The 57825-nt window shown below is 42.6% G+C and overlaps 1 protein-coding gene across 1 annotated transcript; it reads left to right on the top strand.

Moving 5' to 3' along the window:
- The first annotated feature begins 631 nt into the window (after positions 1-631).
- Positions 632-57536, top strand: SLC27A2 (solute carrier family 27 member 2). Its single transcript, XM_045823164.1, has 10 exons — positions 632-1328; positions 14534-14743; positions 19977-20135; positions 22307-22431; positions 33817-34011; positions 49537-49627; positions 50206-50404; positions 51812-51909; positions 56090-56220; positions 57076-57536. Exons 1-10 carry the CDS (start codon positions 851-853, stop codon positions 57250-57252), a joined length of 1863 nt encoding a protein of 620 aa, XP_045679120.1. The 5' UTR covers positions 632-850; the 3' UTR covers positions 57253-57536.
- The last annotated feature ends 289 nt before the right edge of the window (positions 57537-57825 follow it).

A 57825-nucleotide genomic window follows, 5' to 3' on the forward strand; every position in this document is an offset into this window, starting at 1 on the left:
GTGGCACTACCTCCCCGCAATCCGGGCTGGCTGGATGGGAGGGGCCAGCTGGGACGAGAGCTCCCACTGCTGAACCAGCTGCGGGCGCTGGGCGTGCGGGAGGTGACAATCTCTGGAGCCCGCGTCCTACCCTGAAATCCTGGCCTCAGGAGGCCGTCTGGCAACTGGGCAGAGCTGGGCTGCGGGGAGTAGCAAATCTGAGAAGCGGAGAGACCGGACTGAAAGCCCCCGGGGCCAGGAAGCAGAAATGGGATTCTGATTTCTCCATGCACCTCCTACTCGCTAATAAATAACGGGACTGGCTCGCATTTATTAGGCACTTCGATGTTAATAACAATAAGTCATCCATAAGGCACTCAATTAATTGTAGCAATAAATAATAGCCCTACACACGCCTGCATTATCTCCTCCAATCTTCTGAACATCTGCTGAGTGTGTCTTATCACCACCATTTTTATAAGGAAACTGCAGCTCCGAGGTGTAAAGTGCTTCGGTCACAACGCAGGAGTCCACACTCGACCACAGACGTCCAGACTCGGGTGGAGCTGTGTCCGCCGAGGGACTGCCGCAGGGGCGGGCCGTGAGCACAGGTGTCTGCACCCCCACGAAGGGGCGGGGTCAGCGGGCAGGTGACGCCGAAGCCTCAGGCAGCCCACAGGTCACTCTACTGCCGCCACTCCACTCGGCCGACAGTCCGCTAAGGCAGTCCAGGCACTCCGCCGTCGCCCCAGCCTAGCTGCGTGCCCCAGCGCAGCCAGCCCGCCGTCCACCAGGAGCACCCCCAGCCGCCGCGCTGCACGCCCGGAGTGCGCCCTCCGCCCTCGCGGGGACAGAGGGCCCGGTCACCGTCATGCTGCCCGCTATCTACACGGTCTTGGCAGGGCTGCTGCTCCTGCCGCTGGTGGTGAATTTCTGCTGTCCCTACTTCTTACAGGACACGGGCTTCTTCCTGCAATTGGCTGGTTTGGCCCGGCGGGTGCGCGGATACGGGCAGCGGCGGCCAGTGCACACCATCCTGCAACATTTCCTGGATAAAGTGCGCCAGACCCCGCACAAGCCTTTCCTAATCTTTGGCGATGAGACACTCACCTACGCGCAGGTGGACCGACGCAGCAACCAAGTGGCACGGGCGCTGCGCGACCACCTCGGCCTGCGCCAAGGAGATTGCGTAGCGATTTTCATGGGCAATGAGCCGGCTTATGTGTGGCTGTGGCTGGGGCTGCTGAAGCTTGGCTGTGCCATGGCGTGCCTCAACTACAACATCCGCACGAAGTCCCTGTTGCACTGCTTTCAGTGCTCCGGAGCGAAGGTGCTACTGGCCTCGCAAGGTGAGCCCGGGAACCGCTCGGCCCTAACGTTGGGCTCCTCGGAGGGGGGAGTTCAAATTGAATCTGGAGGTGTAGAGGGAGAGGTTGACAACCCTTCCTCGAAATGCTAATTAATCTTTTAGAACTGCCCATTGTGGAAGCTGACTGGCCCAGACACTGTTAAGCACTACACATACTGTGTGGCTTTTAATCCTCGCAATAGGCAGCATTTACTGTCAGACTTTATAGATGAGACACCACTGAGGCCAGAGAAGTGAAGCCTTATACCTACCCCAGGTCATGGAGCTGGGCAGAGGGGAGGTAACCAGGGCGGTCCGCCGCGAGGGTCCGAGTCCAAGCTCCTAAGCAAGACTAACGACATCTGCGATCAAATGCAGAGGGTCTTGACTGGGAACGGCCAGTGGCTTCAAAAAATAATAATAATCCCGCCTCTGCTGCGTGATTGGCTGTGTAATCATTGGCTATGTAATCATGGGTTCCCTCTCTGACCCTTGCTTAGTTTCCCCCTGTGTAACAAGGTGGTCTTCAAGGTTAAGATTTTAGTCCCCAGTGAGAAGACTTTAGGAATCTGCTGCATTGCCTTGCGGTCCCCTTTTGCATCTATAGCGATAGTGATCTTCGGTTCCGTTGTTAACCTCCTGTTATATTTTAACAAGACCTGGAATGGTGACTTCATGCTACCATGGTGACTGTGCCAAGAAACCAAGATCCTGTTAACCACCAGGCTGCTTGCTGGTTTTCCCTTCCTAGAACACTTGTCTCTGTGCTTGAATAAGGACCCGCAGTTGCTTCCACTCCATTAGTAAGAGGAGGCTAGCCAGGTGGGGGCTGAAAGACACAGAGGAATAGGGAGCCAGGTAGCCTCACCTTTTTGGAATGCTTTTCTGTACAAAGCCCTGTGCTGGGTACCTTTGTTACCCTGAGAGATAATATATCATCACCCTCTGGTATGGAGTCCAGGAAACTGAGGCTTAACATTTGAATCTAGGTCTGTCCAACTTTGAAGCCCATGACATTCCCTGCATCATGCACCCTCTTCTATGCAGCTGTAAAAGCATCCATCTGCTCTCCCCTTTCATTGCATAGCTGAGGAAACTGAGACAAGCTAAGCAGTTTGTGTAGTGTCACAGAAAGATGTCTATTCACTTGTGAGGAACCAGGACGCTTACACATCTGTTTCGTGTGGCATAAAAGAAACAATCCAAAAAGTGAAGGTTTTATATAAAAGTTTAAAACAGAGGTCAGTTTAAAAAGCAAACAAGTTATTTGAAGGGCATGGTCCTTTCAAGAAAACTCCCAGCAGTTTCTAGTTGCTTGGGAAATGAGACAACTTCACTAACCAGAAGAGGCTCTTAAATCTATTACTTTACCATTTGATTCAGAGAGAAATTGTTAGCACAGGGACCTTGGTACCACTTCAGGAGGGATTGAAATACTATTAAACTGCACAGCACAGTTAGACATCGGGTGATAACAGGAATGTTTTATGAGAAATGTACTGTAAGGCAATTTGTCATTGTGCAAATATCACAGAGTGCACTTACACAAACCTAGGTGGTGTAGCCTACTATACACCTAGGCTCTGTGGTATACCACCACTGTATATGTGGTTCATCACCCACCAGATCATCATTATGCAGCACATGACCATGTCCCTGGCCCCAAGAGGAAGGTCAAGGCCTGGGAGTTCTGTTGACGAAGCTTCGGTTTAAATGACTATAACAGAGTTTGGTTCTGAATTTCGGGTCAGGAATACAACTAGATATCTCCTTCTCCACCCAGGCAACAGCCCTCTGCCATTGAGCATTATGTCTAGGTCATTCACTGTATAAAGAAAATAGAATACAATGCCGACATTTAAATCAAATTTGAACTAGGCTTTCCGGTAGACCCATGGTAGTTTCTAGCAGCAAACTGACCTTCGAAAGAGGCCACAAATTTGTAAAACATTCAGTTTTTCCAAATCACTGAGAGAGACCATTGCATACAGTGTAGAATTACACTCTGACCTGAAACAATGACAAATTGCCATCTGAAACAGTTCCTGCAAAGGAGATAACACAGAGTCCGAAGTTGCATGCCAAGCAAATGTACCCATATGTAAATGTGTTGAATAAACTAATTCTTAGAATTCTTTGAAGTTGGAAGGAATTTTACAGATATTCTAATCCTATAATCCTCCAACTTCAATGAGTGTGTTGTCAGTAAAAAACTTTAGAAAGTGCCCAGGCTGGTGTGGCTCAGTTGGTTGGAGTGTGTCCCGTAGACTGAAAGGTGGCAGGTTTGATTCCTGGCCCGGACACTTACCAAGGTTGTGGGTTACAAGAAGACAACCAGCCTATGTGTGTGTCTTTCTCTCTCTCTCCTCCTCTCCCTCTCCCTTCCCCTCTCTCTAAAAGCAGTGAAAAATGTCCTCAGGTGAGGGTTTTAAAAAAACTTTAGAAAGGAAGGGTTTTTTAAACTTAATCTTTATTGTATTGTTTCCATTACCATTTAGTCCCCTTATACCTCCTCCTCCCCCAACAATCACCACACTGTTGTCCATGCCCATGAGTACTCTTTCCTTTTTACTCAACCCCTCCATCCCCTGACTTCCCCCATCCCACTGTAGGTAACATGCTCTCCATCCATGAGTCTGTCTTTGTTTTGTTTTGTTATATGAGTGAAATCTATGATCTTTGTCTTTCTCTGACTGGCTTATTTCACTTACCATAATATTCTCCAGGTCCATCCATGTTGTTGGAAAGGGTAAAATTTTCTTCTTTTTTACAGCTGAGCAGTATTCCATTGTGTCAGTGCACCACAGCATTTTCATCCGCTCATCTACTGATGGGCACCTGGGCTGCTTCCAAATCTGGGCGATTGTAAATAACGCTGCAATGAACATAGGGGTGCATATATTCTTTCGAATTAATGTTTCAGGTTTCCTCAGATATATTCCCAGAAGTGGGATCACTTCTGGGTCAAAAGGCAGATCCATATTTAATTTTTTGAGGTGCCTCCATACTGCTTTCCACAGTGGCTGTGCCAATCTGCGTTCCACCAACAGTGCAAAAGCATTCCTCTTTCCCCACATCCTCACCAGCACTTGCTGTTTGTTGATTTATTGATGATAGCCATTTGGACAGGTGTGAGATGGTATCTCATTATGGTTTTAATTTGCATATCTCTGATTAGTGATGTTGAGCATGTTTTCATATGTCTATTGGCTATCTGTATGTCCTCTTTGGAAAAGTGTCTATTCAGGTCCTTTGCCCATTTTTTAATTGGGTCATTTGTTTGTTTGTTTGTTTGTTTGTTTTGGTGTTGTTTTGTAAGTACTTTATACATTTTGAATATTAACCCTTATCAGATGTATCGGCAAATATGCTCTCCCATTCTGTGGGTTGTCATTTTATTTTGCTGATGATTTCTAAGAAGGAAATTTTAATGAGCATAAGAATCACATGGAAAGCTTATTTGGAAAAACTGATTTCTGAACCTCATCTCCCAAAATACACTGAGCAGTGGGATTGTGGTGGGCTCCAAGAATGTGTATCGTATACCGAGTCCCACCCCATCCCCAGCTGATTTGGAAGCAGATGGTCTGAGGACTAGACTTGGAGAAATGTTCGGTCTAATTTCCACTTGTTTCACACTGAACAAAGTCCCAGCGGGGTGATCACACTTGCCTGGGGCCACATGGCTAATGAGCAACCGAGACCTGGGGACAGATCTCTGTCTTCTGACTGGCTTATTTCTCTGTCTTCCAGGCAGAGAATTTTTCTCTGTCTTCCAGGGCACATTTTATTCTACTACACATTCTGAACATATGTGGTACATAAAGGTGAGGAGTTTTAGAATGGTTGGAGTGGTGACAATTCAGTAGGGCTTGATTCTGCACTTCAAATTCCAGCCTCAGAGCTTGGGAGTGAGCTAGTGAAAAGCTCTCGAGTCCCAACTGTGTCAAATTCTGGAGTGTATGTAAAGGGACCAGCACCGGGGCATTTATCATAAGGATTAAGCCAGTTGTCATAAATGTGTGAGACTCCGTAAAGATCAACAGGACTCAACCATATCAGGAATTTCAGTACTCAATTATTTCTTCAGAATTCATTACACTTATCAAAAGTCAAAGATTCACAAACACTTCCCCAGATCAAAGAGTTGCTTCCATCTCCCAGAGAATGTGGTCCTCTTTCCATGGCACGGTGTGGTGTGAATATTCACATGTAAAAACCACCTTCACTTGTTTGAATTGGTATTTGTTTTGTTGATAGAAACCAACTTGTTGGCCTGGCAGATTTTTAAGCACCTGCCTAAACACAGACTGTGAGGAAGGCAGGAAACAATAATTCATCACGTACAACACAGGATATTTTGTGAAAACATTCAAAAGAGCCCCCAAAACAGTAAATTTGTTTTGTTTACTTTTAGGCTAGCCTTAAGATTTTCACTAAACTAGCTCTTTTCCTAGAAGAATAGCCCAGGACTCCTTCAGTTTACTAGCAAGGGCTACACTGTTTGACTCCACATAGCCATGCAAGGCTCCCACAGGGTAGCTACTGCTCTTGTACGAGGCTTTAGTAGTAGTTAAAGATGCTTTCTATTGCAAGCCTGAGGTCCAGGGAAGTTATATAATGTTCCAGATTACGTTTGACCTGGTTTTGCAAGGTTGTGGAAAACAAAACTGGACCTTCCTTTCAGCAACATGATAAAGGAAAATGCTTCCATTTTTTTTAAAGGTATTGCATGCATCATTGTACGTTCTAAAACAAGAGAACTTTGTTGTAAAACTAGTGTTAGGACCAAGGAGAAGTCTCTTCATACAAACTTTTGAAGTTAGATTGAGAAAAACAGATGGTACAATAATTTCAAATCAAGAAACATTTAAAGAGTCCTCACAAGGCACAAGCTAGTTGCCAGGGTGGGATGGGAAGTTAAGAGAATGAATTCGTTCAAGGGTCTTACCATCCAGCAAAAGACCTAAGCCACATAACCACACACATATGATTCTGACATCCAGGAGAATGTGATAGGGATGTTGTAAGAGCTACAAAGTGCTCTGCACAGGGCAGGGGACGGGCAGGGAGAAGAGGGTGAGGGCTTCTTGGGGGCCTTGACAACTAAGCTGGGCAAGTGCAGTTGGGGAGAGGGCACTTCAGGCAAGAGGGCCCAGAGGCAGTTTTCATCAGGTAAGTAACACAGTGAGATGCTTCATTAAAGAGTTTTCCTATGTAAGACAATAGCAGGCTGGACTTAAATAACAGTAATTTCTTAAAGCTGTTTACTGAAGAGACTCCACTGTTGAGAAGATAGGGACTTGGAGAATCCAAGGAATGGCCAACAGCAGTGGCCTTACATCCATGGAAGGAGATAATTTTCCAGCACTAACGTTAATCAAGGATTGGAGCATAGGTATAATCTTATCTCCATTCCTCAGATCTCTCTGGGTTGCCCAAGCAGTAACTTAGATGAGTTGCTTCAATGCCCTTTGGTTGTCTCAGGGCTTAGAATTCTCTCATATAGCTTTGAATAGTGCCCTATTGATATGTGGCACATAATAGTCACTCAGTAAATGTTGCATTAATGAGTTGTGCTGTTCTGGTTGGATGTAACAGCCTCTCTTCTCTGAAGCATTGGGCCATAAAAAATGATGTAAAAAAAATCAGATGTATCCTGATTTCAGAAAATCCATTTAGACCCAATCTTCCCCAGGCCCAAACTCATCTTATCCAAGTCTTGATTATCTCTGGCAGTGGGAGAGAGGTTCTCTCTCTTTCTCTGGGTTTCATTGCCAGAGAGGTGATGAGCACAGGAAGGGCGGGGACCACACTAGGGAGTCTGTGAATAGCAGTGTGGGGCACAGACAGACATCAAATGAGTAGTGTGTTCTAGGGCTGGGACCCCAGTCAGGTAGCCCAGGGTCTGAATGGACAGCTAGTTTAAAGATGTTCTCTCAAATTTTTCTTCTTGGCCTGCTCATAACTAAAGATTACAAGGGATGGTTGTACATTTCCATTCAAAAAAAAAACAAAAACCAACCTAGCACTCTACTAGTATATCTAGGAATAACTTTTTATTGACTTTATTGAGGTGACATTAGTTAATAAAATTATATAAATTTCAGATGTACAAGTCTATAATGCATCATCTGTATATCATATTGTGTGTTCACCACCCAAGTCAAGTCTCCATTCATCCCCATTTATCCCCCTTTACCCTCTCCTACCTCCCCCCACCCTTCTTTTCCTCTGTTAATCATCATATTGTTGTGTCTCTATGAATTTGTTGGGTTTTTTGTTTTTGTTGTTTTGTTTTGTTTTGTTGCTTAATCCCTGTTCTCTGTATATATAAACCTGTTTCTATTTTTTTTGTTAGTTTATTTTGTTCATTAGTTTCCACATAGAAGTGAAATCATATAGTACTTGTCTTTCTCTGACTGGCTTGTTCCACTTAGCATACTACCCTCCAGGTCCATCCATGCTGCCGAAAAAAGTAAGATTTCCTTCCTTATTACAGCTGAGTAGTATTCCATTGTCACTGTACCGCAGCATTTTCATCCACTCATCCACTGATGGGTACTTGGGTGCTTCTACATCTGGACTGTTGTAAATAACACTGCTGTGAACACAGGGGTGTCTAGGTTCTTTTGAATTAATGTTTTTGGATTCCTCAGATACATTCCCAGAGGTGGGATCACTGCGTGAAAAGACAGGTCTGTTTTTAATTTTTTGAGGTATCTCCATACTGTTTTCCACAGTGGCTGGGCTGATCTGCATTCCCACCAACAGTGTGAAGGGGTTCCCGTTTCTTCACACCCTCGCCAGCAGTTGTCTGTCAATGTATTAATGATAGCTGTTCTGACCAGTGTGAGGTGATATTTCTTGTGGCTTTAACTTGCATTTCTCTGATGATTAATAACATTGAACATCATTTCATATGTTTATTGGCCTTCTGTATGCCCTCTTTGGAGTATCTGGGAATACTTAAAAATTAATTTTCTTTAGAAACAAGAAGGGAGTGAAGAGGTAAAAACAATATAAACTCTAAATCGGCCATTAATGCTATCGATTCTGGAGAAGGATAGAGTTCAAATTACTCTGCTTGATGAGTTAAGTGACCACTATTTACAAAGGACCCCATAGCCTCTGAGAAATAAGGAAGTAGGAAGCTGGTTGACAGGTGACATTGCTGCTTATGTATATAGCAAATGATGACAACTGTGAGGCCTGGTATGACCTGGTAACCTGGCAACAAGGAATTAACCATGACTCCAGGGCTCTTTAGAACGCAACTGTTCACGTAAGCAAGAACTTTAACTGAGAGAAATGAAAAATAATATTAAGAAATTATATGACATAAGTGTAAGATGAGTATGTTTTTCCCTTTTAAGTATTTACTTGCTCCTGACAGGACTTAACCTTGATTACACAACTTTCTGACCTCTGGGTAACTTTTTCTGTGGTGAGAGGGTGGGGTGTATGCATGCCTCTGTCTTAGGGTGTTCTAATGTACATTGTGTTGATGTACAGACTAGACAAGAAGTTATTGAATACTATAGTTCCAAACCGCCAATGATAGAAATGAAAACTCACGATTACAAGCGGCATTTAAAAAAACTGCCTTCAGCTTGTCTCCTGGGCTGTGTGAGAACCAGTTTGTGTTTCCGTTGCCTCACTGAACGAAGGGAAGAGAAGCCTTCAGTCCTGACTTGTTCACCCACCAACCATTTCACAGTCATCCTGAAATTTTGATCAGAATGCGTCTCCTTTCACTGCCTTCTTTTCAGATCTTACTATTTGGTGGGGTTTTTTTTTAAACTAACTCAATCAGTTCCCCATTCAATGAGGCTTTCTAATAGCAGAACAAGCTATAAGATCAAATGCTGCTCCCATTTGAAAGCAAATGCTGCTCCCATTTGAGGGTGGGCAGGTTGACAGCAGCAGCTTTCCACCCTGGTGATGAATACCCATCCAGCGCATCGCCCACTCTCTCACCCTGCTTTCTAAGAATGGGCCTGTGTGTTCAGGAATTTCCTTTCTTCCCTCTTAAAAAAAAAAGAAGAAAAAAAAGGTGTGTGTTGGGGAGGGAGGGAGGATATTGTATGCTACCTGGATTTTTTTTCTTTTTAGCAAGTAGATTTGGAATGGAGGAGGGGATTTTGTAATCACTTGATTTTCCATCACCTGAATGTGTACTGCTTTCTCTGAGGTTCTATTTCCATCCAGAGTCTAAACCTAGACTAGTGAGGAAATGACAGACCTACTCTAGACCCTTCCATGAATACTATTTCTCACACCCAAGCTCTACATAAAGCATGGGGTCATGCTCTTCATTCAAAAGATGAACAAGAGGCCATCCATATTACTCTCTTTTTTTAATCCTCACCCAAGGATATGTTTATTGATTTTAGAGAGAGGCAAAGGGAGAAAGAGAGAGAGATAGAGAAACATCGATGTGAAAGAGAAATATTGATCGGTTGCCTCCCGTATATGCCTTGACCAGGGATCAAATCCACAATCTAGCTATGCGCCCTAACTGGGAATCGAACCCACAGCCTCTTGGTGTATGGGATGACAATCCAACCAACTGAGCCTCCTGGTCAGGGCCATCTATGTTACTCTTCAAAGTCACATTCACAAGCATTTAGGAGGTCTAGTAGACAGCATCTTGCAAAAAAGTAAGATACTTTACCAAAACTTGAACCTGAATGACTAGTACAAGGAGGTGAGAATCCCAGAGTCCAGTATAATTTCCATTGTGTATATAACCTATACACAGAATCGCTGAGCCTCTGTTCTCATTTGTACCAATAGAAAAATAGGGTTATGGAATCTATAACACAGGGTGGTTGTAAAAATTGTGTAAAGTGATGGATATAAAAGCTACTCTACAAACTGTTCTGTCCAAGTGAACTTTTACATCTTTGTTATTGGTAAGAATGAAAGGTGTAGTACTGTGATGTGCTCCCAAATCCCCACTTCAGAACTGAGGAGAGGCTCGTTCCTCAGCTGCTGCGAGCATTGGCAGCTGACAGCTGTCAGTGGAGACCCTTTCCAGGACTTGCCTTTGGTTGAAGAGAGCCACTTTGCCCAAAGTCACGCACTACCACCCACTTTCCACCTCCCCTCTGCATTTGTTGGCCAGACATGAAAGTAGAGCCCACTTTCCCTAATTTGGCACAACCATGAAGGGCCGTCCCAGGCCCAGAGTCCCTGTAAAATCAGAGGATCAGTTGAGGGAGGCCACTGTGTCACCACATTGCAGTTCAAATTCTCCCCCTCTCTGACCTACTTCTCCTTCTTCACAGGTGTCATTCCCCAAAACACTCCCACATACAAATCTCAGAATTTCAGAGGCCCAGGGAACTCAACCTGTGGCCAGTAGAATTATTTGAGTGTATGTGTCCTGGTGGATTACCACTTTCATCTTAAGTAAGCAGACTTTACGATAGGAATTACAGCAACAACAAAGGTTCATGTGTGAAGAAGAAAACATCTAGACCCAGTCACATTTATAAAGGACTTAAGAAAGGGCACTGTCAAATACATAGTTAATAAGAGATGTTTACATCCAGAGTTTCCTTTCAAATTTCAGTTTTTCTATCAGCATCTTTGAAGGAAGAAAGGCTGCTACCACAGGATGTACTCTTAGGCGTGTTCTGATGCTACCAGACACTCAAGTCAATGCCGTAATGCAGATTCTGCATCAACAGCCCGCAGGACGGTCAGGGAAACTGTGGTGGGCAGGAGCGACAGTCTTCCCATTAGACGGGGTGGCTTCTGTGAAGGGTCAGAGATCACAGACTGAATGCCTGGAGGGCCAAGTGGGGACAGGACTGAAGTAGAAGGTGCATGTTACTAAACTGCCTGGTGATCCAGGGTGACACCTGCTTAATTACATTTCCTTTTACTTTTTATTATTACTATAATTAATGTTTACAGCGCTGATGCCTGAGTATATCTTCCTTTCAAAACTTACGAAAAAAATTCAAGTTTCTTTTGAATTTTGCTCTCATCAAGACTGTCACCGAATCCTGTCTTTTCTACATCCCAAACATCTCTTTAATACATCTACTTCTCCCCACCCTCTCGTGCTACCTTAATACAAAAAAGCTTGATCTACAAATAGTCTCCCTCGCTCTGGTCTTGTCCCTCCAACCCATTCTCACCTGTCTTAAGCCAGGGACCTGCTTCCTCTTACATCCAGGCCTTTTCCCCCAATCTTCTTCCCCTCCCATCCTGCATCCTGATCAGCTTCAGCCTCTTTTACTTAAGGCACCTTGCAGTTTGCCTCACGGACTTTGCATAAGCTGAGTCCTTTGCTGGAAACAGGCCTAGTCGGTTTCCTTTCAGTGGGTCTTTATTTCGGGCACTCCCGCCCCTCTTTCAGAGCTCAATTTAGATAACACTTCCTCTGGAATGTCTTCGTGCCCCTCTCAAGTGCTTCCAAAACACTGTCTCCTTTCCTGATTGTGACGCCTGTGACAGCTTTTAATAGATTATTTCTCATTTCCTTCCACTTCAACCCAGGCTCTGAAACAGGGGCAGTATCTGGTTTGCTTACTGTTGTATCCAGTGCTCAGAACCATGTCGGGCACATAGGGAACACTCTTTATTTAGATGTTGAATAGCCTTGGCCAATGTGGCTCACTTGGTGGGAGCATCTTCTTGGAAACCAAAAGGTTGCAGGTTTGACTCCCAGTCAGGGCATGTGCCCAGATTGTGGGTTTAGTTCCCAGTCAAGGGCACGTGCAAGGGGCAATTGATTGTTGTTTCTCTCCATCTCTCTCCCCCACCCCTTCACTCTCTCTAAAATCAACTTTAAAAAAATATATTAAAATGAATCGATGTTGAATAAATCCTGGGAGAAAGTGAGAACTAATCCAGGTAATTCACAAACACACAATTTGACTATATAGTTTCAGCCTCAGTCATGAGGGAGGGAGAGTTCTTAATTCTTTAAGTAGCAATGGTAGTTGTTTTTTAATTTACTTCTGTGAGCTCTTACTTGCATGCAAGGCATACACGTGTCACAGAAATTATTTATTTTGCACTTTATTTTATTAGAGGTTTATCCACTCACAGTATTGCAAGACCTGCTTCCTTTAAAATCAACAGCTTTAAGTTACTCTTCTGTTTCTTCCACGCTGACTAATACAGTACTTTGTGCCGATTCTTTCCATGATAAATCATCTAATGTTAGTGGGGTGGCACCAAGATGATTAAGTGATGACCCCTCGATCTCAAAGTTTTCACTGTCAAGGAGAAGAACTGAAGTACGCCACACTGCGTAGTAAATGCTCTGGAGCAGGTGCGCACAGAGTCCTGTGGGAGCGCCAGCGTGGCCCTGAGGGAAGGCAGCAGGGAAGCGAGTCTGAGCCTTGGAGGGTGAGCAGGAGTTGGCCAGGTGACAGAGGCTGGGAGGTCGCTCCAAGCTGATGAAATCACCCAGACAAAGGAAATGAGATGTGAGAGGAGAGGGACCTTTGATTCACAGAGATCAGTTTGCTTAGAGGAAAGGGGATGAGAGGTAGATAGGAGGTGACATCAGAAACACTATAGTGTGAATAATATTTACTTCATCATAATCTCTTCAGTTCTGATTATTGGTTTTCAGCTTCTAGAGCCAACTCATAGACAAAGCTGGGAAGACAGAATTACGATCTCAGGGTAGATATAAATACCATTAACCCAGACAACAGAAAGAGAACATAATAAGTGTTGGGAGTGTACACAGGTAAAACAGGTGTGGGCATAAAAATTCACAGGTCAAGAAGCAGCAGGAAAAGCACATTATTTGGTGATGAACAGTGATTGCCAGAAGAAACAGCTTAAAAAGTTGAAAGTGATTACAGCTAGGCAGCAGGTTTAGTTTTGAGAGAGGTAAGTTCCAGTCCTGTTGATTTTCATTATAAACCTTTTTTGCTATTTGACTTTTTATCAGGTCCATGAGTCCTTTGACTAAAATGTCTTCAAATTTGGGGGGGTTCTACAATTTTTTATTTATTGGTTTTAGAGAGAGGGAGGAGGAAGAGAGAGACACACATCGATTTGTTGTTCCACTTATTTATGCGGCCTTGGTGTATCAGGATGATGCTGTAGCAAACTGGGCTACCTGGCCAGGGCTAAACTGCTTTTTTAAAAAATTCAAAGGTATCAACCTAGAGGATATTTCTTGTTAAAGACATTATACACAAACATCTGAAAAACAAAGCATATAAGACGGCTTAGCTATGGCCTCCCCAAGGTAATTCCCTTGGATATTGAGTCACCTTCCCATTAAGAATAAGTGTATTCACTTTAGTTACCACAGTTCAAGACAAGTAAGCTTAAAGGCCTTTCCATCGTATGGTTTAAGGGCACAGAAATCCAAGTGGCATGCATGAAATGTAGTTTGCATATCAAATTAGTGTCTTCAAAATTTTTCAACCTTGACTTACAGTGAAAAATACATTTGTGTGTGACCCACAAACCAACATAACTGAAGCAAAACTTTTAAAAAACAGTAAGTACCTTTTACTAGGTGTGGTGCGCTCTGGAAATTTCTCTTTCATTCTGCTTTAATTTTTAAAAGCACTGGTCACTTGAAGTGATTTTAACAACCCACTGCTGCATTATGACCCATGGTGAAAACATGCTAGTCAGTTTTTTTTCCTCAGACCAGAGAACATGCATATGAAACCTAGAGCTTATTTCTCAGACCAGCTGAGACCTCCTAATGGAACTATTTGTTAATAATGTGTTAAAAAAAAAAAACCCAACTTGCATCATCTTTGTTACTTAGCATGGCTCCCTTATTTTTATTTTTCCTTCTTTAAATATTTCTTTTTCCTCATTGATCCTGGGGGGCACATATTGGGAATAACTAAACTCACTTCTGGAGTATTTGAGAAGTATACCAAATGTGCATATAATTTATACATTTATGTATCTTGGTTTTTACCCATCTGTCCATTTGTTTGTACAGATTTTAACCAACCAGTTGCTGCTTATGAAAAACCATCAAAGCCCTACCTTCCCTCAAATGTTGGAATCTTGTGATATTTTCAAATGTGGCAAATTCCATGTCTAAAAATGGATAACTCTAAGCCTCACTTGTCATGTCTGTACATCTTAGCAAAAATTATGCTGAAAATAAAATCACGGTGAAGCTTTTTGCACTAACAGTACTTGAATGCACTCATTTAATGTGTTTGGTTTTTTTTCTCTCACTAAATGAAGAACTGCAAGCGGCTGTTGAAGAGGTGCTGCCCAGCCTGGAGAAGGACAGTGTGGCCATCTACTACGTGAGCAGAGCATCCAGCACAGAGGGGGTTGGCTCTTTGCTGGACAAAGTGGATGAGGTGTCAACCGAGCCCATCCCAGAGTCATGGAGGTCCGAAGTCACTTTTTCCACTCCTGCCTTATACATCTATACTTCTGGAACCACAGGTGAAAATAAGGACAGGCTTCTGAAAGAAACAAACCTGTCCTGAACAAGTTAAATACTGGGATAGGTCTTCAAATGTTCTCTTTCTTTGACAAAACTTATGAGAGAACTACTACTTCTGGGGATTTAGCTCTTTGCTTGTGGGAACTGATCTTATTTCATAGCATATCATCTCTTTAGGGTTTCTCCAAGCTATGCACAGGTCCGCCTCATTGGTATGTAGAAGAGATAAGGAGGTTACCCAAAAGTTACCAACATTGTTGTGATGATGGATGAAACTTGACACTGACTAGGTTTTTGGAATTTTTTCAATGATTGTTATATTTTTATTATATTCAGAGTCCATAGGTAAAGTATAACCAGTTATAAATGGAACAACAGAGAAGACATGGGACAATAATGGGGTTGTATTTTTATAAATGTTATGATGACTATCTTCTCATGTAACATGGAGCTGGAGCTGTTTGCTGGGCTGGGGATAGGATGGCTCTCCGCTAAGACATTGTATTTTATCAAACAGGGATGCCTTCAACTGTAAGCTGCAGCACTGTTTTTATGAGCCACTAAGAAAAAAACACGGCCAATCAACAGCGTTATTGGAACACTGCTCTATGGAACAAGCAATAAATGTTAAGGGTAGGATGGACTAGGAGCTCTCCTAAGAGCGTTATGGCATCTGTCCATACAGTTCTCCCTCCACACTTACGAGGTGTAACCTTCTTATTCCCCAGTTATAATATGTACTGCATCGCCATCAAAATGGTAGGGTGACATAGTCAACCAAATGCTTCCACTACATACAGACACTACCGTAATATATGATGCTTTGTCCTCATTTCTTAAGAGAATGGTAAAATTAAATTGTAAACTTTGATTTGGGAAGGAATGGAGATAACATGAGCCCTTGGGTGGTGACAGGGAGTTGTAGTCTTGAAGCTAGATAGACAAGCATTTTCCCAGTGCAGGTCTGGGCAGTCCAGATGAAACCCATTTTAGGGAGAAAAAGATCAGCACTCTGTAACTAATTAATTCAGAATTAATATTTACTTGGAAGATTGGGTTAATGTTTATTTTACTTTCTTTTTTTAGATTCATATTTTTTAAGATTTTTTAAAAGATTTTATTTATTTATTTTTAGAGAGGGAAGGGAGGGAGAGAGAGAGAGAGAGAGAGAGAGAGAAACATCAATGTGCGGTTGCTGGGGGCCATGGCCTGCAACCCAGGCATGTATCCGGACTGGGAATCGAACCTGCGACACTTTGGTTCGCAGCCCGCGCTCAATCCACTGAGCTACACCAGCCAGGGATTATTTTTCTTTCTTGTAGCTTCTGAATAAAATTTTGCTAAGTTACTCTTGTAAACACTAATTGAAAGAACTCATTTAAGCCATTGGAGAGCAAAATGTTGTTCCTGCTCCTCAAAGGCAGTCATGAACACAGTTACATAATAGCTACCAAACATTCTTATTTCTTCATTAATACAAAATCTTAAATTAGGAAAGTTTTTGCTGGACTTCCGGCAAGATGGAGGAATAGGTGGACGCACCGTACCTCCTCGCACAACCAAGATTAGAACAACAATAAAATACAGTCAGCATAACACCCAGAACCAATAGGGGATTCATCTGAATGGAAGTCGGACAGCCAAGAAGTTGAAGTAGACCCGTACATCCAGACTGGTAGGAGACAACGAGCCACGAGTGGGCGCGGGGCTGGCGCAGGTCGGCAGCGCATGGAGGTCGGGGGAAATTTGGCACGGAATCGGCGCGACAGCCATCCCGGGCACAGGAACGCAGCGGTGGACCCTGAGTACGCAAGCTGCGGCTGCCGGACCCAGTGGGTCAGCGATTGTGGACCAGGGCAGAGCTCGCAGCCCAGGAGCCCGGGGAAAGGTCTGGGCCCAGGAGAACTGAGCTGCCGCCATTGATTCCCTCCCGCCCCCACCCCCGCCCCCACATATAAGGTCACAATCTAGCGACTGGGGCGCCCAGCCCTGGTGAACACCTAAGGCTCCGCCCCCCACCGTAACAAGAGCGACCAGACCAAAAAAAAAAAAAAAAGGAGAGACAAGGAAAGACATAAGATATGTGTGCAACAGAGCAGATCAGTCCCCCAGGACTCATCCTTTTGAGCGACCAAGAAATAGCCAATCTGTCAGATGCACAGTTCAAAACACTGGTGATCAGAAAGCTCACGGAATTGGTGGATTTTGGGAGCAAATTAGATGAAAAGATGCAGGTTACCATAAAAGAGATGAAGGAAGATACACGGAGGAGAGCCAATAGTGAAGGAAAGGAAACTGGGTCTCAAAACAATACAGTGAACCACAAGGAAGATAGAAACAACCAAGCAGGAAAGCATGAAGAAATAAGAATTCAAAAAAATGAGAAGATTAGGAACCTCAAGGACATCTTTAAACGTTCCAACATCCGAATTATAGGGGTACCAGAAGGGGAAAAGCAACAGATTGAGCACATATTTGAACAAATAATAAAGGAGAACTTCCCCAGTCTGGCAAAGGAAATAGTCTTCCAAGAAATCCAAGAAGCTCAGAGAGCCCCAAAGAAGTTGGACCCAAGAAGAAACACACCAAGGCACATCATAATTACACTAGCCAAGGTAAAAACGAAGGAGAGAATCCTAGAAACAGCAAGAGATAAGGGGACAGTAACCTACAAAGGAGTTCCCATCAGACTGTCAGCTGATTTCTCAAAAGAGACCTTACAGGCAAGAAGGGGCTGGAAGGAAATATTCCAAGTCATGAAAGACAAGGACCTACACCCCAGATTGCTCTATCCAGCAAAGCTCTCATTTAGAATGGAAGGGCAGATAAAGTGCTTTTCAGATAAGGTCAAGTTAAAGGAGTTCATCATCACCAAGCCCTTATTTTATGAAATGCTAAAGGGACTTATTTAAGAAAAAGAAGATAAAGAAAAAACATGTATAGTAAAAGGACAGCAAACTCACAATTATTAACAACCACACCTAAAGCAAAACCAAAAGAAACTAAGTAAACAACTAGAACAGGAACAGATCCACAGAAATGGAGATCACATGGAGGGTTATCAACAGGGGAGTGGGAGGAGGAGAGAGGGGAAAAAGGTACAGAGAATAAGTAGCGTAGATTGTAGGTTGAAAATAGATAGGGTAAGAATAGTATGGGAAATGTAGAAGCTAAAGAACTCATAAGTATGACACATGGACATGAACTAAAGGGGGGGATATGGATGGGAGAGGGTATACAGGGTGGAGGGGAGTGAAGGGGGGAAAACAGGACAACTGTAATAGCATAATCAATAAAATATATTAAAAAAATAATAATAATAATAATTCAAGGCTTTTACTATCCAGAAGATTCTTTTTCATGGTGAATACAATTGGTTTCTTGATGCTTTCTTCTATTTTTTAATATTAGTGTTGATAGGGCATTAGATACTAACACAACACCACTGTTCTGCTGTCAGAGGAAATGAAGTCTCCGTTGTGTCTACGAGGGTCGTTTGCCAGCCACATTGCTTTGCCTTGTAACACATGGCCGTTCTGTAGGCAGTACCTGGCTAAGGTGGCATCAAGAGTTGGAGGGTCTGGGTGTACAGAGAATTGCATTGCTTTTTACAAAGCCAATTTACTCACTCAGATCTTAAACTCTAGCCCAGCCCCTTAGTAATGATTTCCTGCTCTCCTCAATTAAATTGACCTTCCATGGGGAACAGTATAAAAAAATCCTTTCAATAAAGTCTTATAAAAAAATCTTCATAAGTTAATCTTCATAAGTTATAGTTAAGAAAATATATATGTATTTAGTCATATACTAAAACTACACTGAGATACCACTCTTCACCTTTCAGATTTGCAAAAAATCTACCATTGGAGAGCACACTTTGGCAAGGCTGAGAAAACATGTACATTCATATGTTGCTGCTGAGAGAAAAAATAGAATCAGACCTTGAAACTGGCAATGTGGCACTGTCTATCAAAATTACAAAGACATATCTTTTGACCCTACAATCTCACTTCAGCAAATTGTCCTAAATATACGGTATCATGCACAGTGCGAACTACCACGGGGGCCAGGTTAGTTACTGCAGCAGCATTTGAAACAGCAAAACAGTATAAATAAATTATAATATACACATACAAAGGACTTGGTGCAACTGAGAGACAGAGAATAAATGAATGAATCGATACGGGACATTTCTATGTACAAATGTGGACTGATCTCCAAGACACCTTGTTAAGCGGAGGGGAAAAAGTGCTTAAGAGTGTTTTTAGTTTTTAAATGGGGGAAAGGGCAAGAACATACGAGCAAATGTTCATAACTGCATATATATGTATAAGCTTCCTTATACATATGTATTCATGTATACACATACATGCATATAGAATACTTAAGAAATCCATAAAAGTGTTTAGGAAGGAAGGTGATGGGACAGGCAGGCTATTGACTCTCTCTGAGACTCAGCCTTCTTATCTGTGGATTAGAGAATATAACTCTACTTATTAATTATGAGAATTAAGTGAAATTTTGAAGATGTCTTGCGAAGTGGTAGGCATAGAGCAGAAATCCAATAGCCATTTGTTCCTTTCTCTGAAAATTACTACTGTAGTAACCGTGTAACACAGAGGTTGGCGAACTCTGGCCTGTGGGCCAACTATAGCACCCCCAACCCCCTACCCCACACACCTGTTTCCATAAATACTTTTATTGTGTCAGAGCCACATTCATTCCTTTATGTCAGCAATTTTCAACTGGTGTGCTGCAAGAATTTTTAAAACATACAATACCTAACTACTCAGTCAGGGACACTGACCTCTTCCTTTAGAGTGTCAAATGAAAAGTGACAACAGCCCACACAGTAGCTGACTGGTGTGAAAATTATACCTGTTTTTTTTTGTCAGCTCAGCAAAAAATATATATTTTTGATGTGACACAGAATTTTGGTAATTAGTTTATGTGTGCCATGAGATAATCATTGCCTTATGTGTTTAGCTGCTATTAGCTGCAGCAGAATAGCAGAGTTGAGTAGCTGTGACAAAGATTGTGTGATCCCGCAAAGCCTAAAATATTTACTGTCTGGTCATTTACAGAGAAAATTGGCGGTTCCTGGTCTAACGAATCATGGCCCTCTCCTCTGCAATTCTCTAACCACTGGATGATGAGTTTTCATATGCAGACCACGTGTCTGCGAATGGCCGATCTTGGCTCACTCATGCCTTCTCTTGTATCTTTGCAAAGGTCTCCCGAAAGCTGCAGTGATCACTCATCAACGCATATGGAATGCAACCTTCCTCTCTTCTCTAAGTGGGGTGAACAAAGATGATATCCTCTATGCCCCTCTGCCCTTGTACCACAGTGCTGCGCTTCTGATCAGCTTGCATGGAAGTATTGTGGCTGGTAAGCTTTTTCTCCACAAAGCATTTGAGGTCAGTACACATTCGCACATACTCGTAAGAAAAAGTAATTCAAATGTGGCTGCTCTCCTGTGTGCTGGGAGGTTGTTTACTTCTATGTTAATAACAAAGCTATTTGCCTCACACACTGCAAGCAGGTATCTAAATTAGTTTCTATTTTTTTCATGCCTGCTTGTCTAGCAGTATACTGCTATAATTATTCAGTATGTCAAGGATAAAACTCTTTTAAAATATTTGAGGTTTTTATCAAGGTTAAGAGTTTTGATTCTCATATGCCATAAATAATTCTCTGACATCATTTTCATCTTCAGAAATCTGCACGTGGGCCTCCATCAGTGTCTAATGTGAACTTGTCCTTCTGTTGTCCCCTTCCTCCTTTATTCTTCCCTATTCCCATGGCTCCTCAGCTCCGGTCAGAGCACCTGGCTTGTCACCTCTTTCCTTTCCTTCTCAGACTTTACCATTCCAATCAGAGTTGCCATCCTCTCTTCTTTCAGCAGGGTTGATGCCACTTTCATATGTAAGGCTCAGTCTAACATCCACCTCCTCCAGGAAATCATCTATAATGCTCTAAGCTAAAAAAACTGAATTTTTTCTTCTCATGTGATATTTTATTATAAATAATAATATGTGTGTATACACATATATGAGTATACACTCATATACATATACAATTGGAAAAGCCTCTGGAAAAGCCTCTGCTTCTTTCCCTCATGAACTTCCTGGGCAGCTATAAAACAGCCCCACCTCAGCTTCCAAATCTGAGAAATCCCTGAGCCTCATCATATTGCTGGGCCTTTTAAGAACAGGGTGACTCTGAGGCTCCCAAAGGGGCAATTCAATTGCTTACACATTTGCTTAAGCAGCAAAAATGCATGCTACATAATTAAAAATAATATTTTTAAAAATGTCTCCTCTTTGAAAACAGTGGACTTTTGTAAGAGTATAAATAAAATAATAACATAAAAAAATATTTGAGTTTACTTCACTCTGCTACATTTCATGTTTCTAATTAGGTAGAATATGATAGATACATTATTTTTACCCATTGAGCTAGTCTCCTATCACTACTGTAACAAGTTACCACAAACTCAGTGGTTTGAAAAAACGCAGATTTATTCTCTCACTGTTTTGAAGGTCAGAAGTCCTAAAATCAAGGCATCAGCAGAGCTGCTTTCCTTTTGGAAGCTCCAGGCTAGAATCCATTTCCTTGCCTTTTCTAGCTTCTAAAGGCGGCCTGCTTTCCTTGGATCATGGCCCCTTCTTTCGTCTTCAAAGCCTATCACTCCAACCTTTTGTTTCCATCATCCCATTTCCTTCTGCCCTGGACCTTCTTGCCTGCCTCTTATAAGGCTCCTGGTAATTTACACTGGGCCCACCCGGATAATCCAAGATAATCTTCCCAGCTCGGAGTCCTTAACTTAATCACATCTATACAGACCCTTTTGCCAAGTAAAGTGGCACACTCACAGCTTCTATGGATTAGGATGTGAACATCTTTGGGAACCATTATTCTCTCTACCTCCCCCAACAAAGAAAAATTCACCTGCTTGCTCAAGAACCTGGCTCTCCATTGCCCACAAAAATCAAGTCTGGTTCCTCCATCTGGCACTTCCAAGCTCTCCATGATTGCACCTCTAAGCTGCTTCTCCAAGGCCATCTTTCATGACCCCCCCACACTTCCCCACCCCTGTTACAGGCCCGCTGAGTCTTGGCCATCCTCCAACACCCTCTGGCCTTTTCTGTCTGTATGTTCATGCCTGCAATTCTCTCATCTTTCTCCATATTCATTTCTTAAGAGCTAATTCAAATCCTACCTCTTTCAAAAAATGTCTTTCTTGGCCCTTGCACAAGCAGAATTAATGTGTATACACACACTCATATTCCTTCAGGGGCTCATTTGAACCTCTTATGTATTGCACACTGACTTTTATTAGAAAGAATTTTTATGTGTCTTTTTCTGACTAGATTGGAAGCTCCTATATGACAAAACAAAGTCTCATTTGGGTTTGGGTTCTTTTTTGCATTGAATATGATTGGTACTCAACACTTATGAATACAATATTTAAGTTTCTACCTTTCAAAGTGGCTAATATAATTGGGGAGGTGTTTTTGTAGCACTTTTTGCTAACACTTTCTATGTCTTCTTTGCAGGTGCTACTATTGTTTTGCGGAACAAATTTTCAGCCAGCCAGTTTTGGGATGACTGCCGAAAACACAATGTCACTGTCATTCAGTACATCGGCGAACTGCTTCGGTACTTGTGTAACTCGCCCCAGGTAACTCCCCACATTTCATTATCTTTCTGAAATGGATAAAATGGGCATTCAAGTCACTCTGGGTCATGTTTGGCTGCGGCGGACTCCTATATATGTTTTTATTTTGAACTACAACTGTTTGTCACCACAAAGTTCTGGGTGCCACTGCTAGATGACAGCTGCTTTTAATATCATTATTCCCTCTCTTTATCTGTGTTTTCATCATCTTACCCTCTGCTGTCCTCTCTGCCTGTTTAAAGCCTATTCACTTTCAAAGCTCGGCTTGAATGATGCCCTATATGTTAAACCTACTTGGGTCACTCCAGCAAAAGTCATTACTCCCCAGCCAACCTCATTTGATTCCTACCTATCAGTGTGTCCTGGCCGCATTGCAGGTGTTTGTCTTCATGTCTCCCATTCTCCCTAGGATGGGAAATCTTTGATGGCCTGGACCACATCTTGTCTCCTGGCCCTGTCTGATACCAAAGGCATTCAGGAAATGTATTTAATGCTGCTTAATGAATAAATCCCTATGTGGCTTTTGAAACCATCCAACTAAGTCTGATGGTTTGGAACAGATGCCCCAAGGTAACCCCAGGGGCCTTGGATCTACCCTGTTTGCACATGCCAGATATTCTGGTGGAGCCTTTTGGGAGCGCAAGTTCTGCCCAGTTCCTCAGCTCTCACCGGAGATATACAGCAGCCTGCCTGGGGGCCGAATCACGATTCCTCAGCAGTGACACTGCTGACATTTTAGGTCCCTTCAATCTTTGCTGTGTAGACTTACTCAATGCACCGTAGAATGTTTAGTAGCATCTTTGGCTTTTACCCAGGACATGCCAGTAGTGCCCTCCCCGCCTCCCCTACACCATGATAATCAGCGTCTTCAAACAATGCCAGGCGTCCCCAGGGAAGACAAAATCATCCTCAGCTGGGAAATACTAGGCTAGAAAATGCAGTCAATTCACCAGAGTCTACTTCCTTTAATCCTTTCACTCCTCATAGGAAAGCATTCAAATAATCACTAGGTTGATAAAATGCTATTTATTTATAAGCAAACATCTGTTACGTTCAACTGATGTAACAGCTGCTGTGTGGCATAGAAAGAAGTATCAGAAGCTCTTGTCCCGGTTGTCTCACTCAGTCTCTGCCCACACCAAGCCTCATGAGAGGCTCCTCCTACTGACAATCAGAGGTATCACCCTGCCTCTTACCCTTCATCCCACGGGTTACCGCTTTTCACATCACTGCCACCTCTGCCACAGTGCAGGTTTATATGACTGTCGTCTGTCTCCCCCCAGTTAAATGAACGCTCCGCGCACCAGGGACTTTGTTTGCTGCCAGATACCCAGGACTAAGATCGGTACCTGGCACATCTTAGGCATCCACAAATTTTGCTGAATGGATCTCTAAATTCTTACCACTGAAAGATATATAATTAAGTTAAAGGAGGTAATATGTTCCCCCAAAATGTTTGGGCTTTGCACTTATTCAGATTTGGGAGGCAGATTCAAAGGATTCATGGGGGTCACAACTACCTGTGAGCTGGGTTAAAACCTTTTCTACAGTAATTTCTGCTGATGTCATTATTGAACTTTTTTCACATTAGTATTCTACCTGGTCCTCAAGATTGCATTCTGTTAAAGCCCAGAAATTCATATAGTGCCCTTCTGTTGGGCTTTTCTTTTCTGCCTTAAAGGTACCTCCTTGTTAGATAGAACTTTCCTAAGGGAGAACATGTTATTTCTCTTATTTCTAATGGGATCTGCCTTTGGGCTTGAGGAAAAGAAGCATGTTTGCATGTAGCTTTTTCAGGCTCACACACATACACACACTTCCACCTTTCTCTTTCCTCTTAATGTTGTCTCAGATGCTGAGACAGTTCGGGGTTTTGTATCTTCAAAATATGTTATAGTTTGATGTATAATTCATGGATGACCTGAAATCTAGTAGATTTGGAGTTCCTATTTGCCCTTGCTTCCCACCCCCACCCCTGAATTCTGATTTGTCTGCAAACTACTTAAAAGAATTATAAAAATGATCAGGGTTACAATACCACCAAAAAAAAAAACCTTCCTTTAAGGATTTTTTTAAAAAGAGAGGATCTTACACATAGAAAACGCTAAAGACAAAAAGGAGCCCTAACTGGTGTGGCGCAGTAATGGGTCGGGTGTTGTCCTGCAAACTGAAAGGTTATTGGCTTGATTCCTGGCCAGGGCGCATGCTTGAGAGGCAGGCCAGGTCCCTGATGGGGGATGTGCAAGAGGCAACTGATCAGTGCTTCTCTGGCACATCAGTGTTTCTCTGTCTTTTTCCCTCTTCCTTCTCCTCTCTCTAAAAGTAAATAAATAAAATCTTTTTTAAAAAGACAAAAAAAGGAACTGTTAAAACCAATCAGTTCAGCAAGGGAGCAGGGTTCAAAGTCAACACATAAACATCAGTTTCATTTCTATACACTAGCAAAGGACAATCTTAAAAGGAAATTACAAAAACAATTCCATTTACAATAGCATCAGAAAGAATAAAATACTTAGGAATTAACCAAGGAGGTAAAAGACTTACATAATGAAAACTACAAAACATTTGCCGAAAAAATTAAAGAAGATATAAACATAAATGTAAACACGTCACATGTTTATGGATTTAAAGATGTAACATACTGAAATGTCATACTACCCATAGCAATCTATGCATTCAATTCAGTCCCTATCAAAATCCCAGTGATGATTTTTGTAGAAATAAAAAGAATCCTAAATTCACATGGGTTTTCAATGGACCATAAATAATTAAAGCAATCTTGAAAAAGAAAAACAAAACTAGAGGAGTCACACTTTCTGATTTCAAAACTTACTACAAAGTTATACTAATAGAAATAGTGTGTTACTAACATAAAGACATATAGATCAATGGAATAGAATAGAAGGCCCAGAAATAAACTCTCATGTATATGGTCAAATGATTTTTGACAAGGGTGCCAAGATCATTCAATGGGGAAAGGAGAGTCTTTTCAACAAATGGTGCTGGGAAAACTGAATATCCGCATGCAAAAGAATGAAGCTGGGCCCTTACCTGACACTATCTATTTGCATATACAGAAATTAACTGAAAATGGAGCAAAGAACTAAATTTAAGACCTGAAACAATAAAACTCTTAGAAGAAAACATAGGACAAAACTTCACAACATTGAATTTGACAATGATTTCTTGAATATGACAACAAAGGCAACAAAAGAAACATTAGACAAAGTGGACCTCATAAAAAATTTTAAATTATTTGCCTCAAGGACACTATCAACAGGGCAAAAAGGCCACCCACAGAATGGGAGAAAATACTTGCAAATCATTTATCTGATAAGGGATTCATACCCAGGATATATAGAGAACTCCTAAAACTCAACAACAAAAATACAACCTGATGCAAAAATAGGCAAAGGACCCGAATAGATATTTTTCTGAAGAAGATATACAAATGGCAATAAAAACATTTAAAATATTCAATGTCACTAAGTATTAGAGAAACACAAATCAAAACTCTAATGATACACCACCTCACACCCATTTGGATTACTACTACCAAAAAAAAGAATGGAAAACAGCAAGCATTGGTAAGGATATGGAGAAATTGGAACCCTCTGTACTCTTGGTGGGAATGCAAAATAGTACAGTTACTATGCAAAACAATGTGGCAGTTCCTCAAAAAATTAAAAATAAAGTTACCATGTGATCCAGCAATTCCACTTCTGGGTACATACCCAAAAGAATTTAAAGCAAGATTTGAAAGAGCTATTTGTACATCATGTTCACAGTGGCTAAAACATGGAATCAATCATCCACTGATGGATGGATAAGCAAAAAAATAGTATATAAATATATATACACAATGGAATATTATTCAGCCTTAAAAAAAGAAGGAAATTCTACAATATGCTATGACATAGATGAAGCTTGAGGACACTATGTTAAGTGAAATAGCCAGTCACCAAAAGACATAGTATGATTCCACTTACGTGAGGTACTTAGAGTAGGTAAAACCACAGAGACAGAAAAATAGAATGGTGGCTGGGTGAGGGAGGTAATGGGAGTTATTGTTTAATGGGTACAGAGCTCCATTTTTACAAGACAGAAAGAGTTCTGGAGATGGATGGTGGTGATGGTTGCACAACATTATGAATGTGTTAATACCACCAAGTTGTATATTTAACAATGGTTAAGATGGTAAATTGTGTTATGGGTGTTTTACCACAATTTAAAAGGAAAATAGGTTATGCTAGGAAGCCCAGATATCTGTGGATTTAAATGGAGCTTAAAGAAAGACGGTATTAAATGGACTTCTCAAACAGAAGTGAATAAAAACCAGAACTAATGGTGGAAGGCTCTGGATCAATGTAATCAGGATCTTTCTCAGCCTTAGAGCTGCCTCAAATAGACCTTCTTTGAAGTGGGTGACACCACCAGCCCCCAACATGGATATCAGCGAGGCAATGCCTGCCTTAGCTAAGCATGTGAATGAGGTGACAACCTTCCACAGACGTGGCCTGGCTCCTCGGGAGAACCTGAGGTAATGCTTCTCCTCGCTGTTCCTAACAGTAGTCAGTAGCTCCTCTGGTAGGGCTGAGGACTAGGGAGGAATGCTTCCAGCCACCCTTAGGGGAGGAATTCAGATTTGGCTCAGGGGACTTAACGTAGTGCTTAAGAGCAAGGACTCAAGTCAGCAGGCCTGACTCCTGACTCTACCCTTTGAGCTAGATGCTTAACCTTTCTGAATCTGTTTCCCAGCAGCCAGCGAGGGAAATAACCAGACCTACCTTACAGGAGGCTGTAAAGGCAAAAGGAGATGATATATGTAAAGCATGTAGCAAAGTACCTGACACTTAGTAAGTACTCATCAGATGGTAGTAGCCATTAATATCATTATTTTTGGTGCTTAAAGGTATATAGCTCATAGTAGGTGCTCCATACATATTCACTGAATGAATCAAAAAAAAACTGCCATGCATACACAAAGGAAGAAATAAGAGAGGGCATTCAAATTAGTCACTCTCATATACTGTTGAGAGGCAGTGGATAGCAAAGCTATTGACTTACTTAAGTGATTTTACAGTAGTGTTGTTGAACAGTCTTTGTCTATTTACCTGTCTTCATCTATTTACCTGTCTTCACTCATTACATTTCAGGCTAAATGCTCAGAGCACCTGCTTAATGATGAAAGGCTAGTTTAGTTGGTTTCCTGCCTTGGGCAGTTGTCTGCTCCCATCTTGCTTGTGTCATTGCTTAAAAAGACAGTGTCATTCAGTGTTCCAATTATTTATTGGAGCACGATACACCTAAAGCTGAGTGTTTCTCTACTCCAATTAGTACTGAAGCTACAGGCAGGGGCCCAAATGAGTCTTTGTCCTGCCTGCTGGGAGTGGGACCCAGGTGAGAGGAGAAACAGGAGGAAGAAGGAACCAGAAAAGGGTTCCAGGGGCCACACATTGAAAGCATGATATTAGGAAGGTGAAATAAGATAGATCAGAACTCTGAAACAGCTGAATAAACCCAGCTTACCCCCTAGTATTATCTGCCATTCTTTAAAATTAGGTAACCTCTGTAGTCCTTTCCCAGCCCAAAATTTCTGTCTCTGTATCCCTTCCATTCTGATAGCAGAATGGAGAAGTATGTTACAGCACAGTGGAGAGTGCCCAGTTTGACCTGCAGGAGCCAGGACAGGGACAGGCCAGGGGAAAGAGGGAAAGAGCAGAATCAGGGAAGGTTTGTGACAGAAGGTGAGTTTTGAAGGATGCAGAGACGTTTTCCAGCCATGCAGGGAAAGAAGGGCCTCCAGTTGGCTGGAACGCATGTGCGGAGGAGTGGAACAAAGGAGCTGGCACACTGGCAACTGCCAAGTGGTGTGGCAGCAGGTGGGACTGATAGACTGGGGCTTTGCTGAGAACTAAATGTGACTGTGACAAAGCACCACCAAAGGGCCTTTCATGGGAGAGTGATGTGGAGGATGGTGTTTTTAGATGGTTCTTTGGCTGCAGTTGGAAGATACATTGGAGGGAGAAAGGCCTCTTCTGTGAAGCAGGGAAGTCTAACTTCACCCTTTCCTCTAGTGGGTGCTTTCTTCTCTCCCAAAGCAGCCAGACTGAGGTCTAGCATATTCATTGTTAGCATATTAAGAACACAGACTTAGGAATTTTTTTTAAGATGGTGAATACCTTCTGCCCTTTCACCTCTTGGAAGTCTCCCCAAAACCAAGAGAACAAGAAAAAGACACACAAGCTCCATTGTCTTAGAAAATGAGACATTGCATCAGAGAACTACGTAGTCCAAAGCTGATTATGGAGGTGACCAACATCACAGGAGGGAGGTGAAACTTAAGCAGCAGGTGCCAACAGAAAGGAAATTGGAGACACCAAACACAACTGAAGATGAGATCGGGTATCAGGCTTGAAAACAGGAGGATTTTTGAAAGTAAAAGTCTGAGCAGGAAACAGCTAGACCTGCTGCTCTCCTCTGCCACCCTTAGAAGAGATAGGAGATTTATTCTCTGACAAAGACCTAGAATGGTTTTGAACTCAAGGACCCCAAGAGTAGAGCAGGAAAGGGGTGAGGCACTGAAAATAGAGATTGCGTCAGTATTTATTTACTGACCAGGGAACCCCTCCACACACACAAACCCCAGCTCCCTTTCCCTGTACAGTTTTTAGACCTCCAGTAGCCAGTTTATGCTGTAGGCAAGAGATGGAGGAGGGTAATTCTTAGCAAGAACTCAACTTTCCCAAAAAAGAAGCTGGACTTTGGTGCACTGGGCCATCACCAGACAATGTGGCCCACATGAAAATAGTGCCCCCCACCACACAAAGCTGCTCAGACATCATTTAGTTGCCTTATTTACAAATACAAACAGACACCGAGGATCAGCAGTCACCGGAGGAAAGCCTCCAGCAGGAAAGATATTTGAAGAAAAAAAGAAGCAGCATCCATTCAAACAGCACCCCCACAAACACTTACCAAAACCTGTAATCAATATCCTCAGAGAGGTTAGAGAAGATGTTATGTCTATAAAACAAGAGCAGTATGCTGTTGAAGAGAAGAATAAGACCTCCTGAAAAATAAAAATATGATTTAAAGTTTTTTTAATTCATAGAAAGTTTGGAAGATAAAGTTAAGAAATCTTACAGAAAGTTGGAGAAAAGATAAAGTGATGGGTATGAGGGGAGATGAGATAATAAAATTAGAATATCAATCCAAAAGATCCAATATCTCATTAATGGGAAATCAGGAAAAGAATAGAGAAAATACAGAGGAAATTATCAAAGAAATAATACAAAAAAAAAACTTTCTGAGAGACGGATTGGAAAGGTCGATAGAGGACCCAATAAAAACCATGCCATGATGAAATGTAAGCCTACCACACAAAGGGAAGGAAAAGATTCTGTAAGAATAACATTTCATTTGCCAACAACACTGCAAGTTGGAAGACAAAGGAGCAGTGCTTTCAAAATACTAAGTAAAAATTGTTGCTTAAAAAATTGTTGATCAGATTATTGATCAAGTGTACAATAAGAATAGTTTCAGACATTCAAAGTCTCAAAATAATTTACCTCCTATACACCCTCCTTCGGGAAATTACTAGAGAAAGTACTCCACCCAGACAGGAGAGTGAAGAGAGAGGGGTGAAGACATAGGACCCAGGAAGGAGTGGCAAGGGGAATCCCCAGACCTGGGGAGCAGCTGGTCCAGACTGGAGCCAAAGGCTGAAGGGAACATAATGGAAATTACATCATCTGATTGATTGCACCACATGGAAATTTCGCTTAGAGACTGTCAGGTGGTGCGAAAAGACCTACAAAGAGAAATTAAGAAAACAAAGAAAAAGGGCAAGGAGGCCATTGATTCCAGGAGAAGCAAAAATGTATTCAAGAATGTGGTAATAGTATATTATTTAGCTCATCAATAATATATTATGAGCAAAGTGATATGAGCACTGAATATTGCTTTAACCAAAATTATGATATTGGGAAAATGGAAGAGAGCATAAGTCTCATCTAGTCCAATAGTATACCAATAAATAATGTCTAAACTTGATTAATCAAAAGATAGCAGTATAAGCATTTAATTTAGAAATCAGAGGATAAGAAACAGCTACAAGAATTATAAGTGCCTCTGGGTAGTAAGTAGGGGCAAAGGATGAGGACAGAGAAATAGAATGAACAGCTTTCTTCATTTAAGAGCCTTTCAGTACTATTGGATTCTTAAACCATGTGTGTGTCATAATTTTTTTAATTAAGAAAAAGAGCACTCTCTGAAGTCACAAAGGTTTGGATTTGAATCTTGGAGCAATCGTGTTGCTACCTGTGTGACTTTGGCAAAGTGTTTTAACCCTCACAGGCTTCGTTTTTTTTTTTTTTTTTCAATTGTCATATAAAGCGAATGCTTTATTACCATTCACATTTTTAAATGTTTTTATTAAACTTAGTGGGGTGACATAAGACAGTACAGGTCAAATGTCTGGCACGTAGTAAAGCCCTCAAAGTTTTTTGCTTCCTCTAAGTACCCGGTACCCTATATTCCTCTCTGGATACCCTCACACCCTTCACCAGTCACCAAATCCCAGTGTGGACTTAAGTCCCTCCAGGTGTGTTTGCATGTTGCAGCTTACCTCCAAAGTGGAAGGAATACAAGGTTTGATCCTTATTTTAAAAAACTGAGCCAGGTGACCCTTGACCTAAAATACGGGTAGTTCTTTTGAGGAGGGGCTTTGGTGATGTGAAAACACCATTTCTCCTCTGGGAAAGGAAACTCAAGTCATAGCTGATACTCCCAGCCACTGGGAGTGAAAGCCTGCTTGAGATCCAGCCACCTCAGAAGGCTCCGGGATCTGGTGGTTTGTGTCCACAAACATTTCCAGCCTAGAGCTTTAATCCCTTCTGCTGATGTAATAAGATCCCTTGGTTTACAGTGAAAACTGAGCCCGCAGTATTGTGCCTATGACCCAGCTACCTGCCACCCACAGCTACACCTGTGAGGCTGGCCCACTTCCCACACCCAGGGCACCTGCAGCCTCCTGCACCCTCCGCCCTGCCTTTGTGCTGTTGCACAGGGAAGTCGAGGGTTTCCTGGTGGAAGTTACTTCTCTTGCTGCAGGGATTGCACTATATGCAAGGCCCAGGCCCCAGTACTGTGGATGACATAGAAATATGCTTGGCCTCAAAGGCATTTACTATCGAACAGGAGAGACAGATAGATAAGATGGTCAGCACCCATTAGACAAAATGAGCTAACAGGGTGATTGTGGGCTGCATGTGGAATAAGGAGGGTCTTGGGTTTACACATGGGAATGCCACTTAGGAGCTTCTCACACAGAACTGGGAGCAGGTAAGCCCCAGGTCAGTTAGTTACTTTTAAGCAAAAGTAAGTGTTCTTCAAATACATATGATGCTTTATTCCTAGAGTGGCAGTGAGGGTCAGCAGTGGTGGGGGCTGAGGGTGCTTCCTGAAAAGCTGACAGTTGTTACCAAGAACAACAACTTATGGACAGACAAGGTGACCATACAATTCATCATCCAAACAGAGACCCTCGAGAGTTCGAGGAGTGCAAAAGCACATCCGGACCACAGGCATGGCAAACCAGACATATGGTCTTATCACTGAGAGGTACTTAGTAATTATAAAAGGGAGTAGATTCAGCGACCTATGGACCGAGGGCTCATGCAGGTCCAAAAGGCTTTTCAGGTAACTCTCCAACACTCCCCCAGTAGATTGTAAGTGCCTTTGAGGCTAAATATACTTCTGTTAGTATCCACAGTGCCTGCCACGGATCTGTATACATTTCTTCCTCAGTAGCATTGCTTAAGGGGTCCAGGCTTTACCAGTAGCCAGTGTCTGTCCACCCCTCTGGTTGGGATTCCTGAAAGAGTTTCACCACCTGAGTTTCAACCAAGAAAATACTCAAAATTAACTGCGTATGTGCTGCTCCCCTGGTCCCTTGGCTCCTCCCACATGGAAACCAGTCCGAGGTCTGTTTTGCTTTGGTTGATGACTGCCCTATCCAACGCCCTCCCCTTTATGGGAGAACGGCCATTCTCTCTCTTTGAACATTTATCTTCGAAGAGGGACTCTGATTCCTAAACCACAGCACAGTGGGTTCACAGATAGCAAATAATATATACTCTTTAGAGCATTTGCTCTTTTTTTTTTTTTCAGATTTTATTTATTTATTTATTTATTTATTTATAGAGAGGGAAGGGAGGGAGGGAGAGAGAAACATCAATGTGCAGTTGCTGGAGGTCATGGCCTGCAACCCAGGCATGTACCCTGACTGGGAATCGAACCTGTGACACTTTGGTTCGCAGCCCGCACTCAATCCACTGAGCTATGCCAGGCAGGGCAGCATTTGCTCTTTTAAGCAAACAGCTGTTCAATAAAACTAATGTAAACTTGTTGTTTGAGGACAGTCCTAGTTACCTAGCAGTTTTACCCCATTCTATGTGGTTTTCTGTTAAAGATTATAGAGTTACCAAACTTGCCAGTTAAAATTATACTTATTTATTTACCTGGCTCTCCCCCCAGGCCGTGATCTCCTTGAGGACATCAATTGCCTTATTAATATAAAAGATCATTGAAATGACCATAGGGTTAGACATATTTGCAGAGGCCCCACAAAGGTTATGGTTGAATGGAACACAAGCCAGTCTTAATCCCACCTCTCCCGCTGACACAAGCTCTGCTTTAGTTCTCACACTCAGAACAGCTTTTCCTTTGTGATTTTTATTTACAGCCAAGCACACTCCTCCCAGGCCACCTGAGGCCATTGGGGACCGGGTTCCTCCCACTCTTCCCTTCCCGTCTCAGCAGGACAAGTTTCATTGGCTGAGTCTGTTAAATGAGGAGATGATCAAGATGCTTCTTTTCAGCTTCTCAGGCCCTCACATTATTGCTATTTACGGCTTTCTGGGAAATGATTCTGTCTTTCTCTTTGGACCGTGTTCCCAGTTTTCTTCTTCCTTGTCAGATGAGAATCGTTACTTCAAATTGTTTTAGTCTCTGGCAGATCTTTGCCATGTGGCTCCTCCTTTCCAGCAATTCAGTGAGATTCACTAGTTTCCTCAATAAAACGATGTATACACTGTTCTAGCTTCAGGTTGGATACGGATTAAATGTTGGCATCAGTTAGCTGTGTCAAATTGTCTCACCTTGCCTCTTAAAAACCAAAATGGGAGAATCCGACAGCTACCTGTTGGCCCATACTGTGTGCATTGGGGTGAAATGGAGGAGTTCCATATGTGGGTAACAGAAAAGGTGTGCACTAAGGTGAATCTGTAACCAACACAAATATATAGAAACATAAAAGCAATTGTTAATATGTAAGTACAGTCTCTAGAGATATTTCCATGCGGTGTCCTTCTCTTCCTACAACAGAAACCAAACGATCGTGATCACAAAGTGAGACTAGCATTAGGCAATGGCTTGCGAGGAGATGTGTGGAGAGAATTCATCAAGAGATTTGGGGACATTCACATTTCTGAGTTCTATGCTGCTACTGAAGGCAATGTCAGCTTTGTGAATTATACAGGAAAGATTGGTGCTGTTGGAAGAATAAACTACCTACAAAAAGTAAGTACATTGAAAAATGAGAGCGTATATTGCCAGTTTTCAGAATAGAGATTTCTTAAAAGCTATGTCATCATAATGTTATTATCAGAATTTCACAAAGCATCAGAGCTGTGGTCCATCCATAATCACCATGAGAGGTTTTTCTCAGTCTCTGTAACAAGGACCTCAATAAGATAGGTTGCTCTAATTTGGAAATCTTAATTTCAGTGATTAGCAATCCATTATGCCTTTGCCATCTGCAATTCAGGTAAAGTATTCATGATGTCATTTATACTTGCATATGATAAAACACCTGAAGGTTACCAGTTGCATAATTGTACTGTACTCTGTGAAATGGTAAAATATGGTATTTACTTTGCTTTCTTTTTTTTTTCAAATTATAAGAGAAAGTTTGTTTAGAAAGTTACAGAGGTCATAGTAGTGAGACAGCTGGGCTGTGTAGGTTCAGGAAACAAGCTACACAAGCAGGAGAAGGGCCCTCGGAGCTTAGGAGAGAGAAAGGCAAGGGTAACGCACCTGAGGGGAAGAAGAGGAGGAGGGGAAAGGCGTGGGCGTGCTCCAAGAGGGACTGTGCTATTGGGTCCTTCCTCTTGAGGGTTTTAAAGGCTGGAAGTTTAAGGGAGGTCTTAGGGGAGGATTCAATAGAATATTTGTGAGCTTTATGCTGTGGTGTTAAAATGAGATTTTTTCCCCCTGACTTCCATCCTTGGGTGTGGTTGACACTAATTGAATTTCTTTTATCTATCTCCCAGAGTAGGGTAATTTAAGCTATTTACCCTCTGAATGGGAGGAGAAGTGTAAACCATTTACTCTTAAGTGTCCTTGGTTAGGGAATCTAGGATTCTACTATTTACTAGATGGTTGTAAACTGCTTGGCCATTTAACTATCTGTCCCAGTTTCCCTATTCCACTTGTCCTGGCTTACTAGCCTGTCTCATTCCCTGCTCAGAGACTTCCATCCCTGGAATCTTTTAGAGAAAATGAGGGAAGACAGTTAGTCTTCAGTACCTGCTTCTTCCTCACAAGGACCACGGTTCCTGCCTGTGCAGGGTATGGAAGTCTCTCCCTGCCTGATCTAAGGAGGGACAAGGGTGCGGAACCCAAGACTGGAACAGAGAGGCTGTTAGCTGATTCTTCCAAACTAGGGATGGGAGGGAATCCCTGAAGCAAGATCATCATGATAAGGAATTGTTGTATCCAGAAACAAAATTGGTAAATTGCTCCATATTTTACTGACTTAATTACATGGTCCTAAAAGTAAGTCAGTTCAGTCAAATTGTTGAGTCTCATTTCAGGAGGTATTGATGCAGATGGGCTCCCAAAGTGAAAATCTATATTGTGTAAATAAGCAGTTGAGTATTTAATAAGAGGTATGCCTATGAAAACAGAAGGAAAAAGATAAAGGTTAATGATTAGAGGAAATTGCAAACCAGTTTCTGAGTATATAAGGCTATCAATTGAACAGATCAATAGCTTGTAGACCCCCTGGGGCACAAAGGTTGAATTGCTTTTAGACCTTCTGGAGTCCCTAGGTCATGCATTCCAGTTCCTGGAATAATGCTTTCTACAAACATAAATCACTTAATCCTATCAACTATAACTACAGCTAAAACCTTTAACTCTGGAGTTCCCCCATCATATTGTATTCTGTGTTCACCACCTCAAGTCATGTCTCTGTCACCATTTATCCCCGCTTTACCCTCGCCTGCCTCCCCCCACCCCCATTTCCCTCTGATAATGACCATACTGTTGTCTCTCTGTGAAATTTTTGGGTTTGAGGTTATTTGGGTGTTTTTTGTTTGTTTTTTGCTTAATCCCTTCAGCTTTTTTTTTTTTTACACAGCCCCCAGATCCTCTCCCCTTTGACAGCTATGAGTTTATTGGTGTTTTGTTAGGGTATTTTGTTCATTAAATTCCACATACAAGTGAAATTATATGGTACTGTACTTGTCTTTCTCTGACTGACTTGTTTCATTTAGCATAATGTTCTCCAGGTCTATCCACACTGTCATAAAAGTACAACCTCCTTCTTTTTTACCACTGAGTAGTACTCCATTGTGTTAATGTGCCACAGCTTTTTTATCCACTCATCCACTGATGGGCAGTTGGGCTGCTTCCATATCTGGGCTATTGTAAATAATGCTGCAATGAAACTAGAGGTACATATATTCTTTTAAATTAGTGTATCAGATTTCTTTAGATATATTTCAAAAGTGGAATTGCTAGGTCATAAGGCAGTTCCATTTGTAATTTTTTGAGGTAACTCCATACCATACCGTTTTCCACAGTGCCTACACAAATCTGCATTCTGACCAAAAATGCACAAGTGTTCCCTTTTTTCCACATCCTCACCAAAACTTGTTGTTTATTGATTTATTGATGATAGCCATTCTGACAGGTATGAGGTGATATCTCACTATGGTTTTAACTTGCAATCCTCTGATGATTAGTGATATTGAGAATCTTTTCATATGTCTATTGGCCATTTGTATGTCCTCTTTGGAGAAGTGTATACTCAGATCCTGCCCTTTTTTAAATTGGATTTTTTGGTTTGCTTTTTTTTGGTATTATGTAAGTTCTTTGTAAATTTTGGATATTAACCCCTTAGCATATTGACGAATATGTTTTCATATTCAGTTGGTTTTGTTTTCATTTTGTTGATGGTTTCATTTGCTGTACAAAACCTTTTTAGTTTGATGTAGTCCTATTGGTTTTCCTTGCCTAAGGTGATTTATCAGAAAAATATACTGCTACAAGAAATGTCTGAGACTGCCTATGTTTTCTTCTAGGATTTTTATGGTTTCAAGTCTAACATTTAAGTCTTTAGTGCATGTTAAGTGTGTGATGGTGTCCTAGTTTCATTTTTTTGTATGTATCTGTCCAATTTTCTGAACACCATTTATTGAATAGACTGACTTCAGCCAAGTGTATGTTCTTGCCTCCTTTGTAAAATACTAATCGACCATAAAGATGTAGTTTTATTTCCGGGATCTCTATTCTGTTCCATGGTCTATATATCTGTTTTTATGCCAGCACCATGCTGTTTTGATTACATGTAGTATATTTTGATATCAGGTAGCATGATTCCTCCAACATTGTTTTTCTTTCTCAAGATTGCTGTGGCTATTCAGGGTAGAAGAGCCACGTATAAATTTGTGATCCCATATAAATTTTTGAAATATTGTTCTAGTTCTGTGAAATACACCATTGATAACTTGATAAGAATTGCATTGAATCTATCGATTGCTTTCATTAGTATGGACATTTTGGTGATGTTAATTCTTCCTACCCATGAAAATGGTATATGCTTTCACTTATTTGTATCTTTTTATCTTTCTTCAGTGTCTTATTATTTGATGAGCACAGGGTTTTTTTAACCATGGTTAAGTTTATTCCTAGGTATTTTTTAATGCATTTTTAAATAGGATTGTTTTCTTGGTTTCCATTTTGATAGTAAATTATTGGTGTATAGAAATGCAACTGGTCTATGGTGATACCACCCTGAACACACCCGATCTCGTCTGATTTCAAAAGCAAAGCAGGGTTGGGTCTGGTTAGTACTTGGATGACAGAAATGCAACTAATTTCTGGATATTTATTTTATATTGTGCTGCTTTACTGAATTCATTTATCAGTTCTATCAGACTGGAGAGGAATATTTAGGGTTCTCTATTACAGTATCATGTCATGTACATATAATGACAGTTTTACTTCTTCTGTCCAATTTGGATGCCTTTTGTTTCTTCTTTTGCCTGATTGCCATGGTTAGGATTTCCAATATTATGTTTAATGAAAGTGGTGAAAGTGAAAATCTCTGTCTTGGTCCTGATCGTAAGGGAATACTTTAATTTTTGCCCTTGAGTATGATGTTGGCTATGGGTTTGTCATGTATGGTCTTTACTGTATTAAGGTATTTTCCTTCTATTCTCATTTTGATGAGAATTTTTATCATAAGTGGGTGCTGGATTTTATCACATACTTTTTCTGCATCTATTGATATGATCATTGGATTTTTACACTTCATTCAGTTTATTTGGTGAATCACATTTATTGATTTGTGGATATTGTACCAACCTTGCATCCCCAGAATAAATCCCATCTGACCATGGTGTATGATCTTTTTAAAGTATTGCTAGTTTGCTAATATTTTGTTGAGGATTTTAGCATCTATGTTCATCAGGTTATTGGCCTATAATTTTATTTCTTTGTAATGTCTTTATCTGGATTTGGAATTAAAATAATTCTTGCCTTGTAAAATGAGCTGGGAGTCTTTCCTCCTTTGAATTTTTGGAATAGTTTGAGAAGGATAGATGTTAGTTCTTATTTGGATGTTTGGTAATATTTCCTTGTGAAGCCATCTAGTTCAGAGCTTTTGTTTGTTGGGAGTTTTTTGATTACTGCTTTAATTTCACTAGTTGTAATCTGTCTCTCCAGATTCTCTGAATCTTCCTGATTTCATTTTGGAAGATTGTAAGAAATTTATCCATTTCTACCATATTATTCAATTTGTTGGTATATAGTTGTTTATAATATTTTCTTATACTCTCATATTTCTGTGGTATCCATTGTTACTTCTGCCCTTTCATTTCTGATTTTACTTATTTGAGTCCTCTCTCTTTTTTTCTTGATGAGTCTGGTTAAAGGTTTGTCAATCTTGTTTGTCTCTTCAAAGAACCAGCTCTTGGTTTCATTGATATTATATTGCTTTTTTAGACTTTATATTGTTTATTTCTGCCCTGATCTTTATTAATTCCTTCCTTCTACTCCCTTTGGGCTTTGTTTGTTGTTCCTTTTTAAGCTTGCAGATTGTTTAACTGCAATTTTCTTGTTTGTTGGGGTATGCTTGTACGGTATGAATTTTTCCTCTTAGGACTGCTTTTGCTGTGTCCCATATAGTTTGGGTTGTTTTGTGTTCATTTTCATTTGTTTCAAGGTATTTTTTTATTTCTTCCTTGATCTCATTGTTAAACCCAATGATTGTTTAGTAACATGTTATTTAGCCATGTGTTTGTGTGTTTTTCTGTTTTTTTCTAGAGATTGATTTCTAGTTTCATACCATTATGGTCAGAGAAAATGCTTGATACGATTTCAATATTGAGGCTTGTTTTGTGTCACATGTGGTCTATCCTAGAAAATATTATATGTGTTCTTGAAAAAAAATTACATTCTGCTACTTTGAGGTAAAATGCTCTGAAGATACCAGTTAAATCCATCTTATCTAGTGTGTAATTTAATGTCACTATTCTCTTGTTGTTTTTCTGTCTGGAAGATCTCTCCATTGAAGTTAATGGGGCGTTAAAATCCCCTACTGTGACTGCATTACTGTCAATCTTTCCCATTATGTCCAACTCAATTTGCTTTGTATGTTTAGGTGCTCCTATGTTGGGTGCATAAATGCTTCCAAAGGTTATATCCTCCTGTTGGATTGCTCCCTTTAACATTATGTAATGTTCTTCTTTGTCTCTTGCTATAGCCTTTGTTTTGAAGTCTTTTTTTGTTAGATATAAGTATGCTACTCCAGCTTTTTTTTTTCCTTTCCATTTGCATGAAATATCTTTTTTCATGCCTTTATTTTTAGTCTTTGTGCATCTTTCCTTGTGAGGTGTATCTCTTGTAGACAGCATATATATGGGTCTTTTTTTCTTTTCTATTCAGCTACCCTATGCCTTTTGATTGGAATATTTAAGCCATTTATATTTAAAGTGATTATTTATAGGTATATATTTATTGCCATTTTATTCTTTATCATTATTTTCCTTTTTTCTTCTTTTTCTTCTCCTCCTCCTCCTCTTCATTGTTCTTCTTCTTCTTTCTCCTTCTCCTTCTCCTTCTCCTTCTCCTTCTCCTTCTCCTTCTCCTTCTCCTTCTCCTTCTCCTTCTCCTTCTCCTTCTCCTTCTCCTTCTCCTTCTCCTTCTCCTTCTCCTTCTCCTTCTCCTTCTCCTTCTCCTTCTCCTTCTTCTCCTTCTCCTTCTCCTTCTCCTTCTCCTTCTTCTTCTTCTTTCTTCTCCCTTTAACCTTTTTTTTAATACTGGTTTGGTGGTAACAAGATCCATTAGTTTTTTCTTGTCCGGAAAACTCTTTCTTTCTTCTTCAGTTTGAATGATAGCTTAGCTGTGTAAAACAGTCTTAGTTGTGGGTCCTTGCTTTTCATCATTTTGAATATTCCATTCCAATCCAGTCTGGCCTGAAAGGTTTCTTTGGAGAAATCAGCTGATAGTCCAATGGGAGCTCCCTTGTAAGTAACTAACTATCTTTCTCTTGCTGCTTTAAAATTCTCTTTTTGTTTAAGCATTGCTATTTTAATTTTGATGTGTGTTAGGGTGGGCCTCTCTGGACTCATCTTCTTTGGAACTTTCTGAGCTTTCTGGACTAGTGCGTCTTTTTCCTTTACCAGGTTAGAAAAGTTTTCAGCCATTAATTCTCCAAATAGATTCTCAATCCCTTGTTCTTTTTTCTGGTACCCCTAGGATGCAGATACTGTTACACTTCATATTGTCTCAAAGGTCCCTTAAACTATCTTCACTTTTTATACTTCAAAAAAATGTTTACATTATATTTTATTGCTTATGCTATTATAGTTGTCCTAATTTTTCCCTTTTCCCCTAGCCCCCACCTGACTCCCTCAGGCATTCCCCACACCATTGTCCATATCCAGGGGTCATGCATATATGTTCTTTGGCTACTCTATTCCCTATGCTGTACTTTACATCTTCATGACTATTCTGTAATTACCAACTTGTACTTTTTAATCCCTTCACCTGTTGTGCCCATCCTCTAACCACCCCCCATATGACAACCATTAAAACATTCTCTGTATCTATGATTTTTTATCCTCATCTGAGGATATGTGTTTATTAATGAGAGAGAGAGACATGAGAGAAAAATCAATTGGTTGCCTCCCATATGCACCCCAACGAGGGTGGAACCTACAACTTAGGTATGTACCCTGACAAGGAGTGAACCCACAACATTTTGGTTCATGAGACTACACTCCAATCAACTGAGCAACCCAACCAGGGCAATTCTTTTTTCCTCTTTTTTAAATCTTCACCTGAGGATATGCTTTGATTGATATTAGAAAGAGAGGCAGGGAGAGACAGAGAGTGAGAGAGAGAAACATTGATGAGAGAGAAACATAAATCACTTGCCTCTCACTGCTTACACCCCTACAGAAGACTGAACCTGAAACCTAGGTATGTGCCCTGACCAGGAATTGAACCCACAATCTTTGGTGTACAAAACGATGCTCCAAGCAACTAAATCACCCAGCCAGAGCAATTCTTTTTTCTTATTTGCTGTTCTAGTTAGGTGTTTTCTTCTACCTTGTCTTCCAAATCACTGATTCAAGCTTCTTTGTTCAACCTACTGTTTTATCCTTCTAGTGTATTGCTCATTTCTGACATTGTAGTCTTTATTTCTGACTGGTTCTTTGTTATGGTTTCTATGTCCTTTTTTATGTTTACTGTCTCTTTGGTTAAGTTCTCATTGATTTCATCCATTCTTCCGCTAAGTTCCTTGATTATCCTTATAACCATTGTTTTGAACTCTGTATCTGGTACATTGATTGCCTCCATTCCACTGAGCTGGAGATTTCTCATGTCTTTCATTTGGGACATGATTATTTGTTTCCCCATTTTGGCTGCCTCTTTGTGTTTGTTTCTATGTGTTAGGTAGACCTGTTGTGGGTCCAAGTCTCAGTAGGATGATCTCATGTAGTAGGTGTTTTGTGGGGACCCATGACACAGTCTCCTTGATCACTTGCACTGGGTGCTCCAGGAGTGTCCCTTGCGTGGATTATGTGGGCCCTCATATTGTAATTGAGACTTGATTGCTATTGACTCATACGTGTGTGGGGTTAACACTCAGGCTGGCTGATTGTAATGATCGATCCAACCACAGTGGGTATGCTGACCACTCAGAGTAGACTTTACCTCAGCAGGGTCTGGTGCCTGCTGAGATTTCTCTTTGTATATGCCACTTATGAAGCTAATTGGGTCCTCTTTTCATGTTATCTGAAGCTGGCCACTGGTTGTGATGGTTCTGGGGCTTGTTGGAAGGGACTCTGGTGGAGATCAATGTCAGACACTGCCTGTGACTGGCCCTGGGCAACATGTTTATAACTACAAAGTGATCTACAGCTGTGGCTGCCTCTGCTGGGTCTGGGTGTGTGCTGAGAGGATAAAGCTGTGCACTAAGGCTTGCTTTAACCAGCACTGAACCCAGGAACAGGTCAGCAAAAATTCCTAGGAACCCTGAGGTCCACCTATGCCTGTCTCCATCTGCTGACTGCCTATTAGGATCAGTCACTGAACGAGCCTCTGGTTTGCTGCGGGGTGGGGTGGGGGGGGGGGGGGTTGCTCCACCCAAAGAGCTCCCCCGAACCCAGACACCACAGTTGAGAATAAGTCTACCAAGATGTGATCTGCTTGGGGAGGAAAGATGGCCAGTCTCTCAGAGGAGAAAGGCTTTAAGCCTGTTCCTCAATGGGCTTTTATTAGGTTTAATTTGCATAGGAATACAGGGTGTAAAGCTCATCAATCATTGTCAGGCAGTAAAGATCAAACAATAGACAGCATTCAAAGAAATATGAGGGCTTATTCTGAGTCAGGGTCAGATAGCCAAAGGGCCATAAAACTTTGGGAAACAAACTCAATTCATGCTCAGGCCCTTATCGTTTAAATTGAGAGTATTCTTAGCAAAGCAGGTTTCACAGAATTTTATGCATTTTTTCTTAGGCCTGATCACCCCCAGAAACTACCCAATCCAGCACAGGGCCACACTCCCTTCCATCATTATTTCAGGCTTAAGTCAAGCAGGGGAAGTAAGGCAGCCAAGAGATTAGGAGACTTTTTAAAGATAGAATGAGGACTCAGGCTATGACAAAGCTGAGGGGTGAGGGTCTATCACCCCTTTTCTATAGTCCCCTAAATCCTTCCATGATGGCCCCTTCTCAACCATGTCTGTCTTAGGTCATCCCTCCCTTGAGAAATCTTACCCATCATTGGCTAACTAGTCATCTGCCCAGGGCCAAGCAGGGTGAGGGAAAGGGGGCAGAGGCTGCTCCTCTACTGAAAAGATAAGTTTTGTCTTTTTAGTGGCTTATGGTCCCAAGGCTTTTTACTCAGCCTTAGCCATGGGGGGGTTACAGCTTCTGAAACCAGACAGGGCAGTTCCCAACACTCTGGCAGTACTAGAGTTGCATGCAATAGGTTCTCAGTGAGTCACCAGGTAGGAGTGAGAGATGTTCTCCAGATCTATATGGGTTCAATCTTGGTGCCAATGTTCTGCTGGAGGCTACTCAGCAATGTCCTAGGATATAACAAGTCTAGGTGACACCCACTGGGTGCTTACACCTTTGTGTTAGGGTGGGGTGTCAGAGAGTCATCATGTTACAGAACAGAACAAGGGGGGCCTGGGACAATATACTATTATTGAAAGAAGGCCCCGGGTCCGTCATGTCCGCCGCCAGAGGAAAGACGTCTCTCAATGCCAGAGATTCGTGAAAAGGAAAGGAAATGTTTATTTAATGCTATACAAACTTAAAGTAGTGACCTAATGTCTTTATCAAAAATCCCAAAGTCACTTAAAACACCCACAAACAGACACAGTCCTTCCTTCCTTCCCCCCTTTGCCCAGTCCAGAGTACCGTATCTCAGGGAAGGAAAACGAAGTCCATGGCTCAGACAGTCCTCTGGTTCTTAGTTAGTCCTCCTTCTTGACTGGGAGACCTCCCTGGGTTCCTGGCACCCTCGGCTGAGTCGCCAGGATCTCTGCTAAAACCAGGTGGTGGTTCCCCTTCTAAAGCTGCGGGGGTCCCCACTCCATCCAGGCCTCGTGGTTCTCCCTCTCAGGGCTGCGCATGGTTCTCTCTCTCAGGGCTGTGGGAAGGGGAGAGTCCTCACTCTGCCAAAGCCGTGTGGTTCTCTCTTCCTAATGGCCGCCAAGTCTGGGTTTTAAATCCCCGCGGCCAATCTTCCTCTGCAGCCTCACTTCCGACTCCTCCCACACTCGGCTTCACTTGCCAGAATTCATATCCTTCCAGCTTTACTGGGCTGCCATCTTGAGTCTGGACAGGCGTGGCCCCATGTCCTGGAGCCAATCTTCTCCGAGCTCCCACGCAGGCGCTGTAGCTTGGGGGATCTGCCCCAGTCACATGTTGGTGGGGAAGTTACTTCCCTTCCCCTGGCTCAGAGATGATCACAGCTATTTAACATATCTAAGCGACCAGCCAAAGGCTATAGATATGTTAAATGACCACGCCAGAGGGTAGCTGCAAGGCTGTTGCTATGCAAAACAGATCTCAATGGCCTTGCTCCATTTGTCCCTTCCCCGAACCCACACCCTGGGTGGGGGGGATGGAGACATCTTAAAATCTCCTGGACACCTTAAGTTCTGGACCCCATTTCAAATGCCCATTTGGGGTCCCCCCTCTTGGCTGCACCCTGTAACAATCCCTCCTTTCAGATATACACCCACTTTAAATTCTTTTAAAGGACAATGGACGAAGATCTCATCTTCTTGTAACTGCTTCTGGCTGGAAATGGACGTTGTTTTACCCACCCATGGGTCAGGGGTGCCCTGAAAGGGGGGGTGTGCAGCACGGAGGGAGTCCTTCCTGTAAGGGGAAGGACCTTACATAATCCTGGTCAGTTGGCTGTCACCAGGAAGTCGCAGGTTCGGTGTCCAAAGGCTGGCATTACCGGACCATTGGCATCCTGGTCATATTCTGGAGGTGACAGATTTGGAAAGAATTGGAAGGCACAATTAAATCATAACCACTAAATGACAAAGGCAGGGACTTAAGTAAGGAATGGCTTATCAGGAGGAAGGTGTACAAGGCATGCTACACCTATCTGAAACTTGTGGCCCACTATACTTCACTTGGGCTGAGGGGAATATGTTAGGATTTCCCTCCTTTCAGATACCTGGGCCCTTTCTGTCCAAGCCATCAAGACAGAAAAAGGCAAAATTAGTTCTAAAGTGAAGCCCACAGACCGCCCAAACCATTCACCAACCCAACCACTCAGTTCAGCCAAACCGTTGAGTCTCAGAGGGTGATGATGAAAATGGGCCCCTTAAAGCGAGGTTTATATTCACTCACTCATTCAACCAATTACTCAGGTAATGAAGTCATAGGCATATGCCCTATGAAAACAGAAGAACACACAGGTTAATTCACACAACAATCCCCAAACCAGTTTCTGTGCCTGTGAGACTGTCTTTTGGGAAGACATTCAATTGCAAGGTTTTTCCTGTAATAACATTTAGCAATGGCAACTTCAAAGGTCCTCCGTACCTGTAAATTGTACATCTTTGGTGATATTACAAACTCAGTTTCAACTTTCAAATGAAAACAAACTTTCAAGACAGTTAGCTGCACCATTCTGATGTCCAATACTAAGCATTGTGATTTTCCTTGAACCACAATTTTTTCTCCTTAAGATCACCCTCACTGTTATTAAAGGACTACTTTGAGTCCCACTTTTAATTTTGACTGTTCGTTTGCATAAACTCACCAAGAGCAGCCTGGATCACTTATGATCCTTGAGTCTACCTTGCTGGAACTCACACAGGGAGTCTTTAGATTGACTTCTCAGTCCACCCCTCTTGGGGCACAGAAGCAGAGCCACACATCTGCCATCTGGCTTTGCCTGTACCAGGTGTTTCACTCAAATCCTTGAGGCTTCCATTGTGCTTACAGGTTCCTTTTTGGCCATCTTTCATGAAAGCAACCTTCGTTCCTTCCCTGGAAAGACTGCCATGAACCACACAACCAACTAAAGTACCAGGCTTTTTCGTGGGCTTACGCTAGCTTCACAAGTCAATCCCAGTTCCTCAGGGCTTTCTGGTGATGACCAGAACCCATACATGCCTTCTTCAGGCGTGACATTCCAGTCAAAGTCTTGGTTAACAAAACCACTATTAATGACCGGTCTTATTGGTTTTATGCAAAGAAACCTTATATTATCACTCCTTCAGAATGCCAAATGCTGGAGGGATCAGGTAGGGAGAAAAATACAAAGCGTGAAGGAAAATCTTTTTCCTTCTGATATCCACCAGGCTTCTCAAAACTCTCCTACAGAGTGTGAAGTTTCAACCTTCCCTGGAATCCTCAATTTCCTTTTCAGAGCAGATACAGAGCAAAATCCAAAACACAGAGTTCCAGAATAATACACAGGTAGAAGCATTCTCTTGCACCAATGCGTACATTGGTGCCTCACAGAGACATGCTCCTTCAGGTCCGGTCTCTTGGCAGAGACATGCCCCCTTTGCCTCTGGCTGAAGCACTTGTCAGCCCCAAATGACCCTTCCTGGGTCCCGCGTGGCAAAGGCATTCTCTCCAACCGGTCACAGCGACCTTTCCTAGGTCTCAAAGTACAGGTTTCTGATCAAAAACAACACCAATGGCAAAGACTTGCTCTCTTCCAATCCGGTCTCATGGCAGAGACATGCCCCCTTTGCCTCTGGCTGAAACACTCGTCAGCCCCAAATGACCCTTCCTGGGTCCCGCATGGCAAAGGCATGCTCCCCGACCGGTTACATGTGACCTTTCCTAGGTCTTCAAGTACAGGTTTCTGATCAGAAACAACACCAACGGCAGAGACTTGCTCTCTTCCGATCCGGTCTCATGGCAGAGTCATGCCCCCTTTGCCTCTGGCTGAAGCACTCGTCAGCCCCAAATGACCCTTCCTGGGTCCCGCATGGCAAAGGCATGCTCCCCAACCGGTTACAGACGACCTTTCCTAGGTCTTCAAGTACAGGTTTCTGATCCAGAAACAAAACCAATGTGAGAAATTTGCTCTTTTCCTATGAAACTGGCAACAGGTAGTTCAGGTTTCCCTTACTCCAGGTTTAAAACTTTCACATCTTTTACACATAATTTTCACATCCAGATTTAACCATCATTTTCTTTTAATCCTGGTTCCTTTCCCACACTGGGAAGGACTATACTTAAACTCAGTACTTAAACTCAGCATGTGGCAGCTAAAAGTCCCTAACACTACAGGTACCTTCCACTAAAAGTTCTTGGATTCGCAGGGACATCCTGCAGCTTTCTGAAGCTTAGACCTTGCAAACATCCTATATATCAGATGGTCACCTTTGGACCTCAGTTCATGACCTTCAGAACCAGAGCCATTCCAATCAGAACCAGTTACACAGAGAACCTGACTGATGCAATGCCAACACAGCAGCAGGACACAGCCCATACTCTGAAGAGAGCCCTTGGCCCACCACCTTGTCCAGTTCCAAGATGGCGGCGCCCATGCATGCCGGGTCATCCAAGATGGCGGCGCCCATGCACGACCCACCCTCCATGGTGGTGCCCATGCACGACCCACCCTCCACTCACGTGGCTCATCCTCCATTTTACCCAAAATGGCAATACACCCACATGGTTGGCTGTCCGATCCCCACTATACATACAGGCTCGGCTTACAGAGCCTAGGGGTTTGCTTCCTCCCCAAACCTGAGTACAGGTTCCCTTACTGCCACCTGGGCTCACCAAAACTGTAAGTGAGCAGACAGGGGCAACCTGGGAGCAGCACGCTAACCAAACTATTATCCACAGCTCCATTGTTCCAAAACGGTGTTCAGAAACCAGTTTTCAACCAAACCATTTTCACGTCTCTGCTCCCTCCCCGTTTCGTTTCCTTTTCACCTTTCCAGGCGTGATAGGCGGCCGATGCCCTCAGGAGGAGTGCAGAGTAATTCTCGAGACGGGGAAACTCTGAGGTCTCACTCTCTCGCACCTGAGGGGGTCGGTCTGCCACGGACAATTATGGTCCCTTCGTGGTCGCCAAAAACTGTTACAGAACAGAACAAGGGGGGCCTGGGACAATATACTATTATTGAAAGAAGGCCCCGGGTCCGTCATGTCCGCCGCCAGAGGAAAGACGTCTCTCAATGCCAGAGATTCGTGAAAAGGAAAGGAAATGTTTATTTAATGCTATACAAACTTAAAGTAGTGACCTAATGTCTTTATCAAAAATCCCAAAGTCACTTAAAACACCCACAAACAGACACAGTCCTTCCTTCCTTCCCCCTTTGCCCAGTCCAGAGTACCGTATTTCAGGGAAGGAAAACGAAGTCCATGGCTCAGGCAGTCCTCTGGTTCTTAGTCCTCCTTCTCGACTGGGAGACCTCCCTGGGTTCCCGGCACCCTCCGCTGAGTCACTGGGATCTCTGCTAAAACCAGGTGGTGGTTCCCCTTCTAAAGCTGCGGGGGTCCCCACTCCGTCCAGGCCTCGTGGCTCTCCTTCTCAGGGCTGTGGGAAGGGGAGAGTCCTCACTCTGCCAAAGCCGTGTGGTTCTCTCTTCCTAATGGCCGCCAAGTCTGGGTTTTAAATCCCCGCGGCCAATCTTCCTCTGCAGCCTCACTTCCGACTCCTCCCACACTCGGCTTCACTTGCCAGAATTCATATCCTTCCAGCTTTACTGGGCTGCCATCTTGAGTCTGGACAGGCGTGGCCCCATGTCCTGGAGCCAATCTTCTCCGAGCTCCCACGCAGGCGCTGTAGCTTGGGGGATCTGCCCCAGTCACATGTTGGTGGGGAAGTTACTTCCCTTCCCCTGGCTCAGAGATGATCACAGCTATTTAACATATCTAAGCGACCAGCCAAAAGCTATAGATGTTAAATGACCACGCCAGAGGGTAGCTGCAAGGCTGTTGCTATGCAAAACAGATCTCAATGGCCTTGCTCCATTTGTCCCTTCCCCCAACCCACACCCTGGGTGGGGGGGATGGAGACATCTTAAAATCTCCTGGACACCTTAAGTTCTGGACCCCATTTCAAATGCCCATTTGGGGTCCCCCCTCTTGGCTGCACCCTGTAACAATCAGAAGAGTCAGCAGGGTGGGGCCAGCAGTTTATCAGGCCTAAACAGACCAACCAGTGAAGGGAAGGATCTGTACCATTCAGGCATGTAAGGGAAAAATTTCCCCTGTCCTAGAGCCATGCAACTCAGTCTTTCCTACATTCTGCCAGGAGCCTGATCTCAGCAGGGAGGGGCTGTTGGGAGTCAAGAAGAGGGGGAGATGCCAGTCGAGTTTGGGATGGGGTTGGCCCCCATCCCAACCCCAGAGCCGCACAACTCAGACTGTCCCAGCTACTGCCCAGCCTCAGCAGGGTGGATCCACCAAGGGACCAGAGGGTGGGGCTACCAGGAGCTTGGAGAGTGAGGCTAGCAAATCCACAGTGAGAAGAAGGAACCAGTCGGCATTGCAGTAAAGTGGGTGGAATGGCCTCCACCCCTAAGCCACACAAGTCAGTAACTAATACCACTTGAATCTGCCCAGACCTCTACACTTTGGCCCAGGCTGCTGACTCCTTAGCAGGGCAAAATTGGGTAATAAAAATATTTAATATCTTGAGCTGGGTGGTAATTACATAGATGTACACATATGTAAAGTTCACCAAGCTGTACACTTAAGTGTTCTGTATATATTTTATGCATGCTATACCTCAATTAAAAAGAAAAATATGAAAATATGTGCTCAAAATTATCTATTTTAAATTTCCTAGAAAATTATGTGTTATGAGCTAATTAAATATGATGTGGAGAAAGATGAACCTGTCCGAGATGAAAATGGATACTGCATAAAAGTTCCCAAAGGTACAGTGGATTTTTGTTCAATTTACCTGTCATGTTCTTACCTTGAGCAAGTAACTGTTAAGAACTAACCTATCACTGCCAAAATGAACACCTGGTAAAATTTGTCAGAGTGGGGAAAAGAAGAGATTTATTATTGTACTCTCAGAAATAGTTACAGAAACTCCAAAAGATACTAATTTAACCACTACACATAACATAATTAGAGTTTGAAACCTAGCTTAACAACTTCTTGATTGTGAGGTAAGGATTTTGTAGGAAGGGATGTGTAATTCTGTTGCAAAACTGTAGTTTTAAGGAGTCTTTACCTTTAAGCTTAAACTACTGTTCATTTGTATAATTATGTGTTTAAATCATTATTCAGTACAAAGCTAGCATGTTAAAAACTACAAACATGTGGCCACATAGAATAATGTCCCATGTGTGCATACGATGTGCATGTGTATGATGTATATGAATATACATTTACACGTGCAGCCAGCTGCTGCGAATGAGGTGCATGGCATCAACTTCTAAAAGAAGGCTAATAATAAAATTCTCCTACTGCTAGACATGAAATAGCAATTGTTCTTCTATCTTAGGTGAAGTTGGACTCCTGATTTGTAGAATATCAGAATTTACACCATTTGTTGGCTATGCTGGAGCAAAGACTCAGACGGAGAAGAAAAAAATGAGAGACGTCTTTAAGAAAGGAGACATCTATTTCAACAGTGGAGATCTCCTGATGGCTGACAATGAAAACTTCATCTACTTCCATGACAGGGTTGGAGATACATTCCGGTTGGTTTCTCTGAATCACTGAGAAACATGCACAATTTGGCTTACTCCTAAATTGGAATCGCATTCCACTTTGGTTATGGTCCTTCTCTCTTAGCGTGTCAATTCAACCTCCTGTATTCCTAGAAAAAAAGGAACAAAATACAGGAGGGGTCACTCTAAAATGCACAGATTAAAATAAGCCTAAATAGTTTCATCTGCCCAATTCCTCCATTATTACTGGCCACTCTTAGGAGAGCCAGGGATTTTCACAGTTTTCAAGTATGAGGCTATTCTTCAGATACAAATCAAATGTGAATTAAGGTGGAGCTGATTTAGTTGAAGAGGAGGTGGAGGATTCTGAGCCCCACCTGTTCCCTCCTTCCTACTCTCCATCCCCAACCAGGTGGTTTCCCAAAGAACATACAAGTCAGCACAACTGTTTGAAAGTCATGGTAATAAACCATGAGGCTAATTCCCAGTAGCAGAACAGTCCTCCAGCCTCAAAACACTTCTCTTTCATCATCTTCCTTCCTTCGTGAACTCCCTGAGGCCAGGCCCCAGCTCCTAGCACAGAGCCTGACACACATAATTACTTCCTGCATGAATTAATGAGGAAGAGGGGGAAGTTTTCTGGCTGTAGGAGCACATGTGGGGATATGAATGAGGTTAACAGCTCCCAGGCTCACCTCTGCCCCTGATCATCTGCATTAGCACAGCAGGTAACCTTTCTTGGCCTCAATTTCTTCACCTGTGAATGAGGGTTTCCGAGATCCTCAGGGTTCCTTCCATGTGATATTCTGTGACTCAGGATCCATATTCTTACTTTATGCCACCTTCATGTTATTGAAAATATACTTCTGAGAGATCTAAACAATTTTTAAATGTAAAACATAACTTTATGAAATGAAAAATAGCACATGCATGGGCACTAACATTATAGTCTCCCTGTAAATAAAGTATAGTTTTTCTTATTAAAAGCTTTCTCATGGCCAAGAGACCCTGAAATACAAGTATGACATTTTATTAAGTGAAAGTTCACTAATGGAGTTAAATAGCAATCAAAGTCAGTGAAGGACGTGAAAATCCTAAATATAGCAAAATGCCACTGAGGGTTTATTTTTTATTTCCGGTGCCTTTCTTAGGTCAAGTCTGTATTTTAACATCATTCTGTGTCTCGTGTGTCATGTGGCTGGACTGAAATTTCACATTTTATTATTTAGGTCTATGCCTTTGTCTTTTGTTCCCCAAGCAGGATGCCTCGCCCATGACGAAGTTGGGGAGCTGGGGGGCCCACGTGGGATAGTGGGATACAAAGCGCAGCCTCCCCACAGAGGCCCCTCCCCGGGAAGGGAGCCACCCTCTCCCCACCATGGCAGTGCTGGCCCAGGGACCCCCAGGGACCTCTGCTAACCTTGCCTTTTCTCCCAGGTGGAAAGGGGAAAATGTGGCCACCACTGAAGTCGCTGACATACTAGGACTGGTTGACTTTATCCAAGAAGTGAATGTGTACGGAGTGACTGTGCCAGGTATGCATACAATACCACAGAGCTGCACCTAAGTCCATGCTGTGACGCACTACAATTCTAACCCCAGGGCAAAGGATGTCAGTGCCTCCTCCTGTCAGCTGGAAAATCAAACAATGCTTCTAGCCACTTGGGAAGGAGGGGCCAACATCTGTTTATGTTCTTTTGTAAATCAACCAAGTCAAAAGTCAATACCTCTGAACACGGCCTCCCTCTGTGGTTCAGCTCCACGGTGGGGGCGGGGCGGGGGGGGGGTGGCGGGAGGAAGCTCTCAGGGAAGCCAAATCTCTCCAGGGCGCAAGGCCTCGTGCTGCATTTGGCACTCCTCAAAAAAAGACATGTCACACTGGATAGCTGGGAAATGGCACGCAAGACACAAATAAGAGCGAGTGCGGTTGCTAAGAGGAAAAATTGGGAAGGAGCTGATTTTGTCCAGACTCTTCTTTTAAAGCCGGTCTCTCACCCAGTGCACCCGACTGAGTTTCAGAACCAGGACAGAGTGGTGTCGCTGAGCCTTCTTCTGCAGACCTGCTTCTGCCAGCATGGCGAGCAGTGCCCAGGTGTGGTTCTGGCTCCTGGTTCCAGCACCTGTGGCTGTTTGACTTCGGGCACATCACTGAAACTGGGGGTAATACTGGTCCTGTAGCTAAGATTGTCAAGAGCAATCATTCATTTCAATTACATAAATAGTAAAAACATATTTACCAGATACGTACGGATAGGACATTGTCATAAGACGAAATCACTTTAATTATAGTTATCAGGAAGGACTGAAACCTCCAAATCACTGTCCAAATACAAGATGCTAGGGGTATTAGCATTCCCCCAGAACTCAATATTTGGGATTTCCACCTCTATTCAACATGGAAAGTCTCAAAGTCCCTTTTCGCTGAGCTGTGAGGGTTTCATATGACCTTGTGCTGTCCTTTTATTTTTTAAAGAACATTCAAGACTTTCTTTTACATGCTTCTCTCCAACCTTGTGGGATTTACACAATGGGAAGTGGAGCCACATCTCAGGTCACAGCAGTGAGGGTTGCACATACTTCTCGTGTTGGACCTGAGGCTGAGTTGACTTGAGCACGATTGTCGGCCGTGCCCCACACTGGGCTCTCACAGGCCCCACCTGGAATGTTACTCACACTGTTAGATGCTGTGTCTTAAAAGGGTAACACCATAAAAGAATGTGTAGGAGAAGGTGAGAGAATCTGGGAAACAGAATGGAAGGTGCTAACCCAATGCCCTTCAAAATGGATCCCTGAACCAGCAGCATCCTCATCCTCAGCTGGGAGCACGTCAAAAATGTGATTTCTCAGGCCCTCCCCAGACCTACTGATACTGACTTTCTGGGGTGGGTCCCAGGGAGCTGTGTTTTAACCAGGCCTTTACATGATTCTTGAAAACACTGAAGTCTGATTTGGGGGCAATGAAAGCGTTCTGGAGCTAGATACTGGTGATAGTTGAACAACATTGTGAATGCACTAACTGCCACCTAATTATACACTTTAAAATGATTAAAATGATGAATTAATTGTATGTTTCACCTCAATTAAAAAACGCTAAAGTCTTGAGAAGCACTGAGGCCTACTGGTTCCAAAAACCTGGGCAATCCTTAGAATCATCTGAGAAAATTTTAAAGCCTATATCTAATGGATCAGAACGTCTGGGGTTTGGGACTCAGAATCTTCGTGTTTATTCTAAAGTCCCAAGTGAGTCTAATGACCAGTAAGGTTTGGGAGCAGGCCAAAGAAGAGGAAGCTGATGGTTTCCAAATCAGTGGAAGCAGTCAATTTAAATAGGGAGCCAGTGTGTCCACGTTGCTCCAATGTGCAGAATGAAAACCAATGGGCCAAGCCCTGGCTGGTATGGCTCAGTGGATTGAGTGCCGGCCTGTGAACCAAAGAGTTCATGGTTCAATTCCCAGTCAGGGCATATGCCTAGGTTGCAGGCCACATCCCCAGTAAGGGGCACACAAGAGGCAACCACACATTGATGTTTCCCTCTCTTTCTCCCTCCCTTCCCTTCTCTAAAAATAAATTCCAAAAAATATTTACAAAATAAATATTTTAGCCCTGGCTGGCATAGCTCAGTGGATTGAACATGGGCTGCGAACCAAAGTGTTGCAGGTTCGATTCCCAGTCAGGGCACATGCCTGGGTTGCAGGCCATGACCCCCAGCAACCGCACATTGATGTTTCTCTCTCTCTTTCTCCCTCCCTTCCCTCTCTAAAAATAAATAAATAAAATCTTTTTAAAAATAAATGAATAAATAAATATTTTAAAAGAAAACCAATGGGCCGAAATGACCAAGGAGCAGATTTTAGCCTGAGAACTCTCCTGTAACCAGAGGAACCAACAATGGAATGGACTGTCTCCTGAGGTAGGGAATGTCCCACCAGCTGGAGTGAGTAAAGAGGCAGGTTGTCCACCTGGAATCCTGTGAGAACTCTTACAGCCGTGAAAAATTAGAGAGGAACCTAGAGGTCAGAGACTGAAGTCTCTCCCAACCTTCTGATTCTGTGCATTTCACAGGGCCTTCACGGATCTCCATTTTGGACCAGGAGGGAACTTGTAGGTTGGGGCTTAGAATGGAGTTAACTTGTTCTAGGTGTCAGAACTGTCCAGCTACTCTCTAGAATGTTTATCAATAGAACTTTCTGCAACTGAAATGTGGCTAATGCAGCTGAGAAACTGAATTTTCCACTTCAATTACAATTAATTTTAATAGCCACGTGTGACCAGTGTCTACCATATTGGACAGTGCAGTTCTAAAGAAGCCCGGCCTAGAACTGCTGCAGCCTGGAACCTTCCTCCTGAAGCTGAACTAGCCCAAAACCAACGTCCATGCGTCAGGGCAGAGGCCTGAAACCCAACAGGCTCGTTCACTTCTCAGTGAATGCCAGAGCAAGAAGCAGGGTGCCAGTCAATGCTGAAGATTTCTGTTGCATCAGCTTCTATCTAAATTCTAAAAGGAAATTATTAGAGACACTTGAGATTCCTGAGAGAGGTGCCTTCTAGAGAGCTACCAGGGACCCCTAGCGAGAGACGGGTCCAGTGCCCTGCCTCCCTCAGATAAGAGGCAAATAAAATGAGGGTGTGTTTCTTTTCATTTTTCCTCTTGTATTCTGCCTCCTTCAGAGCTGTAGGTAAACACACAATCACCATGGGAGAGATTTTGAAAGCTGGGGCCCAGGTGACGAAGGGCGGCTCCTTCCTCCTCTCTGATTACAGCTAAGTAGTTCAGGGGAATGGACCTGGGCTCCCACTAGGTCTGCTGGATGGGGTAGAAGATAGATTACTGCCTAATTACCACTGTCCTCACAAGAAAAACAATGTAATTGTTCTAAACACCTCTCTGCTTACTGCCCTGCCTGGGTGGGGAGAGAGAGCTGTTAGGGTCTGTCTTCTCTGTGGACATCTCAACCTCTGGCATCAGTGGAAGGGCATGAAACAGTTTACCCTTGCACCTTGCCTACACCTCCTGTTCACGACTTCTCTAAAATGTAGAAAGGCAAAGCTATTAGGAAACAATTAAATACCTAAGTCTCAAAGGTGGTGTTTGTGCCCAGAAGTACCAGAGAGTTGACTCTGCAATCTAAAGGACATCTGACCTCAGTTATTCATGAGTGGAGCAAGGACTTTTCGCTGGCATCGAAACAAAATTCCCTTAGCCACCGTTCGACCCTTTCCCCACTCAACTGTTTCCATCTAGGCTGCCGAGAAGGACGACGATCACCAGCATGGGGTCTAGAACCACACTGCCTCAGCTGAGTTTTTGACCCTGCCTGCTATTTGCCGGGTGAACTTGAACAAGTCTCTTAATGTCTTTAAGCCTCTGCTTCTTCATCTGTAAATAGTGATAACATTTGAACCTCTTCATAGTTGTGTTGTGTGGGTTAAATGAGATAGTCCATAAGACCTGGTGTATAATAAAGAGTTAATCAATATATAGCTGCTAGTAGTAGTGGTAGTAGTAGTAGTAGTGGTCGAAGTAGTGGTAGTAGTAGTGGTAGTGGAAGTAGTATTTTCACTTCACTATAACTTTAACATATATTTGAATAAAAATTCCAACTATCCAAAAGAAATGTATGCCATAATGTTGTCTCAGTGCACTGTTCTTTGAAACAGAAAAGCATTATAAATAAAATAGCTACAACTTGCTAATATTTTTCATTTTATTTCTAGGTCAAGAGGGCCGAATTGGCATGGCCTCGATCAAGATGAAGGAAGATTATGAATTTGATGGGAAAAAAATCTTTAAGCATGTTGCTGATTGCCTGCCCACTTACGCAAGGCCCTACTTTCTAAGGATACAGGTGAGCCCTCTTGTTATCAAATTCAGTTATCCTCTCTCGTGAAGACCCCTGTCTCTTAGGCAGCAGATCCCCTTCTACCACGGTGACCACATTGGCCAGATTTTCACTACCCCTTCCAGGAAGCTCAAAAAGGAAGCAGAAATGTCAGAAAAACATAACTAGCAGAAACCAAATCCTAATCCCTTTCTCCCTAAAATTGGCAGGCCAGTTCATTCAAGAGCAGTATTAGCAAATAACTCACAAAGTCTGTATTTGAGCATATGCGACACACAGTTAGCAGTGCTCCAAACCTCCTATTTGTTTTCAGTTTTAAAGAATGAAAAGAATCCACTGAAGTCCTGCACCTTTCTATGGTGTGCGATTTAATTGGGCATCATCGGGCAGCTGGAACTACCACCGGTTTAGCTATCAACACTGGTGGGATTCTTTCTCCCCTTTCTCAAACCCCTCAGTTAGTTTAACACTGACTTTGGGACTCGGAGCTCTATGATGCCAAAAAGTTGAGAAGTGTTAGATTACCAGACATTGCTGCATCTATAAAATTACGTCTGTTGTTTGTAAAGCAGTGACATTTGCTTTACAATAAAATGGTTGAGAGACATGAAAATTGAAGCATCCTCAGATCATCACCTATTAATTGAAGAAAAAAACAAATCTTAAAGCTGATCTTCAAGTTTTAAGGGAATGGAAAATGCCTCCACAAAGGGCCCCCTAGTGGAGCTCCAGAAAACAGGGTGCACCTGTATTGTAGCAAACTCAGAGGAGCCTGCCCCCCTGTCCCACCTCCACCCCTCCCCCTGCACCCTAAGCTGTTTGCACAACACTAAACAATGTGAATTGTTTGATCTTTTTCAGGACACCATTGAGGTCACTGTAACTTTTAAACACCGCAAAATGAACCTCATGAAGGAGGGCTTTAACCCTGCAGTTGTCAAAGATGCCTTGTATTTCTTAGATGAAAAAGCAAAAATGTATGTGCCTATGACTGAGGATATTTACAATGCCATAAGTGCTGGAACTCTGAAACTCTGAAATTTCTCAAGAGGATAACTCCTATTTCCAGAAAGAAACTGAATGGATCTAGTACAGCCACTTGATATAATCCAACAATAATTTGATTGAAGATGGTGAGGTACATTTTTATGCATACCAATAAAGGGACACTTTTCTAAATTACACCTGCAACTTTGCAAGTGAAAAGATCTAGAGATAATTCTTTTTCATTGTGCACCTACTGTTTGTAATTGCAAACTAAGCTTGTTAGAGGAAGAGCATTATTTTTAAAATCTGTAATAAAATAGATGAATGCCAACATATGAAACGCACTCTCTTCCCTTACTTTAATCTAAATGCAAACCCTGAGCCTGACAGTCTCATTGGCAACTTTTCACAGGTGCCTCACTCATAATGATAATAGCACTCTAGGGAATTTATGGCAAGGGGTTGGGAGAGGAAGCAGGGGTGTCACCAAGGAACAGCCCCAGTAGAAATTCAGCTCCAGTGTAAGGCCAACTCTCACCCTGAATAGCATCCTGGCCACTGGCTAAAACAGTGTTATGCGAAAGGTGAGAATGCCACCTACAGTTCTTGAAGAAGACTAAGCAG

Source organism: Phyllostomus hastatus, unplaced genomic scaffold (assembly GCF_019186645.2).
Source record: "Phyllostomus hastatus isolate PE091 unplaced genomic scaffold, TTU_PhHast_1.1 phas_scaffold_501, whole genome shotgun sequence".
Taxonomy (NCBI): domain Eukaryota; kingdom Metazoa; phylum Chordata; class Mammalia; order Chiroptera; family Phyllostomidae; genus Phyllostomus; species Phyllostomus hastatus.

Excerpts from the sequence above, each read along its gene's own strand:
- SLC27A2 (XM_045823164.1), top strand. The coding sequence starts at position 851 with ATGCTGCCCGCTATCTACACGGTCTTGGCAGGGCTGCTGCTCCTGCCG. Across the intron at positions 34,012-49,536 it reads GAATAAACTACCTACAAAAA|AAAATTATGTGTTATGAGCT; the intron begins GTAAGTACATTG and ends TAAATTTCCTAG. Across the intron at positions 49,628-50,205 it reads CTGCATAAAAGTTCCCAAAG|GTGAAGTTGGACTCCTGATT; the intron begins GTACAGTGGATT and ends CTTCTATCTTAG.